The sequence below is a fragment of the Adiantum capillus-veneris genome, chromosome 1, assembly GCF_014529385.1.
Source record: "Adiantum capillus-veneris isolate H3 chromosome 1, ASM1452938v2, whole genome shotgun sequence".
Taxonomy (NCBI): Eukaryota; Viridiplantae; Streptophyta; class Polypodiopsida; order Polypodiales; family Pteridaceae; genus Adiantum; species Adiantum capillus-veneris.
In genome coordinates, this window is record NC_140931.1 from 156,917,849 (window position 1) to 156,989,937 (window position 72,089).

General features: G+C 42.5%; 1 protein-coding gene across 3 annotated transcripts; it reads left to right on the forward strand.

Annotated features, from left to right (window-relative positions):
• Positions 1–21,655: 21,655 nt before the first annotated feature.
• On the forward strand, positions 21,656–49,958 carry LOC147465864 (uncharacterized). Of its 3 annotated transcripts, none has more exons than XM_086512688.1 (7): positions 21,656–21,793; positions 21,951–22,042; positions 40,159–40,330; positions 40,435–40,557; positions 40,766–40,942; positions 41,050–41,157; positions 49,456–49,958. In XM_086512688.1, the coding sequence occupies exons 2-7, from the start codon at positions 21,969–21,971 to the stop codon at positions 49,459–49,461; spliced, it is 660 nt and encodes a 219-aa protein (XP_086368814.1). In that variant the 5' UTR covers positions 21,656–21,793; positions 21,951–21,968; the 3' UTR covers positions 49,462–49,958. The 3 variants fall into 3 exon arrangements, with proteins under 3 accessions (XP_086368814.1, XP_086368822.1, XP_086368806.1); XM_086512696.1 differs by having other exon boundaries at positions 41,050–41,088; XM_086512680.1 differs by lacking the exon at positions 49,456–49,958 and having other exon boundaries at positions 41,050–41,595.
• Positions 49,959–72,089: the final 22,131 nt, after the last annotated feature.

The following is a 72,089-nucleotide window of genomic DNA, read 5'->3' on the forward strand; positions in this document are numbered from 1 at the left end:
CAGCCCTATGGGCCTAGGGCCATATCTCTAATAAAAATAGAGGGCAACCTATGACCATAGGGCCAAATGTGTCACTGTAAAAGCTCTCAAAGAGCATTTAGGAAATTGATGGAAACCTACATAGGCACCATGGTCGCCTTAGGGCCATAGGATCTCTCATTACAATATGAGAAAATCTATAGCACTTAAGCTTATACATTAGAACCCTATGACCCTAGGGGCATATGATCTATCTTTAGAGTAGAGGAAAATCTATGGTCCTAAGGCTAGAAGGTGGCCTAGGTGTTAATGTAAAATCTCTCAAAGAGCATTTAGGCCATTCAAAGGCACTTACATGGGCACCTTGGCAGCCCTATTGCCCTAGCACCATAGGATCTCTCATTGGAATAGAGGGAAACCTATGACCCTTGAGTTTGTACATCGTCACCCTATGGCCTTGAGGCAATAGGATCTCTCATTAGATTAAAGGGAAACCTATAACCTACCTATGATCAACATCATGTGTTAGAAACCATAATGAGAACCCCTATGGCCTAGGACTATAGAGTGCCAATATTATCAACACCTTGTAGTCAAAGTCTAGCATGCATCCACAAGGCCTTTTAGGTGGTCCTCAAATTTCTACAAGCTCTATTGCAATGGTATCCTTGGTCTTATTAAATATACATTCTCACAAATTTATTTAATATTTTCTTAGATATCAAATTTTTCATTTGGATACTCTCTCATTTTCTTTTAAGAGTGTTAAAAAGCTAATAATAGGTGTTCTTAAAACTTGCAGTCCTTCAAAATGATATTGTGGTTGATGAAGTTTTACATGAGATTGTTGGTACAAAGGACTTTTAATCTATTGAACCTTTTGAGATTGCGGTTGACAAAGTTTCACCTAAGTTTGTTAGTTCACACGATTTTCAAGCTATTGAATGTTTTGAGAAAGAGTCCATGGATCTCCATCACAACCAGAACGTTCTTGAAGACGCTGACCAAAATCTACAAGTTCCTGAATTTCAGCCATTGCAACCATTGGTTGAAGAGTGACTCTATGAAAATAGAAGGTGATGCAAGTTCCAATACATATATAAGGTCAAACGAAGAATCCATCCAGAACATCTTAGTAACTCAAGATCTTGGAACTGGGTGCATGGTGATATGGACCTTTCATCCACTGACAGACCAATGCTAACTATAATAGTGATCTTGGGTGGATTTATTTTGAGAAGATGTTGACACAAGTCCAAAAGAATGAAGATCTTAAAGTTGCAACATGAACATATTGTTCTATGCCAAGATGCATTGAGTCTCTAAAGACTCTACTTAGTAATTTCAATGTTGGGATATGGTCAGTTGCTAATGATACACATGTTATGGACATCATCAAAATTTTAGAGAAGGAGGTTGGAGAAAATCTTCCACTCTTTATGATTTGCGTACAAACCCAATGTCAATCATGTGAAGAATCAAGAATCACTCGCCCAGATAATCCAAGAGTAGAAGCACTTTTGAAACCATTGGTTATTGCATCAACAAAATTCGGGATTGATGCAAAGAGAATGCTTCTAGTAGATGATGCACCATTAAAGGGATGTGTTAATCATGCGTTGAATTGTATTTTTCTGCCTCATTCAATGTTGATGAGGAGGATTTAGGGAGGATTCAACATTCATATCTTCAAGCTCTTCATCATGTCAATGACGTTCGCACAATTACAAGCTCTTATTTGTATGGACAAGCACCCATAGTGCAAGAACATGAACTTTATAATCATGTTCACATTGTTGTTGCAGAGTGGAAGGGGAGAGAAATTTGGTTTGTCTGGGGAAAATCTACTCCACACACAAACTACCAGAAGCTTCCCATCCTCGCGAGACGATGAAAATGGTGCAACATCTAGGAGTATTGGAATGTTCACTCGAAGAGAGGACCAAAAACTCCTAACAGTTGATCACGAAAAAGTGAGGCTTTTAAAGAGTATGAAATCTTTATCATCCTTAAAAGGTATTGAAACAAGTATGCTTGCCCAAACATTGGGATACAAGGAGCCTGCTATCAAAGTACATGAGGCCAAGAATTTTATAAAACAGTTAAAGATTCAATATAATCTCAAATAGATGTCCATTGACATTGATGATGAAGTAGATTTTTGTAATATTATGGAAACCACAAAAGCTCTTTATGTATTTTTTTAGAGTGATTATGAAGATTTGTCTTTCAATTCTATATGTAGCTTTTGACTTTGATGTGCACTTTGCTTAATTTTAGTTTATCAAAAGATTCAAATGTTGCTATATAAATAGCTTCATTAAGCATGGTCCTTTCATCACAAATAACATTCTTGTTTACATTCTTAAAGTTATTTTATGCTATTTACAAATGGAACCTTATGGCCTTTGGGCCATAAGAATCCATTTGATCTGGTCACGCTTCCCTATGAAGCCAAACTATTGGCACTGTATGATCCTAAATATGGGCCATGCTAGTTTCTCCATTTATTTTGTATTAATAGGAAGCGATGTAATTTTCACCTATGGCATCATCACCCTATGACCACAAGGACACAAGGTTATGCAAAAAGCACTTACCATGTGTGGCTTGCAATTAGAACTCTTTAGCCTTAATATCATGGGAGGCTAACATAACATAAGGAACAAGCCTCTTAATTACAAACTACAAAGAGAATCCTAACTCTCTTAGGCCACACTTAGTCTCCATCTATTGGCATCTATAAAGGTGGACCTTAGCCTTTCAACAAAAGAAAAATATTTGAGAGCTTTATAGAGCATTATGCCATTTAGAATCAGAGAATCCTATGATCCTACGTCCATAGAAAGCCAACATATCCATACCATATGGTATCATAACCATACAAGCTTGTGGCCACAAGACAAAAAGGTGCTCTAATTAGAACTCACTATAGAAGGTATCCTATGACCTCAAAGACACTAAGTCTTATATGTACATTGTGCTCTTTTGTTTGTTAAACATATTTTGATTTGTTGTGCATTGGACTGAAACTATTGAATTGATTTTTTTTTGTCATTCAAAGGGGTATTTTGAAAAATGGTTTAATATTATCATTGTCATAAATTAGAAGAGTTTCTTCTCAAGCTACATCAAGTGTCTCATTTAAAGTGGAACAATGATTTGAGTAGCTACCAACTTCTTTCGAGAAAAATAAAAAATCTCATTTAAAAATAGCTTCAAAATATCATTAGATTTTGGATTTATGAAGTGCATCATATGTGAGGAGACACCTCTCACTTAAGTAGAATTGCTAATACAATTGTTTGATGCTCCTATCTTTTGAGGTGGTAAAAACTAGCAAAAGGATGTTGACAATTGATAGTGCTACAAAAATGGTGTTTATTGAACATCCTCTATCTTGAAGATACTATACTCCTTGCACTTAGTACTTTGTTGTACATGGGATAAAGACCATAAATTTTATGAAATGAGTTGTTGTAAATCTTTGTGTACAACTCATACAGATTTGGTGTAATGAGTTCATATGCTACTATTTCGTCATATCAATGGTGTTTTTAAACACCTTTGTTTTTGAGACACCGCCTCTAGAAGATTTATTAAAGTTTTAAAGCATGTATGGAACTTTTAAGAGACCATGTCTAGACGCTTTATTGAAATTTTAAAGCATGTATTGATAAAAATGTGGCAAGTTAATATAGATTCTTTGGCACAAACATATATTCTTTAACACTATGCCATACATGAGTAGTTATGGTCTTAGGGCCATAGGCTACTCCACAATATTCTTTAGGTTTTTTTATTATCAAATGTTAATTTGGGTGTTGTACATTATAGTGTAGTTGAAACTTGATAGTGTCTTAAAATTGGGACTAGCAATTTTCTTGTAATTCAGAATACCTTGACCAATTTTATGATAAGAGTTGTTGGTTCTTTTTGTGTCTAGATATTATATTTTTGGTTGGCACAATCAATATATATGTTTCTTAGTAGCCACATCATTTGGTGTGTTTTAACACATTATCTTTTTTACCATTCTTATCACTAAGGCACGTCATGGTGACATAGGCAGTCGCTTTTCAACTGACATTACGTATAAGAAAATCCTTCAAGCTAGATTATGGTGGAAATCCATGATGGCAGATGTCAGGAATTTTTGTAAAACATGTGATATATGCCAAAGGATGGGTAGACCTACAACAACTGACATGACACCACTGACTCTAGTTCTACCACTGGGACTTGACTTCATGGGACCATTCAAGACGGTAATCCCCAGGAAGGACAAGTACATCATCATGGCTACATGCTATGACAGCAAATGGGTGGAGGCTAAAGCTCTCCCAAATAATATTACTAGGTCTAATGCTTCATTAATCTATGAGAATATCATGTGTAGATATGGCTATCCTATTGAAATAATGTCAAACCAGGGCACTCATTTCATTAATGACACAATGGAAATTCTCGTGGAGATGTTTTCAATCAAACACATGAAGTCAACGCCATATTATCCTAGATAATGGCCAGACTAAAAACAGTAATAAAACTATCAAAACCATCCTTACAAAGATTGTTCATAAGGAACCACACCAATGGGATGCCAGATTTTAGACAACATTATGGGCCTACCGAACTGCTTACAAAATCACTACGGGAATGACCCCATTTAAACTAGTTTATGGAACACAAGCGGTACTGCCCATGGAATTTGTAATTCCAAGTTTACAACTGGCAGTTGAATATGGGATGGATTTTAATCAGAACCTAGAGCAACAATTGGATTATCTACTACAGCTGGATGAGATACAACAGAGGGCTATATTGGAACAAGAAGTGGTGCAATAGAGAAGGAAGAATTTGCATGACAGCAGGATCAAGGTCAGAGAGTTCCAGAGAGGTGACTTAGTTTTGCTCTATCAGGCCAAACTAGGACCAAAGAAATTGAACTTGAAAATAGCATGGTCAGGACTTTATGAGGTTGATTGGGTATTCTTGAATGCAACAGTGAGACTCAGAGATTTTTTGGATCTATCATTTTCCTGGAGTATACCATGGAACCAAGATTAATCTATATTATTCGAGAATAGAAGTGGTTTTAGTTGAGCCAGGGCTAGAACAAGAACTAGCAAGGGAACCAAAAGGGGATTTACTGGACTTGTTTTATGTCAGTTCAGTTATGCAACCAATAGATGAGTCTGTACAATTACCAACTTTGCCTTACAATCAGATTCAACACCAATACCAACGTGACATTCAGTTATCCTATCAGTTCAATTAGAGACAAATGAACCATTTATAGCGATGGCCAGTTGCAAGTGGGAAATGAACCAATGCAGATATAGGAATGATTAATCATACAAGCCATGACATGTCACAAGTACAGTGTAGAGATCAAGGGTGGACAGCTAGTGGAGCATTCATGGCAAGGATACGTATAACTATGTGGGCGGTTCACCCATCTGTAGTTTACTTGCAACCCTTAGTGCCACTTTCCTCTCAACCTGCAGAGATCATTTCAAGCCCACAGATACCTGCTTCTTTGCGTGGAGCCAAACTCCTTCAACAATGACCATACCCGACACAAGGCACTACTCCTTCAATAACTGGCAGTGACAACAAGTAGTGATCTTCAACTAAGACTTCTTTGGTTGAGTCTTGTATGGATAGAAAGTCCAAGTCACAGTGCATGCAAGAATCCTTGGACAAGATGAGTGCAGAAATAGAGAGCCTTAAGGAGTCCTTAGGTTTTCTTCCACACAATAAGATAGCAAAATATGTCTTCCAAGAAAGTGAGCAGGCTCTGCTCAATCTTTGGGGCTTAGAAGTCATAGTGGAAGTTGCAACACTTCCCTTTGACAAGCAAATCACACAACACGTACTCGCTACATACAAAGCAAAAAAGATTATTGTAGTCATTCATGGTCCCAAGCCTGAGTTGACTACTAGAGCACTGGCACATATTTTCAAACTCCCTAATGTTCAGAAGACACACCAGCAACGGTTGAAGAAGTGAGCCAGTATCTGAAAGAAGATGATCATGCCATGAAGAAGCAAACAGATGGTGCTTAGGGTATTCTAGTGGCAGCATTGGAACACATTGTAGTGTATAGATTCATTATTGAGACCATTAGCCTGAAAAATAACCCCACATATCTATTAGAAAAGTTGTTTGCAATGCTACTGTCCAAAGTGTTAGACCTATAAACAATACGCATTTGTTATATAGCAGCGTCATTTAGCAAACTATCGAGGCCAAATCTAAAATTCTATTTAAGTCTTGGTATGTCTAGTAGTTTATCTACTGGGCAAGCTTACTTGCAGTACCTATTACTATTCAAACAATTTGGGACAGGGTATCTACTTCAAGAGAAAAAAGAATCAATTTAGATTCATATGATGAAGAACCAGAGGATAGAACTGGTTCAAACAGGGCTGGTTCATAGGCAAAAGAAATTCCAGCCAAGCCATCCGAGGGCAAAGGCAAGGGTAAGGAGCTAGTTGGGGAGAAACGTCATGCTACTCACACAGCCACTAGCTCTGCTGTTAAAAATCTCGGAACTTTGGATTGATCAAGGGGTTCAAAGCCAGAACTCAAAACAAGCATTGACACTTCTACTAAGCAGAGTACGTAGGAAAAGGAAAAACCTACAAACCAATCAATCCATACGACCGAGCACCAAACAACTTTCCAAACTAAAGCGACCAACCAGGCATTTGGAAATGGCTCTGTACCAAAAGCCAGTAATCTAGCAACGGTGAAGATAGATCAGATGTAGAGGTTGCAGACAACACCTCTTAAGGGAAGGCCGGTAATAAAGAAACCAGATAGAGCTGCCCTATTGTATCCATTTCTAGTGATAGACTATGCAGCAGATCACATTGATTTAGATATAATCACTCAAGGGTGTGCAACAGCTATTAGTCTGGTTGGAACACAATAGTGAATGGCATTGGTCAAATAATGGAGGCTCAAACCTCTACCTCCAATGCTAGTACAACACTTCAAGAGGAACTTTGCAAGGCCCAGGAGGAGTTGAAGAAGCTAAGGGAGGAAAAGACCAATTGGTCAGCCACAAACCTAGCCATGCAAATACAGGAACAGTAGCACAAGCGGGAGAAGCAAGGATTGGAAAGGAAGATTTAAAAAGTTCTCCAAGAAAATCAAATAATGCAAGAGTCAAAAGAAGATGCTCTGAGAGATATCGATTGTTACCATACGCTTTTGGAGGCCAAGAGATCAGATTATAGGGGCTTATTCAAAGGACATCAAGTGAAAAAGGACGTTATATCCCAGAAATACATCTACCACAACTAAGTACATCTACCACAACTAAGTATAGATTGTGGATAAGAATGGGGACCTAACCCTAGATGTATTTGATCTTGAGACCTTCATTGAGATAGTCCACGCAGAGCTCAGAGAAAAAGCATGATAGTACAATACAACACTGGTTAATGAAGCTATCATTGAGTATAGTGACAACTAGAAATATAAGGATGCCAATTATGGGGAAGATGAGAAGGAGGATGAAGATCAGGATCAAGATCGACAACACCAAAAGAAAAATGATAACAATGATGATGATAATGAGGATGGCACAGGTGGCCATCATATTGGTTGAGTTGCTGGAGGTTTTGCAACTGGGAGTACACCTCCAAATAGGACTTCAGGTCATCCATCTAAACACCACAAACCACCAACTAGAAACAATCAAATTCCACCCCATTAGACTAAAGGACAAGAAGGCCAGACAGGTTCAAGTCAAAATAAAGGGAAAGCAATTTTACAGCTTACTGACTCTAAATCTGACCACAATCATTCTACTGAGTTGCTAGCACTGAACAAGACTCTACAAAGAGCCAAAAGTATCCAAATCAAGCAATTTTTGGACAAAAATTCAATGTACTTGGATTTGGAAAGATTTTAGAATCTCTATGTGGGAACAAGATGGATGGTTGCAGACTGGAAGTCGGCCAGCTACCACAACCAGGTAGTTTCTTATACATCCTACATGTATCCAAGTGCTAGAAATAATTCTAGAATGGGAACTTACCATGAATGATAGGGTAGTGCATCCAAAGGCTACAGAATTGACAACAACAAACCTCAAGTCACTTGGGCTTCAAGTAGAAATGTTGATAGGTAACAAACCTACATACAAGTTCATGATTGAAATTAGGCAGCAGCTAAAGGAGATGCTGGTACAAATGCAAAGTGCCAAAGAAGTTCTAGATCTCACACTCAAGGATTTGTTAAAGTGCAATGAAGCTAGCAATAGAGGACCCAAGACCAGAATGACTATCAAAGAACAGGAAACACATTTGAAGAGTTTGTTTCACTTGGTCAAGGTTACAAGGAAAATGATGCAACAAGAGACTCAGACGATGCTGAATTTTCTAGAGATTGTTCTTGATTCTCCAACACTAATGTATGCCATCCAAGCCAAAGAAGTTGAGTTACCTCGCTTATTTCTAGCTCTTTATCCACCTCACACTGAGCTAGTAGACCAACAAAAATATCTTGAGATAGAAGATGGGCTCCGAACATGGTATGAGGAGGCGACCATGGAATGGTTGGCATGGAATCAAGTATTGCAAGATTCATTGTTGAAGACTGTGGCCAATGAGCTACTGGATGAAATCCATAAATTTCAGCTTTTAATGGGTCGATGTAAGATTCAAATAAAACAGCTTATTTGGATCACCAACCAGCTGTTACGCCTGACAATTGAAGCATGCAAAATTCCAGAGAAGGAACTGGCTAGTAAGGCAAGCTCTGAACATCAATTTAAAGAAATGGCTGAGATTTTGTTTGAGGCTCGCATCAGATGCAACCATCCATTGCCTCAGGGTTGGATGCATACTGCTTCCTATTGTCACAGACTTGCCAAAAATTGCTTGACAAGAGGCAAACACACTCTGTATAATTCTAGCACCAAGACTTGGGATGTTATGATGCCTTATGATATTGAAATGATAACTAAGAGAAAGGACTAGCTAAAGTAAGAGGCACTGCTCAGACTAATTCAGAAGGGAAATATTGGACCCACTACTTCCAAGGCATCCCAGGCACTATCCAAGAGGAAGAAGGCACTTGACAAGAAGAGGGTTTGTTGGGTGAGTTAATTGGTGCTCGACCACTCGCTTGAAGTCGAGCCAATGGCGGCAACACTAGCACCTTTGGAGTCCTATGCTGACATAAGAGAGTTGGCTACCCAAATACAAGATCTCTCTCTTTGTGTGTCTATGTGTGTGTAATTCCAAAGCCAACTACTAGCATAGTGGAGACTTACCAGTTGTAATTTGATATTTTTAATGCAATCCCGATTCCAGTCTCAATTATAGTATCTTGTGTTTCCAGTTCCATTGTTCTGTCTTTTCAGTACAAGTATTCTGAAGTCTTAGTCTAAAGTGCTATCTGAGTTTGACATCTTTAGTTCTAAGTACCAACCTAGAATAGCTATCTGAACACATCTAGCATTCCAGTGCATTCTTCATAGAAGAGTTCCACACGAGTCACATTTACCAAGCAACTGGTTTAAATGCTTAGTCGAAGGACCACTAGCCAGAAGGCATAACCATAGAGTTAGACCACCATGTGATTTTCAAAAATGGGTCAAAAATCTGGAGATCCATATGACCACTTAGCAGCTTCATGCAAGTACTGAGAGAAGAGAGAATAACGGACTTCCATAGTATGACCCTAGAAGGTAAGGCTTTGACGTGGTTTCATAACATAACTCCTAGATCTAGTATAGATGTGACAACATTGGCAATGATATTTTTTGTTTCCTGCTCAAAGATGGGAACCAAGTACAACATGGTAGTACAAATCTACAACTTTAAACAAAAACAAGCAGAATCTATAAGAGATTATGTAAGTCAAATGAGATAGCATGTTAACATATGCGTGGAGTTGGAAATTACAATCGAGAGTCTCATTGTTTCTAGAAGTCTTACTCAACAAAGAGTTGCATGCTATTTTGTATAGCAAGATGCATACCACCCACCCTGGAAGCATGCATTTAGATGCTATAGACTTGGGGGTGAACTGTAAGATATTCAACAAAGAGAGCATTGTTAAGGACATGCAAAATGAGCTAACCATATATACCATGCCAACACAACTAGACCTATTGTGGCAACTCCTATGAATGCTACCAAAGATATTCTTAAGCGCATAAATGAGATGATGAGCAATAGGTAGGGGATGCAAGGGAGAGGGCCAGGACAAGTTCTGCCATAAGGGCAGCCCATGGGACTAGCAAGACCATATAAGTGGTGTGCCATAAAAGGGAAATAGATAAACCATGAGACCAACGAGTGCTATTATAGACCTAAATATGATGGTGTTAGCGGATTGACCAAACAGGCACCCACCTGGCCGGACACATAGCCGGACACCTATTGGGGTTCCCATCGTTGCAATAGCTCCAATGACCAACAAAATTATCAATCCGGAGGGATGAGCTACCTAGCTAGGGCATGGAAACACTCACATGGTTAGTGAGCTAATCGTGGCAACACAAATGGTTAACTCTATGAGGTGAACTTCTCGACCTATGGAGGAGCTAAGCCGCAATGAAGGGCAATCTCCATATCCACTTCTCTTCACCTCTAATCAACCCAATCACACACACTACAATTGCAAGACACACACAACACTAATCCTATCATGCAACACACTAATCGCAAGCACACACACATAGATCTATCGAGCACCACACTCCAATCAAACCTACATGCACACACAAGCAAAAGAAGGCAATCACACAAGATTAGAGAGGGATTAACCACTAATTAGTTAAGATCTAGTTAATCTAAGCACCATATGCAATCATAAGAAGTAAGAGAGAGGCATAGTGAGAGAGAATGAATCATTGATGAGTGTTAATCAAGTCTCATGAGCAAGGAGAAGCTCAAGGACTCCATAGCCACACACCTCAAGAGCTCTCACCAAAGAGTGCTCTCAACAAATGACTTGGGAACCCTAATTTCTTTTACACACTGCCTTATATACCTAGGTTAAAAATATGCAATGTCCGGGCACCCAAGGCCTTTAGGACTCACCACTTATTGAATCTACAACCTAGGCACAATAAGCGACCTATTCTTTACAACTTGGAACTCCCATTGAGCCCGTAATACATTAGAAATATTACAATGGCTTGAAATAATTTGAGAATTTACAATACGTGACCATTTTGGGAAAACATGGAAAATGTGTAACTCCAATCTTTACTGCTTCTTTCCATTCATTCTCGATGTGCATTTGTACGTCTTCAGTCTTTAACAGCTTCTGTTAACTGATGTTGACTCAGTTAACATTTCCCCCTTCCTATTTTAGTGCCTGTCCTCGAGCACTGTTGAAAAGTGTCCATGGAGGCAAGGGAAGGTTTTGATTGGTTGTTGATGGGCTGGTTGTCTTCATTTGTCGTTGAATTTGTTGATGAGGGTCTTCTGCTGCAGCATCTTCATTGGTTTGAATATGTCTGATGTGAGAGATGATGTTGTATTTGTTCGTTGTAATAGCATAATGATGAGGCTGATGTTTATTTATAAAATGTATGTATAAAGGAAGTAGAACGATGAGGTCCTAAATAGGGTCTAAAACCTGGATGAGCAAAGGGAAAAAACCCAGTGGGAAAAAAGTGCCTTTGGGATACGCGCATTATTGGAGTACTTATTAGCATGGGAAATATTAATAAAGTACGGAAGGGATTATTTGCTAATATAGATATGGAATTAAAAAGGCCGCAAATATGAGAGGGTAGCATGATGGAACATTGGTTTGCCTATTGTAGTCCACTCAAGGTGCATAGGTGGAAGCAAAAAGAGTGTCTAATGCATATGTCCAGTGATGGGACATCCTATTTATGCATACAAAAAAATGCATGGGAAACAATATGCTGTGCAAGAAATATTTTGAGGGGTTCTTCAAAAAGATGGTGTAGCTATAAAAGCATATGATATGGCTTTGCAAGCTAGCACCCCTTTAAGAATGGTTTTTGTTGACGAGGATATGTGCTCTCATCTTACTGTGCACTGTGCGTGAGTGTTGGACTCTACGACACCACCAATTGTAAGTTAATAGACTTTGACTCTTATGCTCACCTCGTCCATCATGAGCAACATGACTTTATATATGCTCAACTCTTCCACTTTGAGCGTAAGCCTAATAACTATGACTCTTAGCATAGAGTTTAATATGACTTGAAGCTTTGGGACTCTGCACAAAAAAGCTATAGACAATATTCTTTTGATTTTGTTTCGATAATGTGGATGATATGCTCATAACTATGAAGAACAACCTTGAGGTAGACACGTCAAAGACAAAGTTACATGAGAACTTTGACATGAAGGATTTGTGTGAATCAAACCATATCCCTAGCATGCACATGATGCTAGAAAATTTTAAGAAGGTTTTTTCCTTGCTATAGAAAGGATACACTTCTTATGTAATGAAGCATTTCAATATGGAGATGGGGAGCAGATTCTTTTCTATTGCCTACAAGAGTGAAACTTAGCCAAGAATATTATCCCAAATCTGACGAGGAAAGGGTTGAGGTGGCTAAACTTTTGTATGCATCTACAATTGGTTGTTTGATGTATGACATGATTGGGAGTCATGCAAAAATTACATTTACAATGGGAGTTGTTCGTAAATTTATGGCAAATTATGGTAAGAAGCATTTCAAGGCGATGAAAGGTGTGACAAGATACTTGGATAGTACAAAAGAGTTGCACATGTTATTTGGAGGCAAAAACACATGTGTAGTTGGCTACACAAATGAAGATTATGCAAGGAATGTGGACAATAAAGTATATGTCATGCTATGTATTTACATCCACTGGTAGTGCAATTTCATGGCGATCTTGTTTGCAAGATTGTACATCTTAGTCTAGTACAAAATCGGGATATATTGTTGCGTTAGATGCCGTCAAAGAAGCTATATGGCTTATTCATCTATTGGGAAATTTGAGCATTAATACAGAAGTTTGGAATTTGCATTGTGATAGAGTGCATTCAAAGAGAAAGCACATTGATAGGAGGTATCCCTTCATTAGAGTGCTGCCTAAGGACAAGCACGTAACTCTGAGACAAGGAGAATGACTGGCAAGCAAAAATGTTGTTGCAAATACTAGTAGACATTATCAAAATATAAAATTGATACTATTGATGCGTGACCTAAAAGAGAGCTTTTGTTTGAGTCCTAATTTGCATGATTCTAATAATTGGAGCTTAAGCACTTAACCTTGACAAATTTCACATCTGATGATAGATTCTTGATCGTGAAGTTATCTTCTTTGAAACTCCATCCAATCTCCATGCATCAATCTTTAATTACGATGCATAGTTAGTTAACCAATAACGTAGAACATCGATCAATTACCATTGTACAAGTCCAACTGTTCCTTAATCACATGCAAAAAATCTCACATGTTGATCATTATCCATGGACCATACACGGTGACCATCGAGGAAATATTTTGAAGATCATGGAGAGAGGGCGAACAATTTCTTAACAGGTAGGTTTTGTATTCACTTGTGATACACATTCAAGCCTAATACAAAATTTTGTTTATTTATACGGATGCACGTGAGGACCCTCAAGGTTAAAACAAAGACATATACCTTATATACTTTCACTAAATTTTAGATTGAGTTTTCATTCTCTGAAGCTACATTTAAAAATGTTATCTTACAAAATTTGTATAAATAATTCCTTGTGCACATAATTCCTTGTCTTTGATCAAGTGTCGCTTAGACCTTTACTTTAGTTCTTTGTGGCATGTTGAATATTTTCACACACACACACACACACACACACACACACACTATGGTACTATAGGTATTCTGGTTACTAATCCCCCCCCCCCCCCCCCCCCCCCCCCCCCACAGACACACATTGATCTTGACCGGAAATTGATGGGATACTTTTTATTGCTCAAAACATGCCATATAAAGACTATGGGACCCGGCCCTTGAATAATAAAGCTTATAATGTTTTCCCTGGAGTGTCGAGCGTGATTAAAGTCTCTGTTCTCATTACGCCGAGAAGGCGGCCTCTTCTCCCTAGCTATGGATCCCCCCTCTCAAGGGTATCTGCGTGCCGTTTGATGCTACCACACATTCACAAAGGAGGGCGGCTCGGCTCACCCATTACTCATGCTCAGAGGACTAGAAGTCCACCCTCTATTTAAACAAGGTGAGGGTGCACCTTGCCCCTCACTTAGCCAGTGATTATTTTGTTGTGTTTTTGTCTGAGAGGATTTACTACCTGCTTCACGAATAGAGCTATGGAGCTCACCACTCAAACATCTCAGGTTTTTTTTTGGCCTAAACTTGCCTCGCTGCCGGTTATGATTGAAATTCTTTGTATTAAGCAGTACCCTGCCATTTTGTTAACACAATAGGGAAGAAAGGTTTTCAATAAACATTGTGGTGGTTTTGCTGCTTGCAGTCGTGACTGTTTTTTTCAACAGTCGTTAACTGTGGTCTTGAACACTATGCATACTACTCATGAACATTAGGTTATTATGGTACTTACCATGGAATATGGTTGCTAAAAATGGTTGGCATCTACTACTTGATTACATTCAAGGGGAATTAAAAAGGGTTTCTTCCTACTGTTTTTCTGAAAGGAAACTGTGCGCAACATGGCTTTATACTACTATGTGACCATGTAACTTGGATTTTTTCAAGGCCACTGCAAGGTTTTACCGACTGCCAACATTACCTATTTTTGGCAATAACTAGTTTTTTCAATAAATAGGGGTTAGTCTTGGCCTTTGTAGCATCTGAGGTGCTGGGTACCTTGTAATACTATGTGTACTCACATTCTGAGTAAAGTGGACATCATTTATACTTGGCAATATGGCTGGGTATAACCCACCGTTTTGGGGCTGTTAATGGTTGATGAAATGGTTCTCTGTTCTACTCTTTCTGAAGGTAAGTATATGGCAGTTTTTGGCTTAGCATTTGTATGGAAAGAAACCAAGCAAAGGCTCTGAAAAGGTTGTACCTCGTATAAGGATGGATTCCTACTACTGATTCAGCCGCCACTAGTATTATTGTATGGCATGTTGTCGACCACTTTTGTCACTTGGAAAAACCTTCCGTATGGAGGGAATGCTAAACTGGTGTACCACTATTTTCGGACCCATGTACTAGTTTATGTTGCTTTCATGGGAAGGAATATGATCCGCTACATTCTTTGAACGACCTGATCATTATGATTGATTGCAACAATGCTTTACAGCATTTGCATTCACAGTTTGTCCTTGTTTTTTTGGACGGGCTAGGCCTCTACCACTTGGCTAGCTATTAGTTTATGACTTATAAGAATAGACTGCATTGGACTCCATTTGTAACAGTATTACAACATCAGTTCTATACTTAGAAGGAAATATCTTTGCTTATTTACCAATAGAACCTCACTAATATGACGGATAAATAAACTCATGAAGTTTGTTTTCTTGGGGGATTATACCACTCAGATTAGAAGAGGAAATCTATCACTTAGGTTAGAAGTAATAATTAAACTTATAAACACAAAGGTTTTACTGTTAATCGAGCTTGTTTAAGGTAAAAAAGTTTTGTAAGATGGACATGGATAACAACTGGTATGGTCCGTCGATACCTGTAAAACACATCCAAGGCTAACTGAATTGTTGTCTTGTTTGGATGGATGCAGGTAAGGACTCTATCTTATCTTGGAAGGTTTTTTTACTTTGGCAAGCTACCCTACTGTGGATGGAACACTCACTAATGACTTGGGAAGTTCTTTTACTTTTTGCATACTAAAAGGGGATCTCTTTCCTACAAACATTGTACTTAAATGATTCTAATACTGAGTTGTTTTTGTACATATTTATTCCTTGATTCCATTGCCAACTATCTTTTGAATGTAAAAATTCAATTATGTCTTATTATTTAAGATTTAACAGCTACACACACATCCTATAAATAAGGTTTTTCTTTCCAAGATAAACCGGGATGATGGCTTTGGAAATTCTCTTCGAAATTGAGTTTTAAGTTGTACCCACAGTCTGTAATCCCTTGACAGGTTGACTAGTGTTAGGTGGTCCCTTTTAGACTCTTTTTCTGGTTCCTGTTCACGGCTACTATAGTCTTTGACTTTGCCGATTGAAGGTTTGCAGGCCATAAAATTTTACAATTACTGTTTTTACTTCTATTTATGTTTACACTTTTCAGGACTGCTTACCCTATAGAAAGACAGCTCGCATGAGCACTAATCACAACCCTGAGAATCATGCAAAGATTCTCGAACAGATTAAGCTTTACCTTAAGGACCATAAACCAAAGAATGCCTTGGAAGTTAGAACTAGACCCTTCCTCTTTAGGAAGGCCAAAGATTTTATTACCTACTATGGAAAATATAAGTGAACCTCACTCACAGTTTTTGCAGACTCTTGCTCTCTCACAAGGATTGGAACTGACCTCGGAGCCCCTCTCAGTGGCCACTTCTCTTGTTCTCAGATGTATTAGCAGCTTGGATGCTTCGCAACTAATTTATGATTCGGCTCTTACCTTTGACAAAAAATTATATGTTTTACATATGTTGTCTTTTAATGATTGGGTTAAGATTTTAGCAACTTTGGACAAAGACTCCATGGAAGGAGTAAATTTAATTTTCCAATACATTGCCCAGCTTCCTCTATTATCCTCACAATATCAGCAAGAGCTTGCTCTGTTCTCCTCCTCTGGTGCAGATCTGTCTAACTTTCTTAAGAAGTTATGTGAGCTTAATCCATCTTTTGTCTGTGCACCAGCCACTCCTTCTATTCCACAAACTGGTGGAATCTTCTATTGGGATAGTGCAGCCCTTAAAGCAGTTAAGGAATTTCAGAGTAATCTTTGCTCCCTCAATGACTCAAACCTCCTAGAGATGGTGCCCAAAATCTCTAAAGTTTTTCCTATCTTGCCTGTGAGACAAATTGAAATTGAATCCCTCGGAGTTGCCCATCATCTTTGGGTCCTACCCAACAAAGCTTTCTTAGCTCCTATTTTAAGTGAGACCTGGGTTTACCTTGCCAACCTCCCTGCCTCTACTGTGGAAGATTGCAGACTCAAGATTCTTAAAGGAGGGCAATTCTTGGATAAAGGTGAGCTCATCAAAGCACCCTTCAATCTCAATCTCATCGACCACTCCAAGTGCCCCTCAAATATAGGCATGTACATCCGTACCAAGGGAAACATGGAATTTGCGAAGAGTAACCCTGATTTTTACATTGAGTCCATCTGGAATGTCTTTCATCCTTATGTGAAATGTGCCTGTAGATTACTTGAACCTAAAGCCTCTCGTGAATCCAGCATCATGTGGTTTGATCATACCATATGGTTTATTCTCAACCATTTGGACTTACTGTTCCCAGAGAAACCTGTGGACTTTCATCTTTCCCTCATTTCCTCTTGGTTAGGTGGCCAAGCTAAGCAGATTGTAATTGCACAGATTGCCTTCAACATCTTCCGTGGACTTATGCTTGATATCTTGAAGGAGTTAAAAGCTGATGAACCTGGCATTTACTTAACTATTTATGCTAACTTTAAAGGTGTTAAGCTCATCACTAGTCTTCTTAAACCTTGTATTGATGAGGATGACTCCCATGCTCTCAAAAGGGCTAACTCCTTGATCACCCCCAACTCCTTCACTTCCTTCTTAACACCTAGTTCATCCTCTAACCGAGGAAGAGTTCGTAGCTTTACAAGAGGAAGAGGCAGATCTCCCTCCATTAGGAACTTCCTTGAATTTTAACCCCTGGGTATATTGCAGGTTGCTACAAGCCCTTGCGGAACAAGAACTCTCAACAAAGAGGATCCAGAAAATGGTTTCATCTACATACACTGTCTCTTTCACAATGTACTCCTCGATTGGATTCAACCAAAAAGTCTTTTTTGTGAGTGCTTTGATCTATTTTTTGGTAATCACAAATTGCTCAACAATATACTCATAGGATGGAAATATCATCATCCCGTAAAAAGGTTGATCTATATAATGACTTTCTTCGGCATGATTCTGTCCCTCATTGTACATGTGTTCATTTTACCACTTTTTCCAAAAATTTTGAAGCTTTTGGTAACCATGTTTTCACTTGTGATCTTAGCATTATTGAAAATAGTAAAATACGTAGAATTTTGGCCAACGGGCTCAATCATATACCTAACTTTCCCAAAAACCCATACCTTGCCTTATCAGCTATACTAAGCTGTCTCACTGACCTTGTCAGTGCTCTCCGACTGGATATGACAGTCCTACTGGACTTAAAGGAAGTGGTGAAGGAATGCTTCCTTCATAAAATTTCACAACTTCCTAGTAAATGGTTATCATCTGAAGACTCTTGGCTTACTTCTCAACTAACTCTTGATTTTCAAAAGATCTCTGATAAATGGTTTGTTGTCGGGCTTGACAAAATCTCTAACTATCCCACTATTGTTTGAAAATACCTGACTTGGAAAGCTGCTCGTAATCAAGTATCTGGTAAGGAATTCTGTCATATTAATGCTACACCTCAAATTATTTCCAATAAAATTGCTAAACACTTAGGGCTGCTAGGCTACTCCATGATGAACACTAAGCTACCAGTGCTTTTTTCCACCTATAAAATCCATAAGCATAAGTTCATGTGGATATATGATGCCTCCAATTGTATCTTTACTGGTATCACCAAGGATATTACTTTTTGTCTTGACCTTATATTATTTGAATTTGAGCTTATTTGTGCCACTAAATAGAAAATCTGCCAGGACTTCTTACATGTCCAATATAATCCCTTCTGGCTTACTAAAAACTCTACGGAGGTCTCACTTAACCTTCCTCACCAAATCTTCCACATCTTTACGGCTGACATCACACAATGTTACGAAAATATTCCCCTTGATGGGGATCTTGGCCTTAAGGCTGTTCTTGCCAAGGTGATTAAATTGGCTTTCTCCAATGTTAGAAAGAAGAAGTTTTTCTACATCTCTCTTTCCAAAAAACCTAGGTGGATTCACTTATCTCACTATGTGCACTCCCTACACTTTAATGAAGCTAAGCTTTGCTCCTACATCTCGTGGCTGCTGAATAATTGCACTATAATTTCAGGTGGTCTTTGCTTTAACCAATGCCTTGGCATCCCATGGGTTTTTCATGATCTCCACTTATGTGTAATATTTACCTTGCTTTCTTTGAATACAGGTGGTGTCTCAAGACCATGGAAACTTACAAGAATAAACTTCCACAGTTCAAACATACTTATAGATACATGGATGACGTACTAAGTGTCAACAATAGGGACTTCCCCAATGAAATTTTTTTGATTTACCCTCACTGCCTGAAAATTGAACCTACCTCTCTCTATGAGACCATCACACCCAATAGGGCTTTCTGCACATCTGTCCAATTTCTTAACCTCTCAATATCCCTTCATACCCCATCTGTTGGCGGGTATTGGGGCTGCTAATGGTTGATGAAATGGTTCTCTGTTCTACTCTTTCTGAAGGTAAATATATGGCAGTTTTTGGCTTAGCATTTGTGTGGAAAGAAACCGAGCAAGGGCTCAGAAAAGGTTGTACCTCGTATAAGGATGGATTCCTACTACTGATTTAGCCCCGCTGGTATTATTGTATGGCATCTTCTCTACTGCTTTTGTCACTTGGAAAAACCTTCCGTATGGAGGGAATGCTAAACTGGTGTACCACTATTTTCGGACCCATGTACTAGTTTATGTTGCTTTCATGGGAAGGAATATGATCCGCTACATTCTTTGAACGACCTGATCATTATGATTGATTGCAACAAATGCTTTACAGCATTTGCATTCACAGTTTGTCCTTGTTTTTTTGGACGGGCTAGGCCTCTACCACTTGGCTAGCTATTAGTTTATGACTTATAAGAATAGACTGCATTGGACTCCATTTGTAACAGTATTACAACATCGTTCTATACTTAGAAGGAAGTATCTTTGCTTATTTACCAATAGAACCTCACTAATATGACGGATAAATAAACTCATGAAGTTTGTTTTCTTGGGGGATTATACCACTCAGATTAGAAGATGAAATTTGTCACTTAGATTAGAAGTAATAATTAAACTTATAAACACAAAGGTTTTACTGTGGATCGAGCTTGTTTAAGGTAAAAACGTTTTGTAAGATGGACATGGATAACAACTGGTATGGTCCGTTGATACCTGTAAAACACATCCAAGGCTAACTGAATTGTTGTCTTGTTTGGATGGATGCAGGTAAGGACTCTATCTTATCTTTGAAGGTTTTTTTACTTTGGCAAGCTACCCTACTCTGGATGGAACACTCACTGATGACTTGGGAAGTTCTTTTACTTTCTGCACACTGAAAGGGGATCTCTTTCCTACAAACATTGTACTTAAATGATTCTAATACTGAGTTGTTTAAGTTTTAACAGCTACACACACACACACACACACACACACACACACACACACACACACACACACACGTTTCACAAGGACCACATTGCACCCAACCTCCAAGAGATATCCTATGGTTAGAAAGAGCCGTTGCAATTAGAAAAAATGGGTTCCATTTGAATCTTAATGAGATCTTAATGTGAGCTCAAGCGACCTATGTGTAAATTGAAACATTGTTTACAAGTTAGTTCAGAGCAGCGTCTTGTATCTTGCTAGAGGCAAATCCAATTAAGGAACTTCTGATAGATAAGGCATAGTGAGAACGACATTTAGCCCAACGATGGTGTACTAGGATGCTCCCCACATAATCCCAAAACTCAGGCACTTACTTTGCATGATGATTGGTTTCCTTGTAATAGCCCATGAGGAGGCACTTCATGAATGTAGCGGGTGGCAGAAGAGGTGAATCTACTTTATGTGGGTGTATTTAAAGATCGGAAAGCATGGTAGTAGGCCTTTACAAAGTGTGTGGGACTCTGCACCTATATTAATTTAGGAAGACCACAATTGCTTGAGACAAAGTTTGAATGTAATCACCTCACAATTTTCTTGCTGCCCTAAGCGCATGGTAAATTTTATTATAAGAGAGCAACGCATATTACATTTTAGGCCACCTCACAAGGTGTGACAGAAATAAGCATAAAGCAAGGGGGTTTAGATGCTACAATAAAAGAATTTATTGTACAGGTAAAGGGATTTTGAATCATGTACTAACAGAATGGGCTATTACAAAAGGGGACAAGTTCTAGGATGAGGGGCACTTTTAACTCATACTCAAACTTGAAGGATTCATTAGAGACAAATGGGGTAGGTTCTTTAGTGTGTGATAAAGCTCACTTCTATGTGGATGCTGGCTAAAAATTATAGAGCTCCTTAAATTTTCTATGCAGTATCCAACATCTCCCTTCCTAGGTCACACACCCAATCTCCTAGGTGTATGGCAGTAGCCTCTACATATTGTGAGTAGTGAGAGTGGTGTCTTTATTCGACGTGGTCACCTCAACACTTTGAACGTTAACAATAAAACAACAATTGACATTTTTGTGATCCTCCATAGAAGTTATCCCCATGACATATCACCTAAGTTTCGGAAAATGCAAAATGCCCAACATAGAGACTCAATCGGTCAGGGCATTGACCAAGGGCTGTAAACATAAAGTTTGAGAGAGTTTTACTAAGGAACCACTCTCATTAATAAGCAACAAAACGGTCACTGGGTTTTAGAGGAGGGTTAACGAGCTCAGCACTCGCCATGAAGAAGAAGGTTGATGAGCGTGTTCGCACTCTGATAGAAAATGGCGTCAAGAGCAGGCACCGCTCTATCTTTGTTGTTGTCGGTGACAAGGGGAGAAACCTGGTATACCCAAACGCGCGCGCACACACACACACACACACACACACACACACACACACACACAGAGAGAGAGAGAGAGAGAGAGAGAGAGAGAGAGAGAGAGAGAGAGAGAGAGAGAGAGAGAGAGAGAGAGAGAGAGAGAGAGAGAGAATGTCTGCAGGTAGTCTTCCTTCATTAGATGCTCTCAAGAGCTGTAATCAAAGCCAACCCCTCAGTGTTATGGTGTTACAAGAAGGAGCTATTCCTAAGCAGGTCTGGAATTTTATATTGCAAATGCTGAAAGGAAAATTAAAGTGTATTATAGTTTGTAAAAACTCTGGTGTCGTCTCTCTTTGCTCAAAGTCCATCTCAATCATTTGCATAAGCTTCGACATAGTTTGAAAATTTGCTGTCTGCATGGCATTGCTCTCCTCTTGTTATGTCAAATGAGTTATGCAAAGGTGACGATGGCAGAATATCTGTTTCTTTGTGACAGAAAGAAACTGCCTTCATTACAATCATAAAGAGATTTTTCTACTCACAATCTTGAACCCATTTGTTAGTGAGCCCGTGGACCCATAAATCGTACTAATGATCCTATACATGAACAGCTAAAATAGCAAAAATGTTAGAAACATTTTTTGTTGTTTGGGGAACGACTGGCAACTTTCAGTTTTAACATCTAGCAGCCAAACACGGGTTAGAGTGGCCACATTATTAGCATTGATCGATTTTGTTGATTTGCCCAACGAAGGTCTAATTAAACTAAAGCGGGACCAACACTCACACACACAAAAGCGTAGAAGATGATGATGTGGCATTTGTATGGACGCCTGTGATTTGCATTGGTAGTGCCACGTGGCAACAATACGGATTTCTGCGATTTGCGCTACCGACGTGACATACATCTATGTGTTTGGTACGTGCATGAAACATGGCATTCTTAGCCATATATACTGCACTTTGGCTATTACAACCAAGCAGTGGAGCATATGCAGGAAGACCAAAATCTCTGACTAGACGACCAAGCCAAACAACTTTTTTGGCAGCCTCTGTGGCTAAAATATATTTAGCCTCTGTAGTACTCAGTGCCACAATCTTTTGTAGTCTTGAACACCAAGAAACAGCCCCACCTGCAAGTGCAAAGACATATCCACTAATAGATTTTCGAGTGTCAAGATCTCCTGCCATGTCTGAATCACAGAATCCCTGCAATTCCAATGTACCCTTTCCATAGCATATACATTTCTCCTGTGTACCTTTTAAGCACCGAAAAATGGAATTTATTGCTTCCCAATGTGGTTTGCCAGGATTAGATATAAGTCTATTGACAACTCCCTCTGCATGAGAAATGTCAGGCCGTGTGGCAATCATGGCATACATCAAAGATCCACAAGCTGATGCATAAGGTATACCCTTCAGTTTATGTGGCGGTAAAGGCACACCAAGAGGCTTAGCATCAACCATATTAAACCTTTGAAGTACTTTGCCAATCTACTTGTCTTGAGAGAGAAATAACAAGCGTTTCTCTCTATCCCGTCTAATCCGCATGCCCAAATTGTGTTCAGTTGCCCCTAAATCTTTCACTGAGAAGGCTGAATTCAACTGCTTTTTAAGAGCATTGACAATACTATTATGCTTGCCTGCAATTAGCATATCATCCATACATAAGACTAGCACAATAAGGCTTCCATCCTCAGCCTTTTTTGTGTACAAGCAGAGATGCGAATGGCTGCGTTTAAATCCATGGTTGAGCATAAAGGTGTCAAAAATTTTGTACCACTGCTTGGGGCTTGTTTTGGCCAATACAAGCTGCGTTTTAGTCTGCATACCAAATGCTCTTTTCTTGGAATGACAAAACCTTCTGGCTGTTCCAAGTCACCATGAAGAAAAGCAGTGTTTACATCCATTTGATCCATCTCTAAATCAAGGAGAGTAGCGAGAGCAAACAAAACACGGAGGGTAGTCATCTTCACCACCGGTGAGAAGACTTCTTGGAAGTAGCTCCCATGTATCATTTGCATACAGAGAATTCATCTCGTTTTGCATAACAAGCTCCCACTTACACTTTTTCTCACATGATTGTGGCTCTTTGTATGTTAGAGGCTCATTTTCATCTGTCAACAAAATGCAATCCAAAGATGGTTGAAACCTCTGTGGTTGCCTTCTGACACGTGTAGACATTCTTACCCAATGGTCCATGTTTTGTGGCAATGGGCCTACATCCTCAGGAATGACCACACCATTAGGTGGGTGATTTTCAACATTTCCTTGCTGCTGTAATCTGTTTTCAGCATGTTCTTCATCATTTCCTACCCCATCTGGTGCATCCATTGGTTGGCAGTAGCACAACGGGTTGTTGCACATTTGCAGTATCAATAGGCACAAAATCTTCAGCTAATGGCTGATTTAGGGCTGGCTGTTCATGCTGAAACTTGACCTTCATTTTGTCAAGATCACTTTGTGTAGCATTATTTAGCAACTTTGCCTCATTAAACACTACATCTCGGCTGCGTACTATCTTCCTATTCTGAGGTGACCAAATTTGTGTAATCCCTCTCCCTCATCTCCATATACCATGACGATGCCCTTGATGGATATCATGTCAAGTCTGGTCCGCAGTTCTACAGGTACATGCACACAGGCCTCACAGCCAAAGACACGTAAATGGTCATATAAAGCAGGTTTGGCAAATCAAACCTCTTCAACAATGTCATTCTTCAAACCAAGATTCGGAGAGCAATTGCATACATGAACTGCAGTTTTAAGAGCCTCTCCCCAAAGCTCGTGGGAGATTAGCCGTTGACAACATGCATCTGACTCTCTCACAAAGTGTGCGATCATATCGTTCAGCCACGCTATTTGATGCAAGGTTATAAGGAGCCGTCAACTCCCTCTTAATGCCATGCATCTCACAAAACTTGTTGAACTCATTAGAGACATACTCTCCTCCATTATCCTTTCGAATGTTGCAAGCATTCAACACTTCATGTTTGCCCTTTAATACATACACCCATGACTTTCTACTAAAATCAGCAAGGAAAGTAGCAAAGTAACGTGCACCCCCCATATGAACTAACAGGCATAGTGCATACATCAAAGTGTACCAAGTCAAGAGCATTAGACTTCTTAACGACACCAAAGTAATAAGAAGACTTTACATGTTTTCCATGTATGCAACCATTACAAAAGTCCAGACGAGGGCCTTTTACATCAAATCTCCCTAAAGAGGAGAGAACCTGAAGGCCTTTCTGGCTCATATGGCCAAGTCTTTTGTGCCAAAGTTCCATTTGAGAATGGACTTCCGCTACAACCAAAAACTTTGTAATACAAATAATACAAAGTCCCCTTCTTGTTGCCTGTTACAATCAGCATTGAACCCTTGTGTACTTTCCAAGACCCACCACCCAAAGTAGTGAAATAACTTTTCGCATCCAAGTGCCCCACAAATAGCAAACGTTTCTTAATGCCAGGGACATAACGTACATCCTGCAAAATCAACTCTTGGCCATTTTCAAGAGCCAAATGAATGGTGCCAACACCCTCTATCTCACATGCATAGTTGTTGCCCAAGTAGACCTTGCGTAGGCGACCTGCAGTGTATGAAGAAAACGACTCCAAAGAGAGAGTAACATGAAAAGAGGCATTGTTGTCCACTATCAAAGATTGGGACAACCCATTATGGGCTGAAAGCAAGGCGTCAATCACTTCCCTTTTGGTGATGTGCATATCACCTGCTGCTGCCATAACATCTCCATCAATGCATGAGGACGCAACAAGCATTTCTTCGGTGTCAGAAAGCTCTTCAATGACCACACTAGATGCTACATTGGCTTTAGCAACTTCTTTTGAGGAAGAGCTGTCATCATCTTTCTCATCATCCTTTGCTTTCTTTCCCTGTTGTTTCTTTCTTGCTTGTTCTTTCTTGGAGTAACGGCATCGGTCTTTTGGTGTCCTTTGCATCCACACTGATAGCAAGTCACATCTTGTTGTTTTCCCTTGCTTCTACTCCTGCTTTTGCCTTTATTGCTTGCATTTCCCCTCTTTTCGGATCTGCCTCTAACTTGATACCCTGGGCCACCACTGCTTTCACCCCTAGACTTCCTTCCGATTTTCTCATTCAGGATAGAGCCTCGAACACCATCGAAGGTTAAAGCAGGGTTGTTGCTAAGTGAAACAACCAAAGGTCTATCAGACAAAGTCATCAACAAGAAAATAGCCTTTAATTTATCATTGAAGTCTAGCAGACCTGAATCCTGCAACTGACTCAAGATACCTGTGAAAGTACTCAAATGCTTAGATGCTGGCTTAGACTCATTTAACTCCATGTTCACAAGTTTACGCATAAGTTGCACTTATTCATAGGAGTTGTATTTTCATAAGCGTCCTTTAGCTTATTCCATATAGCATAAGCCGTATCAAGATGCTTAATGTTTGTAAGTACATCATCAGACAACCATTTTAATGTACGCAATGGCCTTCTTATTGAGTCTAGCCCAATCCTCATCTGGCATGGTTACATGCTTAGTTTCCAAGAGCACATCATCGCAATCCTTGAGAAACAAAATGCCTTCCATTCTGTCTTTCCACAAATCAAAGCCAGTGCCATCAAACCTCTTGATTTCAAGAAGAGATTTAGTGCCACTGCCACTGGAAGCATTAGTAGCCATACTTTAGCAATGCACTAAAGCACAAATGCTCTAATTTACAACAACAAATAACCTTCATCCTTGAACAACCCAACAAGTTAGAGAGCAAGGATCACCACCATTGTGTTCAAATACATGTACAGTAGTAAAAGTGATAATTTTCAGCAGAGAAATTGCCATAAAGTGACTCCCACTTCAGCAGTATCACCAAAAATGCATTTGCAACAATCCCAAATCTGCAAATGATCTCTAGAACAGCTGCAACATGAATATTCAACAATATAATTACTCGATGAGAGTTTCCCGACGCATGTACTGCATACATGAAGGTGGGTATCGGTTTCTGATACACGAATCCACAATCAATTTGTGCAATTTCTCCACAATCTCACGCGTGGGAGGTAAAACCACAATTTACCATACAAAATTTTGCATCAGCAATACCCCCAAAGTGTATTACATGCATCAATTTTGCCAAATTCAGAAATTTCAGCAAAATCTTCAAAATTTCTCGTGACAATTTTAATTTTTACCGAAATGCACAATTTCAGCAAAAGCCCCAAAATTGCTTTGACGAATTTGCCCCGATTGCATTAATACATGATCCCTTCAGCAAATTATGGGGAATTTCTGTAAAATTTGTTGTTGCAAAATCCCCAAATTTTTGGGGTTCAATTTTGCACGAATGTCAATGGAATTGACTTAGCCGAGTGCAATTTCACCTTAACACAAAAAGCCCCAATGTTTATGAAGCTTTTATGCACAAAATCTGCAATTTTTGAAGCAAAATCTGTTGTTGTCAAAGAAAAAAATTTCCCGCGTGAATTGAGTTATGTCTCGCGTGAAAGGGCTTGGGCTGATTTGATGCAAAGACCAGCTGCATGTGCAACTTTTGGCCTTGCTTGTAGCTGCGGCTACGTAGAAGTGCGCGGACCGGAGAGGCTCTGATACTGGTTTGTTGGTGGCGCAAGCAGAAAGAGCAGGCAACGCTGACTGTTTTCAGTAGCATACGAGCTTGAGAGAGAGAGAGAGATCTCCCAGCTTGAGGTTACATGTATCAAATATTGATATACTTAAAAAATCAAAGTGTATTATTATGTATGGTTTTAAGAGTATAAGGGTGTGTTCCCACCCTATGAGTTAGTGGTGTGAGTTAGTGTGTGAAAAAGAGAGTAGAGGGCCTTTACGTACCCAGCAGTACCCAAGTACCCCAAGTACCCAAGTACTCATTGCATGGTCATCACGAGAAGTGGAATGGATACTTGTCAAAGTCGACGATGCAGAAGCGTAGAGACCAAGGGGAGTGAGCACGCGCGCGAGAGAGAGAGAGAGAGAGAGAGAGAGAGAGAGAGAGAGAGAGAGAGAGAGAGAGAGAGAGAGAGAGAGAGAGAGAGAGAAGAGTCTCTTGAACCAATCAACCTTGGCAATGAATAACTGAATGTGTATACAATGGAGGCAAGGGGTTGCTTATATAGCAATCTCAGTAAATTGTCCTACCCAAGACTTTGACAAATAAGTAAAATAAATACCTAAAAGCCAAACTAAATAATGGGATCACATTGGGCAGTTCACTTGAGATGCCAAAACTAACACCCTCTCTGCAGCTCATAGTGGACATCAATAGTGAGACCAATGGACACCCCAGAAGTGGCCACCAACTGGATACACCTCGGTGTTACTCTCCTCAACTCTGTACCTGGAAGTAATGCCATCTTGAGCATCGGTTGCCTTTGTAGAAACTTTGAACTGTAGACCACACTACGTCCAATAATCCCCATTCGTGAACTGTGAACACATCACATCCAAAATATAAAACTCCAAGATAATGAACTGTGGGAACATATCTTGTCCATAATCTGACCAACAACAATGGATTGGTGCACTCATCCATAGTGTTTTAGACGTCTGATTGGTTCCCTGCCAGATGCATGTGCATTGAAACTCCGACCTACGGGTCCAAACACCAATAACTTGGAACTCCAACACAGGGGTCCAAAATAATTATAGGGAGCATTGCTTGCCCCTCTTTGCCGCTCACAAGCCTCTCTCTGGTTGAAGCTAGTGGCCACACTTGTCATTTGACTAGAAATCTGACGTCGAGGCCATTGTGGCCACCGCCACGAGTGCCATGCCGATCTCCTTTGTCAAATATTTATTACCGTATATTACCGTAGTCTTTGTCCAGCTTGCCTTTATCCTTGTCTGCCTGTGAGTTCCTGCTTTTGCCTTTGGCTTCAAACTCTCGAGCCAAACAAAGTGTCGAGTCACATTCATGACAATTGTGATCGTACCTCGTGGGTACCAAGGAAGCTAACTGAGTATTGGTACTGCCATCCTTGTCAAGCTTGCCGATGCCTCTGACCTCTAGCAAACTTGCCCATCTGCTTTTGGCTTTGCAATCTCGAGCCAAACAATTTGTCGGGTTCCTTAAGAAGTGAGCTGGTGCATAGGCCGCTAACTGGATGGTTGACAATCCGTTATCCATAGCTTCTGGTTGGTTTTGGTCGATGTCGTCGAGGGCGGTCAAGCAAAAGGAGGCCATTTTGAAGTTGCAAGGATTGGAAACTTGTACTCCTTCTCGCACTCCAAGGGCCGTCGTACTAATCCAAGCAATTCCGCTCCACTGGCATTCCCAAAACGCTCCAAAGATTGGGTACAAAACCCTCTCTTTAAGTTCCACTCTCTTCGTCCCTTTCCGAGCCGTTCCACAACTCTTTGACTCCCAAGTCTCTCCAATGCGAGGCTACCAAATCCCTCCAACTCTGCACTTTGAAAGATGCCCTCCACAGCCCACAACGTGTTAAAACGTTGGGCGTTAGTAGGGGGAAGACGTTGTCCAAGGCGCCGACGGTGAGAGCTGCTCCTTCGAGCGCTTTCGAATGCAGTCAGGTTGGGGGGGGCATCGATGCCGTCAGCAGAGGAAGTAAAGCGCTTGCAGTTTGTAGCGTTTCAAAACGCGAGCAAGGCAAAGGAGGGCGACGTCACCAGCAGGCTCCGCTAGCGAGCGTTTCAGGGGAGGGGATCCGATGCCGATAAGGGAGAAAAACGCCCAACGTTTAAAAAAAAAACGCTATGGGCTGCACGGGATGCCGGCGACTGAAGAGGTTAGACTCCTTGCGGGCTTCTTCTCCTCTTTGCTCCTCCACGCCAACGGCTTCGTTCACCGAGCTACACCAAGCTGTGATACCATGTCAAAGTCGACGATGTGGAAGCGTACAGACCAAGGGGAGTGAGCACGAGAGAGAGAGAGAGAGAGAGAACGAGAGGCAGTCTCTCCTGAACCAATCAACCTTGGCAATGAATAAGTGAATGTATATACAATGGAGGCAAGGGGTTGCTTATATAGCAACCTCAGTAAATTGCCCTACCCAAGACTTTGACAAATAAGTAAAATAAATATCTAAAAGCGAAACTAAATAATGGGATCACATTGGGCAGTTCACTTGAGATGCCAAAACTCTAACAATACTTTGCGTGAAGGTGATGAGAGTGGAGTTGGAGGAGACGAAGTCTCTACATGAGGAGGATTGTTCCCCGATCCTCGCCCATCCTCATCTACGCCACGGATTGCACCAAGCTCTATGTAGACTTTGGTCAAGTCTATGATGGAGATGATGCTACAACAAGAGGCTCAACGTGCCGCCATGGATAGAGACCGTGAAGAACGAAGGGCCGCTATGGAGCTCGAGCGTGAACGCATAGCAACTGAAGAAAGAAGGGCATCTATGGAGCTTGAGTGTGAGCAAGCACGCGAGGCTCAACGCACAACGGTTGAAGAAAAGCGGGACCAACACTTGCAGGAGTTGATCCTACAGGTACTGTCCCCGAAGACCGAGCCACTCGAGGTCTGCGAGTCATCCCGTAACATAGGTAGAGACGACTCCTCCAACATTCCCGTCACTGAGAAGTCGACGCTTAGTAAGTATGATGGTAAGATGGATGCTTCTGTAATTCATTCTTGGTTGCATCAGTTTAATGCTTACTTTGTGACTAACAAGAAGACCAACAACATCAAAGTTTTGACTGCTACCATGTATCTAGCGGCTGATGCCATTAATTGGTATCAAGCTTGACATGAGTCACAGTTGGCTGAGCATCTTGAGCATGCCGCGGATGGCATACTCCTCTCTCTCAATCGGGTCGACTTCCAAGACAAGTTCAAGGCTCGTTTTATGCCACCGCAGTACCTTGATCGGTTAAAAGAAGATTGGCGTGGCCTTAAGCAAAATGGCACTTCTAATATGTCTTTTTCTAACCGTATTTTGTAGATTGACGTTCAATTGCTTAGGTCCGATGAGGATCGCAAGGAGGCTTTCCTTTTCGGATTGGACGAATACATCAAGTTCGATGTGCAAGTTTTCAACCCTACGGACTACAATGACGCCGTTAGAATCGCTCTAGCGCAAGAAATGAAGCACAATAAAGGTAGGTTGAAGGAGAATAAGTCAAGTACCCCTCAGGACCAACAAAATGGTAAGACCAATGGTAAGGATAACAATAATTCTTCTTCTTCTCAATCTTCCTCTACACCTAGAGCACAAAACTCTCACAATGATAGTAAAGGAAAGGCTAAAACTTAGGACACCCCGAAGTTGACATCTGGTGAAAAATCTACTCAAGGAATAGTAGGAGGTTGGTTAACTGTTGAAGAACGAACCGAGTATTTAAAGGAAGGAAGATGCCACATCCATAAAGGGAAGTCTGTCCCTATTGTATCCGCTTCGGCTATCACTTGTGTAATTAAGAATCATCTTTTTGCTCACTTGATTTTTGCATGTGATGTTTTAGATAATTGTCAGTTAAATTTTTCAATGTTAGATAAAGAAAGGTCAGCATTTTTGTGGAAGTTTAGTGATTGTTTTTCTAATTCATCACCGTCTTGGTTGCTTTCAGAGAGGCCCGAGGATCATGCAATAGATTTGCTACCAGGTTGTGAAGTGGTAGAGGGGCTGGCGATGGGTGTAGCAGAACACACGAGCAGAGAGAGAGTGCGAGCGCTGTTGCAGAGAGAGAGCGTACGATATCAATTGTGTTTCTTGGGAACACCACTAAAAGCCCTATGTTTTATTATTATGTAAGGGTACAAACTTATGACCATTTAAATGGCCTTTGGGTGTGAACACACCCAAGTATAAAAGAATGAATAAATGAGTAAGAGAGGCTATAAGAGGGCCTTTAGACCCAACAACCTCCCACCTAAAGGCCCGATGTGGTACCTTTAAGTAACTCCCACTAAGTGTAAGCAATGCCGATGTTGTGTCTTAGCAAGACACTTAGTGAGAACATCTGCAGGGTTATCCTGTGTCTTGACCTTTGTGAGTGTGACAAGGCCATCATCCAATACCTGTCGTATAAAATGGTACCGCACATCAATGTGTTTGGTACGAGCATGAAACATGGCATTCTTAGCCAGGCATACAGCACTCTAACTATCACAACCAAGCACTGGAGCATATGCAGGAAGACCAAAGTCTCTGACCAACCTGCCAAGCCAAATAGCTTCCTTAGAAGCCTCTGTGGCTGAAATATATTCAGCCTCTGTAGTGCTCAGTGCCACAATCTTCTGTAACCTTGAACACCATGAAATAGCACCTCCAGCAAGTGTAAATACATACCCACTGGTAGACTTTCTAGTGTCAAGATCACCTGCCATGTCTGAATCACAGAATCCCCGCAATGATAGTGTACCCTTGCCATAACATATACATGTGTCCAGTGTACCTTTTAAGTACCTGAATATGCTCTTCACTGCCTCCCAATGCGGTTTGCTAGGATTAGACATGAACCTGCTAACAACTCCCACTGCATAAGCAATGTCTGGTCGTGTAGCAACCATGGCATACATCAATGAACCACAAGCTGAAGCATAAGGAATGCCTTTCATAACATGAGCAACTATATCATCTTTTGGGCAATCAAGCTTGCTAAGCTTTGTGTGCGTAGTTAAGGGCACACCAAGAGGCTTAGCATCAACCATATTAAATCTCTCAAGTACTTTCTTGATGTACTTGTCTTGAGAGAGGAATAAAAGACGCTTCTTTCTATCCCTCCTAATACGCATACCCAAAATATGTTCAACTGCACCCAAATCTTTCATCGGGAAAGTTGAATTCAGCTCCTTTTTCAAAGCATTCAAAGTCTCCTTAGGCTTGCCAGCAATTAACATGTCATCCACATATAGGACTAGCACAATAAGACTACCATCAGGAGCCTTTTTAGTGTAAAAACAGTGATCTGCTTGACTGCGTTTGAAACCATGATTGAGCATAAAAGTATCAAACTTTTTGTACCACTGTCTAGGAGCTTGTTTCAGCCCATACAAGCTGCGGTTTAGTTTGCATACCAAATGCTCTTTCCCTGGAATGACAAAGCCCTCAAGCTGCAGCATATACAGCTCCTCATCCAAGTCACCATGTAAGAAAGCAGTGATCACATCCATTTGATCAAGCTCCAAATCCAAGATAGCACATAGAGCAAACAACACACGGAGAGTAGACATCTTCACTATACGTGAGAAGATTTCCTGGAAGTCAATGCCTTCCTTTTGTGCATAACCCTTGGCAACTAAACGCGCTTTGTATTTGGGTTTGTCATCAACACATTTGATCTTATAAACCCACTTGTTAGGAATAGCTTTCCTACTTTTGGGAAAATGCACAAGCTCCCATGTATTATTTGCATACAGTGATTGCATTTCAGATTTCATAGCAAGCTCCCACTTACTTTTGTCGTCACAAGACTGGGCCTCTTTGTATGTAAGAGGCTCTCCCTCATCAGTCAACAAAACACAATCCAAAGATGACTGAAATCTCTCTGGTTGACGTCTCTGACGTGTAGATCTCCTCACCCAATGATCTACATTTGCCGGTAAAGGGTCTACATCCTCATGAATGATTCTGTTATCATTTAGCGGTTCATTTCAGCATTTATACCCTGCTGTAAATCATTTTCAGCCTGCTAGTCATTGTGCTCTATCCCATTTTGTGCATCTATTTGCTGTCCATTTTCTTCTAGCTGTTGCACAAATGGTTGCTACTCATTTTCAGCATCAATAGGCACCATATTTTCAGCCAAGGAAGGCTTTATGGCTGGTTGGTCATTATGAAATTTGACCCTCTTTTTATCATGGTCTACATGTGTAGCATTTTGGAGCAATTTAGCCTTATTAAATACTACATCACGGCTGCGTACAACCTTCCTGTAATCAGGTAGCCATACTCTGTAACCCATCTCACCCTCATCTCCATAACCCATGAAGATGCCTCTGATGGATTTCATGTCTAGCTTAGTCCTCTGATCTACAGGCACATGCACAAATGCCTCGCAGCCAAAAACACGCAAATGGTCATATGAAGCAGGTTTGCTAGACCAAACCTCTTCGGGGATGCCATTGTCCAAAGCACGATTTGGAGAATGGTTGCATACATGAACTGGAGTTTTCAAAGCCTCTCCCCAAAATTCTTGCAGATGATTATCTGTGGACAACATGCAACGTATCCTCTCACAAATTGTGCGGTTATATCTCTCAGCCATGCCATTAGATGATGGATTATAAGGGGCTGTTAACTCCCTTTTAATACCATGCATCTCACAAAAACCATTAAATTCACGTGATACATACTCTCCCCCATTATCTGTTCTTATGGCCTTTAACTTGAGACCCTTTTGTGTGTGGTCACAAAAGCATAAAATCTTTTAAAAGCGCCAAAAACATCACTCTTGTTTTTAAGTAATACACCCAAGTCTTTCTACTGAAATCATCAATGAAAGATACAAAATAATGTGCACCACCATGTGAGCTTACAGGCATAGTGCAAACATCTGAATGTACTAAATCAAGAGCATGCAACTTTTTAGAGACACCAGACGAATAAGAGAACTTCACTTGTTTACCATAGATACAATCTTTACAAAATTCAAGGCAAGGACCTTTTATATCAAATCTCCCAAGAGAGGAGAGAACCTGTAGTCCTTTCTCACTCATATGGCCAAGTCTCTTATGCCAAAGTTCCATTGGAGAATGAACTTCAGCCATAGCAACAAACTTGCCAAGTAAGGCCTTGCAATGCAAATAGGATAAAGTTCCCCTTTTGCTGCCCTTCACAATCAACATAGAACCCTTTTGTATTTTCCAAGAGCCACCACCAAAAGTAGTGAAATAGCCCTTTACATCCAGCTGCCCAACTGATAGTAGACTCTTCTTAATGCCAGGCACATACCTAACATCATGCAAAACAAGTTCTTGACCATTTTCCAAAGCCAAGTGAATGGTGCCAACACCCTCAATGTCACATGCATAGTTGTTACCCAAGTAAACTTTACCCAGGTTACCTGCAGTGTATGTGGCAAAAGACTCCAAAGGAGTTACATGAAATGAAGCACCACTGTCTACTATCCAAGACTGGGACATCCCATCATGTGTTGAAAGCAAAGCGTCAATAAGATCTGGCTTCGTGATATACATATCACTTGCCATAGCTACAACATCATCAAAGACACTCTTCTTAATGCCAGGCACATACCTAACATCATGCAAAACAAGTTCTTGACCATTTTCCAAAGCCAAGTGAATGGTGCCAACACCCTCAATGTCACATGCATAGTTGTTACCCAAGTAAACTTTACACAGGTTACCTGCAGTGTATGTGGCAAAAGACTCCAAAGAAGGAGTTACATGAAATGAGGCACCACTGTCTACTATCCAAGACTGGGACAGCCCATCATGTGTTGAAAGCAAAGCGTCAATAAGATCTGGCTTCGTGATATACATATCACTTGCCATAGCTACAACATCATCAAAGACACTCGAAGCTACGACAAGTGCTTCGTCCACATCAACAATTTCCTCTATGACCACACTAGAGGCCACATTGGCCTTGCCAACATCCTTGGAAGAAGAGGAGGTGTCATCATCACCTTTAGCATCTTTTGTATCCTTCTTCTTCTTACCCTGCTGCTGCTTCTTCCTCTCAAGCTCTTGCTTGTAAAATCTGCAATCAGGCTTTCTATGCCCTTTGCGTCCACATTGATAGCAAGTTATATCTTGAGATTTTCCCTTGCTCTTACTTCTACTCTTGCCCCTGTTAGCTACATTGTTCCTTTTCTCTGACTTGCCCCTTACATGATAAGCTGTGCCACTGCCTTCACCACTGGCTTTCCTCCTAATCTCCTCATTGAGAATGGAGCCTCTTACACCATCATAGGTTAAAGCAGCATTGTTTGACAATGACACAACAAGCGCTTCCCAACTGTCAGGCAAAGTCATCAAAAGAAAGATAACTTTCAACTTGTCATCAAATGGTTGCAGCCCTGAATCCTGAAGTTGACTCAAAACACCTGTAAACGCATTTAAATGCTCAGATGCAGGCTTTGCCTCATCCAATTCCATGTTTACAAGTTTTCGCATGAGATGAACTTGATTCACAAGAGTTTTATTCTCATACGAACTAGTCAACTTCTGCCAAATAGCATGTGCAGTGTCAAGATGCTTAATATCAGTAAGCACATCATCTGACATAGCCATTTTGATATAAGCAATAGCCTTTTTGTTCAACTTTGCCCAATCTGCATCTGACAGGTTTTCAGGTTTTGCTGCGAGCAATGCATCTTCACAATCTTTAAGGAATAGAATGTCTTGCAGTCTTTCCTTCCACAAATCAAAGCCAGCGCCATCAAATCTTTTGATTTCCATCAAAGACTTTGACTCACTACTACTTGTAGATGCATTGGAAGCCATTTCGGTGCAAAATAGACAAAAAATTCACTGCTGTAATTTTATAACAGCAGGCTGCAAGTTGCAATTTTAGCCTCTTACAGGCTCAGAGAACACTATAGAAGTGCAAGGAAAACGTAACACTGGGTTACAAACACTTTATCCAAAGTGTACAGCAGTAAAAGAGATAAATTTCAGTAGTAAATACTGAAATTTCAGCACACACATGAAGCATACATCCTGTGCATGAATGCTCCCACTTCAGCAGTAAAACCAAAGTGCATTTGCAACAACCTCAAACTTGCAACTGAGGTAAAAGCTGCTGCAAAATGTATTTTCAGCAATACATAGACTCAATGGGAAGCATCCACAAGTAAATACATGTGTTTATTGTCACATAAACCTCCTGTATATGTGAGAGAGGTCTCAAACTCTGCTCAATTGTACCACAAATTGCAATACATGACACAAAATGTCCAGAATTGCATCACATTTGCAAAAGCCCCAAAAGTTACTGCACAATTTGCTGAAATTTCTGAAAAATCAGCAAAAAGCCCTCAATTTCTCAACTCGAATCCCTGAGAATTTCTCCTGTAATTACACCTGTAGACGTAGACTTGAATAATCTTGCACTAATGTGCAAAACCCCCAAGTTTAAAGTAACAATTTGCTGAAATTTAGGGCAAAATCCCCAATTCTCCGAGTGGATTGGTGTTGCCCAAAGTGTCCCAAATGTACTTGTAACACTTGGGCTTGTTGTAATTAACAGAAAAAACCTGTTTTTGAAGAGAAACAGCCCGAAATGACTTGTTTTCAACCTGTTTTTAGCATATAAGCACTTGTGGGCTGAGGTATTGTCTTCCCTAAGTCCAGGGAGGAGAGAGAAAACACCTGCGCTTATTGTTTTTAGAGAGAGAAAACTGCGTAGGAGAGAGAAAATGAAGATTTCTCGCGAGGGAATGTGCGCGGAAGTAGGGAACTTGGCTCTGATACCAATTTGAAGTGGTAAGAGGGGTTGGCGATGGGTGTAGCAGACCACACGAGTAGAGAGAGAGAGTGCGAGCGCTGTTGCAGAGAGAGAGGGAGAGAGAGCGTACGATATCAATTGTGTTTCTTGGGCACACCACTAAAAGCCCTATGTTTTATTATTATGTAAGGGTACAAACTTATGACCATTTAAATGGCCTTTGGGTGTGAACACACCCAAGTATAAAAGAATGAATAAATGAGTAAGAGAGGCTATAAGAGGGCCTTTAGACCCAACAGGTTGTAGCCCACCAAATAGGCTTCCCTACAGGGTTAGTGCGGCCCAATAGAAAGAGATTATGGGCCAAGTAGAGGAGCTGTTAGAAGAAGGGATGACTCAACCCAGTTCTTCACCCTTTTGCTCCCCAGTGCTTCCAGTGCAGAAGAAGGATGGCTCTTGGCGCATGTGTATGGACTACCGTGTGTTAAATAAGAATACCATCAAGAACAGGTTTCTTATCCCAAGGATTGATGATATTCTTGACCGACTAGAGGGTGCGGCAATTTTCAGTAGGATAGATTTTAAACGTGGATTACCATCAGTTTTGCATTAGACCAAAGGATGTGCATAAGACTGCGTTTAGGACGACATTTGGTCTTTACAAGTTTCTAGTGATGCCATTTGGTCTTACAAATGCTCCTGCTACGTTCAATAGGATGATGGACCGGATTTTCGCCACATCAAAAGTTCGTTGGCACATTCTTTGATGACATGATAGTCTATTCGAAGAATGAAGAGGAGCATAGGCGTCACTTGACCATTGTGTTCGAAGAGCTATGTAGTCACAGGTTGCTTTTCAATCCTAAGAGAAATGCTTGGAAGAGATCCACTTTCTTGGCCACATAGTGTAAACAAAACTGTATCAATGGATCCTCCCAAGGTTGAAGCAATCAAGACATGGCGAGACTTGAAGACTGTGCACGATGTCCGTAGCTTCTTGGGATTATGTTCTTACTACAAAAGGTCAATTCCTTATCATCATGAGCTTGATGACATGAAGGAACAATATGCTACTGATGAAGATTTTGCAAGGATCTTTGAACAATTGCAAGATGGGCAACACCATGAGCACTATCTACTAAGGGACGGTTTTATGACGATGCATGGCAGACTATGTGTTACTAGGCCATTGCGACATAAAGTTATGGTAGAAATCTATGTCCCACCGTATTTAGGGCATCGTGGTATAGATGCGACAGTGAAAGTGGTCGAGACATTCTTTTATTGGCCTACTTTGAGGAGAGATGTGGATGCCTTTGTGTGAGCATGCGTGATTTGCCAAAAGGTCAAGTTTGATAGGCAAAAGGCACCAGGGTTGTTACAACCACTGCCTATGCCAGATAAGCCATGGGAAAGTATTGCTATGCATTTTATCTTTGACCTTCCAAGAATGCCAACAGGGAACGATGGTATGTGGACCATTATTTGCAAATTCAGCAAGCAGACCCATTTTATTCCTGTCAGGAAGAAGATAAAATTTGATCAGATGGCTCGGTTGTTCATGTACAATGTACAATGTGTTTGTACCATGGTATGCCACAATCTGTTGTCAGTGATTGTGATCCTCGTATGATGAGTTTTTTTTGGAGAGGCTTGTTTAAAAACATGGGCACTATGCTCAAGTTTTCTTCCTCATTTCATCCACAAACTGATGAACAGCTAGAAGAGGCTAATTCTAGTGTTTTAGATCTGTTGAAATGCTATGTGTCAGAAGTGGGAACAATATTTAGCCATGCTTGAGTATGCATACAACAATACGGTGCATTTGTCAATAGGCAAGGCACCTTTTGAAATTGTTGAGGGTGGCAAAAAGGTTTCTCCTATTTTGCACATGAAGGACAATATTTTTAAAGCAGATCGATATGTTGATAACATGGATGAATTGTCTTGGAGAAGACTCTGGCAAAGCAAAAAAGGGCTGCTGATCATCACCGACATGAGTTGTTGTTTTCACCTGGTGATTGGGTTCTTTTGTGGTTTGAAAAGGCAAGGTGTAAAGAAGATGAAGGGCAAGGAAAGGTTGTTTCCTAAGCTCATCATGCGTTATTATGGACCGTTTCAAGCGTGAGTCTTCCAAGACCCTTCGCGGGTGATGTGCTAGAAGCTATGCCAGATGAAGATCAACCTGAGGTCAAGGAACTTGATTAGATCTTGGTACCTGAGCAGATTTTGGCACACAAGGAAAGAAAAGTTAAGTGAAAAGTTGCACGACGGTATTTGGTGAAGTTGAGGAACTATCCACCTATGGATGCAAAGTGGATGGAAGAGAACGAACTGCTAGAGGCACCGAATATACTGCAGCTTTACCTTGAGGCCTTTGGGTTACAGCCTACGTATGCCCCAACTCAATGTGCTCAAAAGAGGGGTGATGCTGATGGAGCTAATAGATCAAAAATACATATGGATTCAGTGCAATAGAAGTGTACACTGCTCTATGAATGCTAAAGGTATAACGTTCACTTCTATCGTAGACAGAAATAACAAAAATATGAAGGTTTCTTTAAGTCATTTGTATCGGTTTCAGTACGTTGTTCTAGGAAGGGGATGGTTTTAGTCAACCTCCCATGAAACCCATCATCAAAGAAATAACTATTGCGGCATTAACTCTTGGCATTGGGGGGCCACAACTTTGTTTGTGTAGGAGCATCCTGCTCCAAGTGTTATCCTCTTGGTTTTTTTTTCCATTTTTAGTATCAATTGAAATTGTTTTTTTAAATTACTTAAGTGTTGCAGATATTCTTGAAGTCTTGTATCGTCATCTATAGTAGAATGTGATCACATAGAGCTTCGACTTAGCTCAATGACCGAGGGTTGGCCCAGCATCTCATATTTAGGCTCTTCCTTGGAGTTAATTGAAATCTTCCTTGCATGCTGTTTTTAAATTTGGAAAGACTCGTTCACTGACACCTACTTTTAGTATGTTCTGAGGTTTTTTTCTGATAACTCATAATTAATGAACTTTGAGAGATTGAGTGGCTGCATTTGGATTGTTAATGGGCAGTCACAAGAAGAAGAGAATGAAACAAGTGAAGAAGATGATGCAACGAGGGCTGACGGACTCAATAAAAGAAGATCCTTTCTCAGTATTTGTTGCAAGCACTGAGATCAGATATTGTTACTATGCAGAAACTGAGAAGATATTAGGAAACACTTTTGGCATGTGCGTCCTACAGGTGAACAGTTTTCAATCAAGCTGTTGCTTGAACAAGTTTCCACAGGGGCTCCACTGTAATGTATCTCTTGGCATCAGCTTGAGTCCAAATGTCTTATCTTTCAGGACTTTGAGGCGCTCACTCCAAACTTATTAGCACGTACAGTCGAGACAGTTGAAGGAGGTGGAATAATTCTTTTGCTTCTAAGCTCTTTGTCATCTTTGAGTTCACTCTACACGATGGCCATGGTATACAGTTTGGTTCAACTGTTTATTTGATTCTTTGACATAGTGTTGCCCATGTAATCCATGCTATTCCTACTATCTGCAAAATGCTAATATATTCACAGAAATATTAACAGTGCTTTTAGATTTGTACATGCTTGTGTTACACTCGGATGTTATGAAACTTTCTCAATGCACAAGTAATGCTTCTGAAAAGCTTTGGTTCTGATAGGATGTGCATTCAAGATTTCGAACAGAGGCTCATGGTGATGTCACAGGCCGTTTTAATGAGCGCTTTATCCTGTCCCTGGCCTCATGCAAGTCATGTGTGGTGATGATGGATGACGAGTTCAATATTTTACCTATATCATCACATTTACGCTCCATTGTTGCGGTTTCACTGAATGAGGTACAGATGTAACTGGCTTTATGAATGCTCAGCATTGTGTCAATGCAAAAACACGTGAGCTGGATCAAATCATGTTTATGTCATGATATCGTTTCTTGCCTGTGCAGGGGGAAGAGCTGACAGAGGCAGACAAGGATTTAAAGGAGGTAAAAAACTCTCTGCGTGAAACACAGCCAATAGGCCCTTTGGTGGGAAAGTGTAGAACTTTAGACCAGGTATTGGCTGTTTGAAAATGCTGTTGCAATGTGTGCACTAAGTCTACTAGCATTACTTGCCTACTGGCTCTACTTTTAAAAAAAGCATTAGTAAGAAGATCCCCCCTTACAAAACCCTTCGTCATCTGCGCCTCAGCCCGCTCTCGCCATCTGTGCCCTCGCCTGCAAAAACGCTTGTCTCAGCCTGCCTTCGCCATCTGCATCCTTGCCTGCACTGTCCACCTTCCCCATCCCCCCCCAATATCCTTTGGGCTGAGCAGCCTCCTCCCCTGCACCTTGCCCAGCTTCTCCATCTCTGTATCTCTACGCGAAGACCTCTCTTCTGCCCATCTCCATTGGTCCTTGCAACCTCCTCCCTTGCACCTCGTCCACCTTCTATGTCTCTGCACGAAGATGGCACTTCCTGTTTCATACTGGGTCGTTTAAAAATAAAATGAATTAGTTGACAGATTTGTCGACTCTCTTCTTTTTGTCAAGTCGCCGCTCTCTCCGCCTTCTGCCCTCCTCGCCTCCTCCTGTCAATATCCCCCCCACACACGAGAAAAACGCTTACAGATCAAAGTATTGCCAAAGCACGACAACTTTCTTCAGCTATTGATGAAGCCCTGAAATTTCTCACCAGGGTCAGCATCTTGCTTAAGGCCACATGCCTTCAAGGAGAAAGCATCATCAGGAGAAAGGCGTTCCCTTCGCATCTGTGTAGCCCTAGAAACGAGAGAGAGAGAGAGAGATCTGCTCATGCACCTCTGCCTCCAGGGCTTCAGGTGAGAGCATTGGCGAGTCCATGGCATACCCTTTCCAACTAGTCCTAGGTTTTTCCGCTCTGCGTACATCGACCACAGAGAGAGAGAGAGAGAGAGAGAGAGAGAGAGAGAGAGAGAATAAAACACAAGTGTGCACCATGCATGAGCGGCTATATAAAATGCAGGCAATAGGAACAAGCAGCACGTTAATCTTCACAAAGGCATCTGCACGTGAAGACATAATCGCATCATTTTGCATTTATCAAAACAATCTCTCTCTCTCTCTCTCTCTCTCTCCCCAGTTCCTTCATAGTAAGTCCTCATGCACGGACCTCAGTTCCACTGGACCTCCAACTCCCAAAGTTCAGAGCATCTTTCTCCCATTTCTTTTTCAGAATGTGTAACACCTACTAGCATTATTGCATTTGGTGGATTGCTTTTTTTGCTTTGCCGATGTAACTATAGGATGTGTTCATCCTAATCTCGAAAAGAAACTGTGTGCGCGCTTAGAAATAAATCAAAAGACAAAGGTTTCTCCCGTGGAAAAATTTTCTTGCCTTTTCTTTTAAGAACTATTCTACAGAATATATCAAAGTTGAGGTGTTGAGGCTTGCTTGAAGTATGAAGAAAAATGCCATTTAGATTGATGTTAAATCGAGGGTTTTGAAAATTGTTGCACCTAATCGAGCTATTGGAAATTGGCTCACTATTGAGTGCCCTCTGAAGATAACTAGTGCTCCATTGCATGGTCTGCACGCATTATTTTAGTAGTCCTGGATCTTTGGGTTCATAATTCTACAAGAGTCTTCAACAGTGTTGAAGAAGTAGAAAGAGCAACAAGGTTTTCCATTATTCCGCCGTTTGTGTGCTCATATTTTTGCAATAGGCGTGAATAATGTTAACGAAGTAGAACTAGCAAGAACTCTCCAGGTCAAGGCCGTGTGCTCCAAACCATGCTCTAATTTGTGTACCATGCTCTGTCGTATCCAGCCTTTAATATTTGTATAGCTGACTCAAATGTTCGTTGTGGCATGAGTCTGTTAGTCAAGAGCTCTCTCACTCTCTGGATGAAGTAGACTGTCTGGAAGAGTGCCTCCTCTACCATGGGGGCGGTCGCAAGCTCTGCCCTGATGATGTCTGGCGGCACTGTGTGCTTGGGCCAAAACATGCGAGAAATCATATAGATTTGTGGTCTCTCAATCCATGCCCACTGGCTATCTGTCAATCCGGGTGCCAACACTGCTGCTGCAGACATCAGGGTTGGAGTGACTAATGTGTCGAATAGCCACCCCTGCATGCGGGGCTCTCGAAAGTGTGCATGATGGCATCTCCGCTCTAGCATGGTTAGTGCTGCATATCCTCTGGTGAGTGTCAATGGCGGCTTGTGCCATGGAGAAGGGCCCCTGTCTGCTGGTGAATGTGACTCCCAGGTAGATGTTGGAGGTGACTACCTCGATTGGTCCTCCTGCTGCTGTAAATGTGGCTGCTCGTCGAACTGATTTGGAGGTGTGAAAGATCATGATGTTGGTTTTCCCAAGATTCACTGTGAGTCCCCTGTCTGTACAAAACTCATTCAAGGCTCTTAGATGGCTCTGAAAGGCCCTCTGGTGACTCTCAAATCAGTACAATGTCATCAGAGTATAGCATGATGTGGATTGTGGTACCTGCTAGGTCCGCTCCTACCCCTCCCGCTTGTAGGATGTAGTCGGTGATCTCGTCGATGTAGAGTCTGAAGAGGGTCGAGGAGAGGGGGCATCCTTGCTTAACACCAATAGTACTAGCAATAGACTCTGACATACCGCCTGGGCAAGGAACTCTCCCAGTCACTCTCTCATAGAGAGCATAGATGGCCCATATCATCTCCGAGGGTATCCCCAAACTCTGGAGTCGTTGAAAGAGCCTCTCTCGTGGGACAGTGTCAAACGCTTTGCGTAAACCCACAAAGGAGCAGTAAAGCCTCTTCTTCCGCACCTTTGCCCCATCAATGAGGCAGCGCAGAACTAAGATGTGGTTGATAGTAGAGAAGAGCCGCCTGAACCCTACCGGGCAAGGAGCTCGTAGGCCTTCAGCCTCCTAGTAAGAACTAAGCTCAGCCTCAAGAACTTCCCGATATAGTTTGGGCATTGTATGGCCGATCATGATAGTCTTGTAATTCCCTGGGTCCAAAGTGTCTCCAGACTTGTGATCGGCACAGTGGTGTGCCTGCCAAACTCCTTTGAGAAGCCCTCCCCTATAGCCCGGTTGAATGCATGTGCGATTAACGGGGCTATCGTGGCGGCTGCATGAATGAGGTGATCAATTTGTAAATCTGTATGGTCTGATGATAGGCGGTGCCGAGACTCGTCCCCGTCCCCGTCCCCATGTGACGATGGTTCTTGTAGTGCTCTAAACCAGAGTTACCCGGAACGCGGAACAGGAACGGCGACGGGCCTCTCTGTGGAACGGGGGAATGGGAATGGGCCCGGAACGGGAACGGCGCAGAACGGGAGGCTAAAAAAACACCCAAATATTGTTTTTTTTAGTGTTATGTGTTTGAATACAAGTAGTACTAGAGTCCTTTGACTCTAGTATAAAAAAAAAACACGATTCGAAGACCATTCAACCTTATTATGACCTGATTGGGATGTGCAGCGCCCAGAGTACACAGCACATATACAACATTGAGCAAACACAATGCCCATACACAATGCTCTCAAATAATGGAAAAGAGTAGTAGTAAGAGATAACACTTTGGAATTAATTATGGCTAAGAAGCCTCAAGGGCTGCCAAGGTGCTACAAAAAAACCAAAGGGGGGCAAACCAATGACCACAATACAAAAAGACTGAAGGTGACAAATACCATAAAGATGCTAGTAGCTACAAATGGCAAAGAGGGCAAGGCTCAAGCAGCCATACAAAAATGTAAGGATAAATGGCAAAGACTCAAGACTCAAGAGCCACTAGCGTGAGAGGCCTCCCAATCCGTAGTAGCCGGCTGTAAATCATGCACATCCTCCCATTCCTCATCATCGAGCTCTAGGCCCGGCTCGACCTCAGCCACGAATGAAGTACCTACGAATGAAGTACCTGGTGTTGGTGGATGTGCATCTCCACCTGCCTGAGGATCCTCTTGCTCCATCTCCCACTGTGTAAAAGGATCTGTCTGTTTGTCTGCACTCTTGCAAAGCATTTTCAAATTTGCACTGACGAAGACAAGATCATTAGCCTTCTCCACTCCAAGCCGATTTCTCTTCTTGGAAGCAATGTGGCTAAAGGTACTCCACAATTGCTCCAAGCATGAGGTACTAATTGACTGGCTAAGAATACGGATCGCCAATCTCTGAAACTCAGGGCCATCATAGTCCCACCATAGCACTGAACCTATCTTCCTGCGATCAATCTGAGCATCTAGACTACCAAATGACCCCCGTATCTCTCTGTACTGTCTCAACTGATCTCTGACAATGCGTCGCCCATCTCTGTCTAGAACCATCTTGTTTAAGATCTCTGTAAATTGGTTCATGACTTCCCTATCCGTCTCTTGCCTTGCACCTTGGAACTCTGGATCCACCATGTACGCTGCCCCGTGTAAAGGAGAGGCATATGAATTCCACCTCGAGCTGCAAAGCGCTTGGATCTTCTCATATTGCTCTGTGTTCGGCTCCAGCTGTGCAAGCTGCTCAATCATGCGGTCCATTGCCTCATAAATCTTGCCAATGCAAGGATCCATGCCATCCAGAACTCGAAGCAAATGAACCACCGGTTTTACTTGTGTGACTAGAGTCTTGAGCTCCTTCCAGAACTCAAGATCCTCTTCCTTATCCTTGCACAAAATCCTTGCAACTGTCTTTGCATAGGGGGAGGTGGTGAACTCATCACTGATGAAGACCTGTCGGACCGTATTTTGACATTCAGACAGCCTGCGCACAAGAAGAAAGTTGAATGCGAAGCGGGTGTCTGAATACTTTAGAAGCACTTTGCCGCCCGACCTCTTGAGGTACTCACTCTGAACCAAGTTGTGATTGTTGATGAAAGTAACAATCTTCACTGCATCAACAATGATTGGAGCGATCCATTCTAGCTTACCGATGTCTTTTAGAAGGGTGTTCAAGCAGTGTGCCATGCAAAAGCACACTGTCACATGCGGATAGTGGCCCTCTATAATAGCTGTTGCTGCCCTGTTTGATGCCCCCCCATCTGTGACAAAGGCCACCACGTGTTGCTCACCGATTGTTTCTGTGGCCGCTGTCCACTCTGCAGAGAGGACATCGGCGGACTTGCCACTCTCGGTGGCATCATGAGAGTGCACAAAGTACATCTCTCCACTCGAGTATGCGATGAGACCGTGGATAGATCTCTTCCGTCTAGCGCTCCACCCGTTGGCAATGAGGGAAACGCCATGTTTTGCCCAAAGACGTTGAATATTGAGGGTTGCTTGCTCCACGATAGCCTTCTCTCGATCGAGCAAAGTGGTTCGGAGAGGCTCTGAAGATGGCGGCACATAGCCGGTGCCATACTCTCCTATTCGTTGCACCATGACTTTCCAATACTCCGACCTATTTCGATCAAACATAGAAGAGGTTAGTATCAAAAGGTGGAAAGAGAAGATTGATAAATCATAAAACAATGAACATACCTCGCCGCGACAAATGGGATATAGTCGTGATAGAAGAATCGGGCCACGGCCGCATCCACCTCTTCCTTCTTCTTTGGGTCCCAAGAGGTGGCAATGGTCCTTTCGCGACGAATTGGACCTTGTGAAGATGCACCAACCCCTACACCGGGTAGAGAGGAAGAAGGGAAAATGAGGGTCTTTGGATCAATACCTTTGCGTGCGGGCTTGGCTTTATGGTTGAATTGCCGATCCTTTTCCTCGAGCTCCTTCCTCTTCTCGACGGTTACGTTGGTGCAAAATCTCACCTCATGTCCCGGCACTCGAAGAAAGTGTGCCCTCACTTTGTCATGCCCCCCTTTCGCGTGTAAGAGCATAGCTTGCATGCCCATGCACGAGAACCTCCCGCCGCCGACAAGGTGCCCTCCGAGGTCACTTCATCCCACCATGACCATTCCTTTGCTTTTGAGTGTTGCCCGCATGAACGGAGGGGGTTGTACGAGAAGAAGAGGCCATGGATTATCTGAGAGAGAGAGAGAGAGAGAGAGAGAGAGAGAGAGGGCTCGAGAGAGAGAGGCTTGAGCAATGAGAAGTTGAAACTTGAGATAGAGAGCTTGAGAGAGAGGCTTCACCTCTTGAAAGTTGAGACCGAGAGAAGGAGAGCTTGAGCCTTGAGCCTTGAGCCTTGAGCCTTGAGGGTTAGCCCAAGAGAGAGAGAGGTGGAGAGCTTGAGCCTTGAGCCTTGAGGGTTAGCCCAAGAGAGAGAGAGAGAGGTTGAGAGCTTGAACCTTGAGGCCCTATGGCTTGAGAGTTGAGAGCAAGGGAGAGAGGGCCTTCAACCTTGATGCATTTGTGAAGAATGGGGGAAGAAGGGGCTATTATATAAGCTATGGAGGTGTACACTGTAAATGGACGTTGCTGCCCCAAACGGTCACATTTTTTAAAACTCAAAAAAACTGCCGTTTCTAGCCGTTGACAACCGTTCCGATGTGTTCCCTTGCGTTCCTGCCCTGCCGTTCCGCACAGACCGCTTGCTAGAATGTCCGTCCGTTCCGAAACGTTTCCTTCACTCCTAGCCGGCTGGAACGCCATTCCGGCGTTCCAAGGCCTCAAAAATCCGTTCCCCGGTAACTCGGCTCTAAACATTCTTGTCGGAAGCTTTGTATGTTCTTCCTCAGATTTCGGAAAACAATGACGTCCTTCTTGACCATCTCCGTTGTGAAGGAGGAGCTAGTGGGTCGAGGCCCGGGAGGTAGTGGAATTGGAGGCTTGTTCGGCACCTCATAGAGTTTCTTGGCGTAGTCGTGCCATACCTGTGTGTCACGTGACACATCCCAACCCTATGTGTCCGTGGACAAGCTACACCACAGCAGGGTTCAGTCAGTCCGATCAATTTAGAATAGCAGTGATTTGGCACTTTTGTGAGTCTATTCGTAGACCGTGCATGCCCAGTCACTTAGCATAGATGCATATCCTCCGGTTGCACACAGCATGATCATCGGAATTCCCTTCAGAATCCGTTAGCATCAGTTAGGTGGATTTTCCAGTGCATTTAGCCTATTTCGCATTTATTGGGATTTTCACTTATTATTTTTTAAGTGACTTTCCTACAAAAGTAGGTAGGGCAATTTTGCTAAGTTAATATATAAGCAAACCAAAGTTCACACTTTCTGGCAGAAGAGGTAGCAGGAGCACATGCTCAACAGGCAACTTCTCTGCAGAACCCCCCCAAGAGGCCTAGCGTTTTTGGAGCAGATCCATCAACCTAGCGTTTTTGCATAAAGAACCAGCCTAGCGTTTTGCCTTTGCAGACAATCGGCGTCAGACTTACAGATTTTCAGCCCTAGCGTTTTTGCATCTGCTACAACCCCTAGCGTTTTGCAGATTCTCCGCGACGGAAGGTCAAAGAACATCAGCGTTTTCAGTTTTCAGCCCTTAGTACCCGTAGATCAAGTCCCGCACCTCACAGATCTCCCTTCCCGCAGCAGTTCCTCGCCGCACAGTCAATTTCCGCAAGGTTTATAGTTTCAGCACGGAAAACGCAGATTTCAGCATCTGCGTTTTCAGCGCGTCGTCGTCGCATCATCGTCATCGACATAGAGTCAGAATTCAGCAGATAGAAGATTTGCAGATGTTCCCCCAAGTTTAGCCTCGAAAAACGCAGCCAAAACAGTCATTTTCAGCCACCAAAACGGTCCCCGAATTCAGCGATTAGAAACCTACAAATTTCAGCCGTCGAGTCGTCGTCATCATCATCATCGGCATAGTCCCATTGCATCAGTCCATTGCATACGCATTGTACACCTTTGTGCAATCAAAGTAGACCACTCTCGCCGACGAGAGTGGGGCCTTCGGAGGAGGGTTTTACAACCTCTCGGTGTCGTATCTCTTCTCTCTCCTTCTCTCAGTCTCATTCATTTGCACGCACAATATCCACTCACTTTGTTCGTGACCACAACACTCTACAAGACGGAAAGCTCTCTCTTTCCCTAAGAACTAAAAGGAACCTTGAGCAATAAAGATCACTAACGTTGAGAAAATACAACATTCATTCCGTTGCACCTAACACCGTGGATCCTCAATGGAGGTAGTCGGTCATGGCTCTTGGAGGGTGTGCCATGTTGTGGCATTGTCCATGCTCATGAATAGGTGGTATAGCTCTAGCTCCTGTGTTTCCTCGAAAGCTCGCCGTTTGAGAGAGAGAGAGAGAGAGAGAGAGAGAGAGAGAGAGAGAGAGAGAGAACTATGTCGTTTGAGAGTATCCTACTTGTGCAAGGCATATCACCAAGCCTCAAATGCAATCAATTACTCATTGACAAAGCCTTTGCGTAGGCAATTGCCTATAAAGAAGCTGTTGCAATCATTTTAGCTTCTACAGATTAGCATGCAAAACTGGAAAGCATGCTGCCCTTCCTTTTTTTGAATGCCACAAAATTTACATTTATGGTGTCTTGTAATTGCAGGTTTGATTGTAACTCAAATATACTCTCCTCTCTCCGTATGCTCCATCTATTTTGGGAGGCTACAACATACAATCTGTGTGCAAGCAAAGTCTCCTCACCATCTCTCCAACTATGGTGTTCTTTGGATGGGATGATCTCTCATATGCTTCAACTTGATAACACATGGGAACAAACATTGTTGAAGTTGTTACAATTGCTTTTGATGACGACATGGCAATATTCTTTTGAAGGAAGCTTGTAGTGTCATCGAGTCCAGGTGTTCAAACCCTTCATCCTATGCAAGGGAGGCTTCCCTCTTGTTGAAAACTAAAACAGGAGTGCTGCTAGATCATTCTATTGGTGCATAATATTATCCACACACATAGGGCGTAGCTCTGCTCTTAGCATCAGTGATAACCCTGAATTGTCTTCCAGAGAAGGATGCCATGCTAGCAGCTCCCTTTTGATTCTAGTCGTTGTTGTAAGGGATTTTTTTAATTTCTTTTCTCCATTACCTCCATTGTGTCTCTAGTTAAGTGTGGCAGGACTTGTGATTTTATCACTTGTTGTTTCTTGAATACAAAGGGAACTACATATGAATACTAGCTATACAAATAAAACATAAAGTGGGCTACTCTGTGCCTAAGCTGAACGTAGATACATGGGAATCGAGAGCTTCCCAATACATCTTTCATAAGGTTGTGAACTCTAACGGAACACCTTGAAATGAGAGCCTAGGTTGCTCCATATGGTGAATGCTCTCCTGCTTAACTATGTAATGCATATGCATCCTTTATAACATTCATGGTCATAGACATGTGTAGTACCTTGCTACTTTTGTCCAAAAGCTTCATAATTTGAGCTGCCTACTCTTAAATATTCTTTGCCATGAACTTGCGTTTTGTGTTTGCGTTCCGCAGTCTTTGACATACATTTCTAGCTTGCGAGCACTTGCAAGTACACAACCATCCGGTTGTGATACCGTCTCTCGGCAAAGAGAAGAATGAGAGGACTAAAACCGGCCCGAGGGGCGGTAGGCTTTGGCTTTCACCCGAAATTCTTTACTTTAGACACACACACACAGCACTTTGCAAAAGGAACCTGCGATGGGAACTAACACTCGAGCACACACATAGCTTGTTGGGTTAAAGGCCTAAATAACCCCTTTTTGTACATTTTTATACTTTGTCCAGGTTCAATATGTCCAGGTTCATATTGAACCTAGACACATTTTTTAAAGGTCACTTATAATAGAAGTGAGAAAACCCAAAACTCACTTATTGAGTTTTTTCCAAAAACGTGAGCTCTCTCTCTCTCTCCCTCTTCGTTCTGCTAGTGCTTCCCTTCTGCAGCACAGTACTTCCGCTTCAAGCCTCAAGGCCTGCACATCTTCACGTGCTCTATCACTTGCACACACCGCCGCGCGCTCAACAACTGGTATCAGAGCCAGATTAGGGTTTCAGAAGCTTTGCGCAGGTGGATGGACAGCGGGCAAAAGGCTTCTCTCGCGTCAAATTTTCGTTTTCATCGCGAAGCCCTTTGCTTCCGGTGTCACATAGGGTGATTAAGGTTCGCAAAACAGCCTAAAACAGGCTGAAATTAGGTCAAAACAGGTAAAAACCAGAAAATTACAGGTCAAAACAGCAAAACGCAGGTGTTCTAAATCGATTCTCGTGAATGCCCCTTGCTTTTCCCACTCAAAACAGGTCCATTTGATGCAAATTGATGCGCCAAAACAATAAATTTGCAGAAAATTCAGAATTGGACTGTTTTTATGTACACAAATTGAGGTTTATGTACGTCTTTTGTGGGTTTATGCAAGTACGCATTGGGGATACTTGTCAATGGTTGAAATTTTCAGCACATTGTATGCAACGTGCGGTACATTGTGATCATTGGAAATTTTCAGATTTTGTGTAGATACTTTCTGCTGCATTTTTATCCGTGCAAATGGCCTCTACTTCCTCGTCGTCTGATGCCAAGAGCTTGATGGAAATCAAGCGATTTGACGGTACATGTTTCGACCTATGGCAGGACAGGATGCAGGGGATTTTGTTCCTCAAGGATTGTGAGGACGCCCTTTTGGCTGTAAAGCCTGAGGATATGCCGGATGAGGATTGGGCCAAGCTCAACAAGAGGGCAAAGGCCTACATCAAAATGGCTGTGACCGATGACATTCTGGTGGACATAAAGGGCTTGGACAATGCACATGCAATTTGGCACAAGTTGAAGGCCACTTATGAGAATGCCACCCCTGTGAATCAGGTGCATTTGATGCGCAAACTGGTGAACATGATGCTTGACGAAGCCAAGTCGGCTTCTGAGCACTTAAGTGCTTTCACCAGTGTTATGAGTCAGCTACAGGATACTGGGCTTCAACCTTTTAATGACAAGTTGAAAGCCATATTTTTGTTGATGACTTTGCCAGACTCTTGGGAAACGCTTGTGGTTTCTTTGAGTAATAGCACCAACCTCACATATGATGGAGTGCGAGGCTCCATATAAAATGAGGAAATTAGACACAAGTCTAGTGGTGGGGAAGGTGGCAGTTCTCCTTACAATGCGAGAGGTAGTAGTCAGAAGAAAAATACAGGTACCAAGACTCAAAACAGGAGCAAAAGCAAGTCTAGGGATAAGGATGTGACTTGTTACCAGTGTGGCAGAAAAGGCCATAAGAAGCCAGATTGCAAATATTTCAAGAAAGAGCAGGAAAGAAAGAAGAAATCACAGGAGAAGAAGAAGATAGAGGATAAGAAAGGGGAAAAATCAGCAGGTACCTTCTCCAAGGATTCGGAGACTGTCAATGTATCCTCTAGTGTGGTTATCACAGAGTTATCAGACAGTGAGGAGATCTTGGTTGCAGCTTCATGCCCCTCAAATTTTGTTGTAGCAAATACAGATGACATGCTTATCTCACGTAGAGATGTCATTGATGCATTGCTAAAGTGCAAATGATGGCCTTACACAATCTTGGATAGTAGACTCGGGTGCCTCATTTCATGTGACTCCATCTGTGGAGTGTTTTGCTTCTTATCATGCAGGCAAGTATGGCAAGGTTAACCTTGGGGATAACCATGCTTGTGACATTGAAGAAATGGGCACTGTGCGCTTGGCATTAAACAATGGTCAAGAGTTTATGCTTAAAGATGTAAGGTATGTACCAGGCATCAAGAAGAGTCTATTGTCTAGTGGCCAGATGGATGCACAGGGTTATACAACCATTTTTGCTGGGGGTTCATGGAAGTTGCTTAAGGGATCAATGCTCATTGTCAAGGGATGCAAGAGTGGTACATTGTACTATTTACATGGCAAAGCTTTGCCTGGCAAGTTTCTTGCAGTGGCCGAAGTTGCTTCTCATTTGGAGTTGTGGCACAAAAGACTTGGCCATATGAGCCAGAAGGGACTTGATGCGCTCTCCTCTTTGAAGAGGGTTGATGTAAAGGGCACCAAGTTAGATTTTTGTAATGACTGTTTGTATGGTAAACAAAAGAAGTCTTCTTATTATTCTGGTGTCTCGTGCAAAGCTAATGCTCTTGATTTAATTCACTCCGATGTATGTTCAATGTCTGTTAAGTCTTTTGGTGGTGCATTATACTTTGTTACATTTATTGATGATTGCACTAGGAAAGGCTGGGCATATTTGTTAAAGAATAAGAGTGAGACATTTAATGCATTTAAGAGGTTTCATGCTTTTGTGAGCACGCAAAAGGGTATTAAGCTTAAATGTCTGAGATCTGACAATGGGGGGGAGTACACGTCTGTTGAATTTCAGCGTTATTGCGAAGAATATGGGATTAAAAGGGAGTTGACAGTCCCTTATAATCCATCTTCTAATGGTGTGGCTGAGAGTTATAACTGTACTTTATGTGAGAGAGTGCGTTGCATGTTGTCCACGGCTAATCTTCCTCATGGGTTTTGGGGAGAGGCTTTGAAAACTACAGTTCATGTATGCAATCGCTCTCCTAACAGTACGCTGAAAAATGACATTCTAAAGGAGGTTTGGTCTGGCAAACCTGCCTCTTATGATCATTTGAGAGTGTTTGGCTGCGAGGCTTTTGTCCATGTTCGTAATGACTTGAGGATAAAGCTAGATGCCAAGTCCATCCAAGGACTCTTCCTAGGTTATGGGGAAGAGGGTGAAATGGGCTACAGGATATGGTTGCCTTAGTTTAAGAGGGTAGTACGCAGCCGAGATGTAGTTTTCAATGAGGCTAAATTGCTGAAAAATGCTACATCTTATGAAATTGACAAGAAATCGGTCAAATTTCAGCCTCTCTTGCCACCTATTGATGTTGGAAAAGAGCCTCAGGATGCATTACCGCAAGCTGAAATTGATAATCAGCCAGTTAACCTTGAGCTAGAAGAGGTAGGACATGATTTAGATGCTCCAAATGAGGATGGACAACCACCTGTCATGGCTGAAAATGATTTTCAGCAGCATGAGCATGCTGAAAATGAGTTGCCTCCTGATGTAGAACCTGTGCCTGAGAATGTAGATAATTGGGTACGCAGGTCTACTCGTGTCAGAAGGTTGATACAGCGCTTTGACCCCTCTTTGCATCATGTTATGTTGACAGATGAGGGTGAGCCTCTTACATATAAAGAGGCAAAATCATGTGAGTTAAGCAGTAAGTGGGAGCTTGCGATGCAAGAGGAAATCAAATCTTTGCATGCAAACAATACTTGGGATCTTGTGCCATTGCCTAAAGGAAGAAAGGCTCTTCCTAACAAATGGGTTTACAAGGTCAAATGTGTTGATGGAAAGCCCAAGTATAAAGCAAGGCTAGTTGCCAAAGGGTATGCACAGAAAGAGGGGATTGACTTTCAAGAGATCTTTTCTCCTGTTGTAAAGCTTACGACATTGCGTGTCCTTTTTGCTCTCGCTGCAGTGCTTGACTTAGAATTGAATCAAATGGACGTAAAAACAGCTTTTCTTCATGGTGACATTGATGAAGATATCTACATGAAGCAACCTGAGGGTTTTGTAGTTCCTGATAGAAAGGAACTTGTATGCAAACTAAGAAGGGCACTGTATGGTTTGAGGCAGTCATCACGTCAGTGGTACAAAAAGTTTGATACTTTTATGCTGTCTCAAGGCTTTAAACGCAGCCATTCAGACCATTGTTTGTATACAAAGAAGGATAATGATGGAAGTCCTATAATCCTTGTGCTATATGTAGATGATATGTTGATTGCTGGGAAGCATAAGTCTACCATTGATTCTCTTAAACGTCAGCTGAATTCAGCTTTTGCAATGAAGGATTTAGGTGATGCTGAGCACATCTTGGGCATGAGAATCCAGAGGGATAGAAAGCTGAAATTGCTCTTCCTATCTCAAGAAAAGTACATTGCTAAAGTACTTGACAGGTTTAAGATGGCTGAAGCTAAGTCACTTGGAGTACCTTTACCTCCACACACAAAACTTAGCAAAGCCGATTGCCCAAAGGATGACGTGGCAGTGAATGCTATGAAGGGAATCCTTTATGCATCAGCTTGTGATTCGCTTATGTGTGCTATGGTTGCCACTCGTCGTGACATTGCCCATGCGGTAGGAGTTGTTAGTAGATACATGCCCAATCCCGGCAAAGCACATTGGGAAGCTGTGAAATGCATTCTGAGATACTTGTCAGGTACACAATCTAGGTGTATATGCTATGGCAAAAGTGACCTGAAGTTGCAGGGCTATTGTGATGCAAATATGGCAGGACTTGGATACCAGGAAGTCCACTAGTGGCTATGTGTTTGCTATTGCTGGTGGTGCCATCTCTTGGTGTTCACGACTACAAAAAATTGTGGCATTGAGTACTATTGAGGCTGAATATATTTCAGCCACTGAGGCTTCTAAAGAGGCCATATGGTTGGGCAGACTTGTCAAAGAGCTTGGTATGCCTGCTAGTACTCCTGTCTTGGGATGTGATAGCCAGAGTGCTGTCTATTTGGCCAAGAATGCCATGTTTCATGCACGGACAAAGCACATTGATGTGCGATACCACCTCATACGACAGGTATTGGAGGATGGTCTAGTCACCTTGACTAAGATTCACACACAGGATAACCCTGCAGATGTTCTCACCAAGAGTCTTGCGAAGGCTCAACATGAGCATTGCATACAGCTGGTGGGAGTTGGTTAACTTAAAGGCGTCATTTATGCCTTTAAGTGGGAGGTTGTTGGATTAAAGGCCTAAATAACCCCTTTTTGTACATTTTTATACTTTGTCCAAGTTCATATTGAACCTGGACACATTTTTTAAAGGTCACTTATAATAAAAGTGGCAAAACCCAAAACTCACTTATTGAGTTTTCCCCAAAAACGTGAGCTCTCTCTCTCCCCCTCTTCGTTTTGCTAGCGCTTCCCTTCTGCAGCACAGTGCTTCCGCTTCAAGCCTCAAGGCCTGCACATCTTCGCGTGCTCTATCACTTGCACACACCGCTGCGCGCTCAACACGGCTCAAAAGCTATAATACTCCAAGCAGACGCCGACAACTTGTAGGCCCCAAAATTGGCGCCCCTTTCACTATTTCTTTATACTTTGAGAGGGAAAATTACAAAGTAGAGTCTTGGGAATCCTTTACCTGTATCCCGCTAGATACTACCAATTTTGGCCAAATTTTGGCAGCATAACAGCCCCAAAACTTGCGCAAAACCAATTCCCCTGCTAGAACTCACTTCCACTGACGTATACCCTCTGATTCCTGCCCAAAAACATTTAGCAGGCTGTATTTACTGGTTTTTGCCCTGTTTTCAGTCCCAAACAATCCCCTAACTGTCCTCTGCCGGTGGGGCACGATTCCCAAGGGTTCTGTCACCCGTATGGCTGAAAAACAGTCAATTTACAGCGCATACACAACGCTGAAAACGCACTTGTACGGTGAGGTTATGACCCTCACCAGTGCCTACTTTGAAGTAGCAGTTAGCTACCCCTATTCCTGCCCAAGGAGGCTCAACACAAAAGCATGAAACCACACAGCTGTACATCAGTCAAATGAAGAGCTCTCTTGTGGGGCATCACATAACTGCACGTAGGGGAGAGAGAGAGCAGTCTGCAGTGTGCAAGGCATCACTCCTAGCATCACACTGTACATGAGAGGGAAAGAAAGCACTCCATAGCTCTTAATTTGTGACAGAAAGCAAATGAGGCCTCTTCCCAGCTTAAAATTCAGCGCCCTTTTTCCTTTGTGAGGCAAGTGCATGAAAAAGTGCCACTTGGCGCAATTACAAGCCATTTCCTGTTTCGGAGTTGCCGCCTAAAAATCTCATGACTGGTTGCCCAGTTGACTTCGCGGCAGAGTTTTTAAATGTTCCCCTGGTCATATCGAAGGTAATGACGCGAACACATTGCATGGCCTAAAATAGCAGTTTCCTAATTTTTAGGAAATGCTTCCGTTGGGCTCCCACTGGTCATCTGACCATCTATTCTCATTGGGACCGCATCCAAAAGTGCAACGTGGGCCAACTGTCAGATACTTTCTGTTGGTAGTCCCACCTTGACTTTATGCCTTTATTTAGTTCACTTCCTAGTATCCACCAACTTGCTAAGTGCACGGGGGGACCTACATATCCTTGCACTGAGCCTAGACATCCTCTTGCCATACGAATTCTAGTGCCCACCAACTTCTTCTGCGGGTGAAAACTACCGTTCACATTGGCCATACAATTTCCGACTATTTGCAACTTCAAAAAGAGGGTCTCAAAAAGAAAACAAAAATCATTGGAAAGAAACCAACAACTAAGGTTAGCAGTTGCCACATCCTCGTGACATAGTTAACAGCTGCCACGTCCTCGCGACATACCCCTCTCTTGAAATCGCAAACGTCCTCGATTGCACACCATAAATACACGCCACTGATGATCTTGTGCTATTAACAATCTTTTATCATCGCATGTATCCGCAAGAAAAGGTCGCAACACATAGATACAAATCACTTAATGAGACCTTCATACTTTTGTCGTTTCCATCTATTACACTGAATTCATATGTACATTTGATGTACTAGCCCTATCATTACCCCTCCTTTGCACACGTTGGGTTGGGGCATAAGTAGGTTGTAACCCAAAGGCTTCAAGGTAAAGCTGCAATACATTTGGTGACTCTGATAGTTCATGCTCTTCCATCCACTTTGCATCCATAGGCGGATAGTTCTTGAACTTCACCAAATAGCGTCTTGCAACTTGTCCTTTTTAACTTTTCTGTCCTTATGTGCCAAAACTTGCTCAGATACCAGGATTTCATCAAGTTCCTCAACTTTTGGCTGATCCTCATCTGGCATATCTTCTGGCACATCACCCACGAAGGGTCTTAGAAGACTCATGTGAAACGCATTATGAATCTTCCACGCATTAGGCAATTTCAGTGTGTAAGCCACATCGCTGATCTTGTCAAGCACTTGAAAAGGTCCATAGTAACGCATGCTGAGCTTAGGAAATAGCCGTTCCTTGCCCTTCATCTTCTTTAACCTTGCCTTTTCAAACCTTAACAGAACCCAATTACCAGGTGATAACAACAATTCACGACGGTGACGATCAGCAGCCTTTTTCTGCTTTGCGCGAGTCGTCTCCAAGGCAACTATAATTTTCTTATACATTTCATCCATGTTCTCAACATATCGATCTGCCTCAAAGATCTTGTTCTTTGTATGCAAATGGGAGGATTTTTTTGCCGCCTTCAACAATCTCAAAAGGTGCTTTGCCAGTCGACGATCGACGAATGCACCGTATTATTGTACGCATACTCAAGCATAGACAACTACTGTCCCCACTTGCTCTTATTATCTGACACATAGCATTTCAGCAGATCTAAGACAATAGAATTAACCTCTTCTGACTGTCATCAGTTTGTGGATGAAACGAAGACGAGAACTTGAGCGTAGTGCCCATGTTCTCAAACAATCCTCTCCAGAACAAACTGGTCATGCGAGGATCACGATCACTGACAATCGATTGTGGCATACCTTGGTACTTAAACACATTGTACATAAACAAACGTGCCATCTGATCAGATTTTATCTTCTTCCTGACAAGGATAAAATGGGCCTGCTTACTGAACCTGTAGATAATGGTCCATATATCATCATTCCCTGTTGGCGTTCTTGGAAGATCAAAGATAAAGTCCATAGCAATGCTTTCCCATGGCTTATCCGGAATCGGCAGTGGTTGTAACAACCCTGGTGCCTTTTGCCTGTCAAACTTGACCTTTTGGAAAATTATGCATGCTCACACAAAGGCATCCACATCTCTTCTCAAGGTAGGCCAATAGAAGAATGTCTACTGCTTTAACCGTCGCATCAATACCATGATGCCCTACACACGGTGGGACATGACTCTCTTCCATGACCTTATGTCGCAGTGGCCTTGTGACACGAAGTGTGCCATGCATCATAATAAAACCATCTCTGAGGAGGTAGTGCTCATGATGTTGCCCCTCTCGCAACTGTTCAAAGATCCTTGCAAACTCTTCATCAGTAGCATACTGTTCCTTCATGTCATCTAACTCATGATGATAAGGAATTGACACAGCTAAAATTTGTGGCTTCCTTGATAACGCATCAGCCACAACATTCTTCTTGCCTTCCACATGCATAATTTGAAAGTGACCTCTTTCTTTTGCAAAGCGTGAAGAGGCGATGCTATCTCTGCAAATTTTTTGATAAGCCTTCTATAGTAGGAACACAATCCCAAGAAGCTTCTATCATCGTGCACAGTCTCCAAGTCTGGCCATGTCTTAATAGCTTTGATCTCTTTCTTTTGCAAAGTGTATTTAGGTCCATCTCAAAGTGACCTCTTTCTTTTGCAAAGCGTGAAGAGGCGATGCTATCTCTACAAAATTTTTGATAAGCCTTCTATAGTAGGAACACAATCCCAAGAAGCTTCTGTCAGCGTGCACAGTCTCCAAGTCTGGCCATGTCTTAATAGCTTCGACCTTTGCGGGATCCATTCTGACACCATCCTTTGAGACTATGTGGCCAAGAAAGTGGATATCTTCCAAGAAGAATTCACTTTTCTTAGGATTGACAAGTAGCCTGTGACTGCGCAGCTCTTCGAACACAATGGTCAAGTGACGCCTATGCTCCTCTTCATTCTTCGAATAGACTATCATGTCATCGAAGAATGTCCCCACAAACTGTTGATGCGAGCGGAAAATCGTCCATTATTCTGTTGAACGTGGCAGGAGCATTTGTTAGCCCAAACGGCATCACTAGAAACTCATAAAGACCAAATGTCGTTCTGAACGCAGTCTTGTGCACATCTTCTGACCTTATACGAATCTGATGGTACCCACTCTTAAGGTCTATCCTGCTGAAAATTGCAGCACCCTCTAAACGATCGAGAATTATCATCAATTCTAGAAATAGGAAACCTATTCTTCATGGTATTCTTATTCTGTCACGTGACACATCCAACCTTATGTGTCCGTGGACAAGCTACAACATAATCAAGGTTCAGTCAGTCCAGTCAGTCTAGATTAGAAGTGATCTGGCACTTTTGTGAGTCTATTCGTAGACCATGCATGCCCAGTCACTTAGTGTAGATGCATATTCTCTGGTTGCACACAGCATGTTCATAAGCATTCCCATCAGAATCCAGCAAGGGAATTTTCCAGTGCATTTAGCCTATTTTACCTATTTTTGGCATTTTTCACTTATTAATTTAAGTGACTTTCCAACAAAAGTAGGTAGGGCAATTTCGCTAAGCTTGTATATAAGCAAACTAGAGCTAGCACTAAATGGCAGAAGAGGCAACAGGAGCCAAGCTCAGCATGCAACTTCTCGACAGGACCTTGGCGGTTTCCCCCTCCAAGCAAGAACCCCCATGCTAGTGTTTTCTTCATCAGCAATTCCCTAGCATTTTCAAGATCCACACCCTCGCCAGCAAGTCCCATTGCATAGCGTTTTTGTATCAGCATCATCTTCAGCAGACCAACCAGCTAGCGTTTTTGAGGAGCCTCGACTAGCGTGTTTCATAAACACATCAGCCTAGCGTTTTGAAGACCCCATCGATTGCAGACATCGCCAATTCCAAGCAATGAAGACCAGAAGAAAATGTCACAAAACGGGAGCGTACACGAGCACTTAGAAATCTGAAAAATAAAATACTTTGCAAATGTGAGAGAAGGGAGAAGATCGACACAGTATTGGGGACCAGAAGATGGGCTCCCCCCCCCCGTCAAGAGTATTCTTTATTCAGGGAGAATTCATATACAAGTACGAGAACCCAAGAAAACCCCTCTGTTCTGTAATCTTAGACCCGAAGGTCGTGCTTTCCCATAAAGGGCTTGGGCACAAGGCCGTTCTTTCCCGTAAGGGACTTAGGCGCGAAGCCGTACTTTCTTGTAAGGGACTTAGGCGTGAAGCCGTACTTCCCGTGAGGGGCTTTCCCGTAAGAAGGGAGATTCCGGCAAAACAAACCACACAAAGCAACAACTCTCAATGCGTATCAACACATTATACTTGTCGCTCCTTGCTCGGAAAAGTGACCTCCGTACTCAGTCGTCACACGAACACTTGCAGATTTCCGTTGCCAGTACTTGCTCCAGAATCCTCAGCGCTAGCTCCTTCTGCTGCTCCTGGCGTGTGTCTAAAACTGGAACGCTTGCTGCCTTTTTATAGGCCCGGGCACCCGGTGGAAATAGGGCACAAAAAGCAGAAGCTCTGGCGCTTCTAGAGAGAGGAGAGAGAGAGAGCTCGCTGTTTTTCAGCCGTGCGTAGCTTATTAGCGTTGGGTTTTTAACGTAGGCTTTTTTTTAAAAGAGCCTTGCTTTATTTTATTATAAGAGGGCTGGTCACTTAAAAGTGACCGGCCACTTTATAAAATAAAGTGTGAACCTGTTCAAACTTTAAAAACTCACTCAGTTAGTGAAAACAATGCTACACGAACACATTCCAGGCGTCCGCGGGTGCAGATTACGGGCACAGATGCAATGCAAACACAGACTCCTCGCAAGAAAGCATCTGTCCTCCCGCGAATGTTCCTGCTTTTCGTAAAAAGCTTCATTGAACCCATCTTTATTCTTGTGCTTGCGTTCTTACGCGTATTTTGTTACTCAGTTCGGATTTCCTCCTTAGCCCACGGAATGCCCCCGTTTCTGATGCACCCGTCACCCATCCCGTGACGCATCAAGGGCACTCGTAACCCGGCCCTTTCTACCGAACTTACGGAAACTCCTTCGTGATGTTTACCGTCACCCGTCAAATGACACATCAGAGTTGTCCGTTCTTGATGGCACTTCCTGTAGCTACAATCTTTTAGCAATTCTTAGTGTACACAATAAAATATCTTAGAAAAAGAGATTAATCATTAAAAAAATTAAGAAAATAGTCCAATTAGCAACATCCCTCTGGCTTCTAAACAGTTGACCTCAACTGTAGTGCTTGGACATATACCTCCAGTATCTCGGGATAAGCTGCTAATTCCTCCTGCGTCATCCACTGAGCATCTAGATTCGAATAGTTCTTAAACTTAACCAAATACTTCCGTGTTATTTTTCCGGACTTGAGAGGCCGCTCCTGATGACTTACTATCTGCTCCGGTTGGAGTATTTCTTCTGTTTCCTCAACCTCAGGAGGTTCCTCAGCACTAGGCTGGCTCGGAGGCGGTCCCACATACGGCCGGAGTAAACTGACATGGAAAGCATTATGGATCCTCCAATTAGGCGGTAGCTCTAATCGGAAGGTGTCATCATTCACTTGCTCAGTGATCTTAAACGGCCCATAATAACGGGTAGAAAGTTTTATCACCTTCCCCTTATGAGATGCTTGTTTCTTAAGTCTTGCCTTCTCAAACTTGAGTAAGACTAACTGTCCGACTGTTAAGTCTAGATTCCTCATGTGCTTGTCTGCAGCTTTCTTATGCTTTTCCTGAGAGCGTAGAATAGCTCTCCTAACTTGCCTGTAGGCTGTGTCCAAATCCCGGACAAATTCATCTACTGCAAAGATCTTATCCTTAGTTAAAAGGATCGATGGAAGCAAGGGCTTACCATAGAGAATCTCAAAAGGTGCTTTCCCCGTCGATGAGTGTATGGTATTGTTATACGCATACTCGACAAGAGGCAAATATTTCTCCCAGTCAGATTGCCGGTCTGACACATAAGCTTTTAACATATCCAATACTGTGGAATTGGCTATCTCACTTTGCCCGTCCGTTTGAGGATGGTAGGCAGATGAAAAATCCAACTTCGTACCAAGATTATCCATCAAGGCACGCCAAAAATTTCCTATCATGCGAGGATCTCGATCACTCACAATAGACTTAGGCATTCCATGATGCTTAAAGATCTGTGCCAGAAAGACCCTAGCCATATGATCTGCTTTGATCGTTTTCTTGACTGGTATAAAGTGTGCTTGCTTGCTAAACCTGTCCACAATGGTCCAGATCGCATCATTTCCAGTCTGAGTTCTAGGGAGGTCCATGATGAAGTCCATGGCAATACTTTCCCAAGGTTCATTAGGTACAGGTAAAGGTTGTAGCAACCCAGGCGTCTTATGCCGATCATACTTCACTTTTTGGCAAACCAAGCATTCCCTGACATACTTATCAATGTCTGCTTTAAGGCTAGGCCAAAAGAAATATCTTTCCATTGCTAAGGTCGTAGGGAGAATACCCCGATGACCCGCATAAGGCGAAGCGTGTGCTTCATCCATGATCTTCTTTCTTAATGGTTCTGCAACACAAATGGCCTGATGGTGGTAGAGATAACCATCCCGAATGGAATAAGGGAACTCATTCTCTCCACGCTGTAGCTTTCCCCGGATGGTGGAGAAGTTTAGATCATTCGGATACAAATCCGGTAGTGATTCTAATTCTTGGTGATACACCGAAGTGATAGCGTTCACCCTTGGTTGCCGAGACAGTGCGTTGTAGCCACATTCTTACTCCCAGCCGTGTGAAGGATCTGGAAGTGAAACATAGACAAAAAGTTTGCCCATCTCATCTGCTTCTCAAATAGTTTCTTTTGCGTAAGAAAATACCGCAAACTCTGGTGATCAGTCTTGATCACAAAATCCGCTCCTAGAAGATAGTGCTTCTAGTTGGATAAGGCGTGAATCACAGCCGTAAGTTCCTTTTCATAGATTGATGCATGCAACTCTGCATCCTTAAGCCGTCTGCTTTCATAAGCCACTGCATGGCCTTCTTGGTTTAACACTGCTCCGATGCAATCGCCTGAAGCATCGCAGTGAACCTCAAATGGTTTCCTTAAGTCAGGCACTATCAAAATAGGTCCATGGCTTAGCAAGTACTTGAGCCGATCAAAAGCTCCTTGTTGTCTCGATCTCCATCTGAAAGGGATCTTCTTCTTTGTCAAATCATGAAGTGGTCCTGCTACATGGGCAAATCCTCGGACAAACCTTCGATAATACGAACATAATCCCAGGAAACTACGTACATCATGTACCGTAGTGGGAATAGGCCAATCTTCTACCACTCGGATCTTGGCAGAATCCATACTCACTTGATTGTGAGAGACTATATGGCTGAGATAGTGTATCTCTGAGAGAAAGAACTCGCTCTTCTTTGCATTCACATGCAACTCATGCTTTCACAATTCTTGAAACACTAGGTCCAAGTGCTTCCGATGTTCCTCTTCTGACTTAGAGAAGATGAGTATGTCGTCAAAGGATACTCCCGTAAAAGCTCGATACAGGTTGAAAATGCGGTCCATCATGCGATCGAACATCGCAGGAGCATTGGTCAAGCCGAAAGGCATTACCAAAAATTCATATAGTCCAAAGGTTATGCGGAAAGCAGTCTTATGGACATCCTCAAGGGCGATCCGTATCTGATGATACCCACTCTTTAAGTCTATGCAACTAAAGACACTTGCACCCTGCAACTTATCAAGTATATCATCAATCCGAGGGATCGGAAAGCGATTCTTGATCGTGATCTTGTTTAAAGACCTATAGTCTATGCACATTCGAAACGTGCCATCTTTCTTCTGCACTAGTAGAACTGGAGAGCAGTAGGGTGAAGCACTTGGCCGTACTAACCCTTTCTCTAGAAGCTCGTTGACTTGCTTCAAAATTTCCTCTTGCTGAGCAAGACTCACCCGATAAGGGGGTTGATTGGGAGGCGAGCTACCCGGTATGAGATCTATGCGGTGATCTTCCGGGCGTACCGGAGGTAGTTCATCAGGGAGTGTTTCCGTGAAACAATCTTTGTACTTTTCAATAAATTGAAAACGCTCAATTTCCAGACTAGAGAGTGGATCCCCACTAGTTTTATCCTTCTCAAGTGCAAAAATCAAGTAAGCAGAAACACACTTCTTCATTTATTTCTTAATGGAGATATGACTTACAATTGGGAACTGCCAATCTCCTACATCAGCATGAATCTTTATTTTCTTACCCCCATGATCAAAAGTGAGGGTCTTTTCCACATAATCGGGGATAGGTGTCATGTGGAAGTGCCATGGCATACCCAAGATGATATCACATCCCTCGATGGGTGCCATAAAAAATGATTCGCGGTCCTTGTACTCGCCAATCCGAAGGTTGAGCTGTCCTTGCACGGGAGTTGCATTGGTTGTCAACCCCTCGAATGCCGATCCGGATGTAACCGGTGTGCCAAGCTGAGCCGGTGTGAGGCACAAACATTCCGCAGTATCCAGGGAGATGAAGTTATCCGTGGATCCTGGATCATAAAGAATCAGTACTCGCTGGTTGTTCAAAGACCCCAAGCCCTTCAGAAGTTGATGCTTCCCTTTCTCCGTTTCTGTGTTTCCTTGAACATCTGGAATTGAGTTCGAGCTTGGTGGAGCGGGTTCCTTCCTTGCTTTATCTTGCCTTGTAGAGGCTTGTTCTTGCCGTTGTTGCTTTAGATGGCAGTCCGGCTTCATATGTCCTCTCTCTCCACAGTAGAAGCATCTTCCTTCCTCTTTGAAGGTTTGGAGTTGAGTAGGAGAGAGATACTTAGTTCGCTTGCCATTGCCCTCTAGCTTCTTAGAATGATCATGGTCCCTAGATGGAGGACGTTTTCTTCCTTGGCCCCCTTGGTCATCGTAGACCCCTCTTTGTCTTGCACGGTAAGTGCTATGCTCCATTTTTCTGGGTGTCCGAGTTGAGTGCAAATCCTCAGCAATGATTGCTGACTCCATCATCCTCTGAAGAGTATCATGTGGATACACTTTCATACTCTTTCAAAGCTGCGGTTGGAGACCCGCTTCGAACTTTCTTTTTTTTTCCTCATCGGCAATCTTCATGAAGGGAGTGACCTTCAGAAGAACCGACCAATACTTGTCCACATAGGTAGTGACTCTCTCATGTTCCTTCTGGGCGAGCCAGTCCCATTCATTCCGTATGTCCTGCTCGAAGTCAGGCGGAAGAAACTGTTCATAAAATTCAGATTTGTTGGAATGAGGGTTGCAGAGAAACACACACAGCTTGGAGAAGACGAAGGAAGCTCAAGGCACACAATAGAGAGTGTGTTACTTAGTGTGCAATGGAAAGATAGATAGCCCTAGAGTGATGGGCATATATACAATGCACGGGGGAAAAAACCTCCTAAAGAGGGAAAAAATGCCCCGGCGGTCCTAGTGTGTTCACACACATCACTACCACATGTATATGGTAACAAATCCCCCCTGGAGTGATGCGGTGAACGAGAGCTGGCACATGAGTAAAGGGAAGTGCCATGCCCTGAGGACAGGATCAATCCACAAAGGGGAGTAAGCCCAAATCTTTGCGGAAAGCTTCAAGCTTCTCACGAGACAATGCCTTTGTGAAAAGATCTGCAAGGTTGTCCTGTGTTGGCACATAAGCCAAGCTGATCTCTCCTGCGGAGAGCCTCTCCCTGACATAGTGGTAATGCACCTCAATGTGCTTTGTGCAAGCATGAAAAACAAGGTTCCTCGCAACTGCCAATGCGCTCTGGTGTTGGCAGTGTCCTGTCCAACACCCAAATCAGCCATCAGGCGTCTGAGCCATACACACTCAACCGTAGCTGTGAAGACTGCCTTGTACCCAACCTCACAACTCGAAGTGGCCACAGTAGGTTGCTTCTTGCTCAACCATGATATACATGAACTTCCAAGCATGAAACAAAAACCTGATGTGGACACTTGCGTGTCAAAACAACCAGCCCAATCCGAGTCCAAAAAAGCATGTAAGTTTGGCGGCAATGATCCCCCCTTGGGATAAAACAAGCCAAGATGTAAAGTGCCACTAAGGTAGCGGAAAATCCTCTTGACAGCCTGCCAATGCTTAGACCCTGGGCTATGCATAAATCTACTGACCTGTGAGACTGCAAACTGAATATCCGGCCTCGTGTTGCATACATAAATGAGGCAGCCAACAACAGTTTGGTAGAGAGTGACATCATCAGGATCACCAACATCATGTAGACCCAACTTCAAACCTATTTCCATGGGAGTGGCAATAGGTTTGCAATCCTGAAGTCCAAACTTACATAGCAATGTCTCTATGTAACTTTTCTGACACAAGGCAATACCACCATCACATTGCTTAAACTGTATACCCAAATAATGATGCAATAGCCCCAAATCTTTCATCTTGAAAGTAGCATTCAAATCAGCCTTAAATTCAGCAATATGTCTCTCATTTGGTCCAGTGATCAACAAATCATCAACATAAAGAACCACAGTGAGAAGTACATCACCCTCACGCTTTACATACAATGTGCTTTCTGTTGGACTGTTACGAAAGCCTTGTTTGACCAAATGAGTGTCAGCTTTCTCATACCAAGCACGAGGAGATTGCTTCAACCCATACAAAGCCTTGTTACATTTGCACACTTTGTCCTCTTGTCCTTTTATGACAAAACCGCGAGGCTGCGTTACATAAACTTCCTCAAATATGTCACCATTCAAGAAAGCAGTAACAATGTCTGATTGATGTACATCCCAACCAAAATGAGCTGCCAATGCACATAGAAAACGCACAGTAGTCATACGACAAGTGGGAGCAAAAGTCTCTTCATAATCTATGCCTTTTTGCTGTGCATAACCCTTTGCAACAAGTCAAGCCTTATGGCGATTGATCTCACCATCCGGCTTGCGTTTCAACTTGTAAACCCACTTCGTACCAATGGCCTTTTTGCCAGGAGGCAAATCACATAAAGTCCATGTGTCATTTTCTATAAGTGCATCATATTCTGATTGCATGGCAGCCATCCAATTTTTTGAATTTTGTGCTTCATCAAAAGTCAGAGGATCCTCAACATCATGTAAGCTAGACACAGCCAAAGCATAACAATCTGATGCATAAGATGCATGGCGAGAGCCTGAACGAGTACGACTAGACAAAGGTGCATCCAATTTACTGTCACGCAAAGTGTGCACCAGTCATTTTGGCATACCTCTAGCTTGCTCATTTTCAGCCCTTTCCTCATCAAGTACATCATGTACATCTGCATCAGTAATAGGCTGATCTAAAACATTTTCAAAAACCCCCATAGGCTGTACATTTTCCTCATTGGAACTTACATTCGTATTTCCACCACTGAAAAGAGGCAACAAGTGTCATGAATGTCCTGTGAGCTTACATTACTGTCTCTGGTACATGACAGCAAGGACTGAACAGAATCTTCCACAAACACTACATCCCGTGAAACCAGAATACGTTTTGTTTGCGGATGATACAACTTGTAACCTTTGCTTTCAGCACTATAACCAACAAAAATACATTTGACAGCCTTATCATGCAATTTTCTGCGCTGCACTTATGGCACCAAAGCATATGCCAAACAGCCAAAAACACGCATGTGCTCAATAGAAGGCTTTCTATCATGCCATGCTTCATATGGAGTAATAGACTGCAAAGATTTCGTAGGACACCTGTTAAGTACATAAGTGGCACACATGATGGCCTCAAGACAAAAAGAATGCGGTAAAGCTTGACTTTTGACCATACATCGTGCCATTTCCGTCAGTGACCTGTTTTTCCTCTCAGCAACACCATTTTGCTGAGGTGTATAAGACACTGTACATTGGTGTTTTATCCCACGACTAGCCAGAAATGCATTAAATTCATGAGACATATACCCCCCCCCCCTCGATCGGAACGGAGGGTGCCCATAGTACATTTCGAGACATTTTCAGCCATAGTCAGAAATTATTTGAAGCACGTACAAACTTCGGACTTCGCTTTAAGCGGAAATACCCATGCATGCCTGGAGTAATCATCAATGAAAGTCACGAAGTACAGGTAATTGCCCAAGGACGGAGTTTGCATGGGCCCACAAACATCACTATGCACAAGCTGCAACCTGCATGTGGCCCGAACTGAACCATCCTTTGGAAACTTAGAATGCTGCATCTTACCCAAAATACAGCCTTCACAAACATGTTTGACAGGTGCTTCAAGAGGTGGCAAAGAAGCAACTATATCAGATTTCTGCAAACGCAGCAAACTGGCAAAATTCAGATGACCAAAACGTGCATGCCAAAGTTTTGCATCTGAAATAGCCCTTGAATCTGCAACAGCATTTGCAAAATTTTGTCCACACTTGTCATACAAAGTGAGCTTATACAGCCCACGGCACAAAAGCCCAGATGCAACAATTTCATCACCAAAACTGAGATCATGAACTGTACATCTGTCATCCACAAATTTGACTACAAGTCCAAGTCTAGCAAGTGCGGATACAGATAAGAGATTCTTCTTGATCCCAGGTTCATAAAGTGCATCAACAAGTGTGAAAGAACTGCCATTAGCAGTAGTAAGCACAATCTTTCCAACTCCCTGAACTGAATAAGAGGCGTTGTTGGCACAAGTGACTGAATTCCCATGAGGGACAGACTCGAGAGAGGTAAACAATTCACGATGTGAGGTAATGTGCTTTGTAGCACCACTATCAAAATACCACACATGTGAATCTGCAGCAACAACTGACAAGCATGCATCATGGACAGCAGGATTGTAAGTGTACTCTGCGCTAAAAGCCCATTCTGCATCAACATCAGCATTATAGTCTCCTTTCACAGAAGACTCAACAATGGCTGCATTTGTAGTGGAACTAGCATTTGCAGTGGAACCACCCTCTTTCTTCTTAGCCTCTTTGGCCTTCAACTTAGGACACGACTTGATCAAGTGATCATTGGCTTTACAATAATGGCAACGCATCTTCTTTTTTCCCTTATCACCAGAATTGCTAGACGAAGTACTGCCAGCAGAAGCATTAGGAACAGAATTTTTGCCACTCACAGCAGAACCATAAGAAGTGGCTGCATTATTGTTACCACCCTTTCTTTGAGAAGCAATAAAAGCCTGTTCAACTGCACACTGCCTAGTCCTTTTTTTTCTGGAAAGTGACTCTTGCAACAGCAATGTGCATAATGCATCAAAATTGACAACTTCAGGATTTCCTTGGGTCATAAGTCTCCAAGTACTAGCAAAAGTCTGGTAGGAATCTGGTAAGGCATCAAGAACAGCCTGCACAAGGGAACTGTCTGAAATGACTTCACCTGTAGAAATAAGCTGCTCATTGATATCCTTAACACTAGCAAGGAAAGTGTCCATATCATCTTCCTCATGCATAATCTTCGACTCCAGCTCTTTACGCAGCAAAGCAATTTTAGCCTCATTGCGGCTTGCATAAAGACCTGCTAAAATAGCCCAAGCCTGTTTTGCAGATTTTGCGGAACGGATGTGAGGAACAATGGTGCGCTTCACAGACAAGGCAATCAATGCATGAGCCTGCGCATCCTTAACATCCCAATGAGCTTGTTCTGCCGTAGGCAAAACAACTCTAACAGCTGCAATCCTGGCAGCAAGACCTGCAACATCCTCAACATCGCCTACATCCTCAGAACCAGGACGTAAATCAATGCCCTGCACAATGTTCCAGACACCCTTTGACACAAGAACATGTTGCATCATATAAGCCCACATAGGGTAGTTGTCCCCATCCAACCTGTCCTCAGCAGCAAACATCTTGAACACATCTGTGTTGTTGTTGTCAGCCATGGTAAATGCTGCACCTGATGTGAAAACTGCCGAAAATAGGAGAAATGGAGCGGGAACAACCTGTGCTATCTAGCACAAGTTGCATCAGGCCATTGCATACACATTGTACACCTTTGTGCAATCAAAGTTAGACCACTCTTGTCGACGAGAGTGGGGCATTCGGAGGAGGGTTTTACAACCTCTCGGGTGTCGTATCTCTTCTCTCTCCTTCTCTCAGTCTCATTCACTTGCACGCACAATATCCACTCACTTTGTTCGTGATCACAGCACTCTACAAGACGGAAGGCTCTCTCCTTCGCTAAGAACTAAAAGGAACCTTGAGCAATAAAGATCACTAATCTTGAGAAAATACAACATTCATTCCGTTGCACCTTATAGAGCTTTGGAAGTGTTCTGCATTACTCAAGGAAAGAACCACAAGAACCACAAGAATTTTTTTTGCTTGTTGCAATCGCACAAACCCAAGTTCGCTTGGACGTGTCGATTCCTAATCGTGTTTTGTTGAAGAGTGACAGGAATCCCAAGAAAGAAGGGCTTGTCCAGCCTCCCTTTGTGTCTTTTTTCACTCATTGAGAGCGGATCGTGCACTTAGCGGCCGGCCAATCGACGTGAGGTGGGAAAAGGCAACCTTGGTGTGAGCGCAAGGCCGCCAAGGGGTGCACCCGCAGAAAAGGGTAGAACTCGGGTGAAGAGAAGATCCTTCTCCAACGCGATTAGCTAGCGACAGAAACCCTCAAGATCCTCAAGAACCCAAGAACTCAAGAACCTCAAGAACCTCAAGACCCTCAAGAACCAAGTTCCTCGTGAACTTAAGAACCAAAGATCCTAGTGCATGGTCGTCACCTGAAGCGGCATGGATACTTCGCATTCAGGTGATGAGCATGAGAGAGGCGACGAAGGATTCTCCCCACCAGGAGATTTTTCCAACCCTCCCCCTTCCACTCCTATGGAGATGATGGTCAAGTCGATGTTGGATATGATGGCACAACAACAAGAAACGAATTGAGTTGCATAGGCACAACTCGCAAGCAAAGCAGAAGAACAAGCAGCAAAGGACCGTGCACAAGAAGCCAAGGATCGCGAGCGCGATGAAAGAAACACCACACTTGCCGCAAAACAAGAAGAAAATCGCCTTGCTTAGGACCGTGAGCGCCTTGCTCTTGCCGCAAAACAAGAAGAAAATCAACTTGCTTTCGAATGCGAGCGCGATGAACGAGAGGCTCAAAGGGAGATTCGTTATCAAGAATTTATTCCCACATCCTAGCCTCGAAGACCGAACCACCCAAAGATCGTGGGAGTTAGTCTAGTGGCGCAAACCACGACGCGGATTCCACCCATCCAGTTACAGAAAAGTTGACTTTCAGTAAGTATGACGGTAAGATGGATGCTACAATTATTCATTCTTGGTTGCATCAATTTAATGCTTATTTTGCGACAACTAAGAAGACAGGAAATAGCAAAGTTTTGACGGCAGCTATGTACCTTGCCGGTGATGCCATTAATTGGTACCACGCATGGCAAGAGGCACAGCTAGCCGCGCACCTTGAGGCAGCCGACGATTTTACGTCCCTCTCTTTTAGTTGGGTTGATTTCCAAGACAAGCTCAAGGCGCAGTTTATGTCACCTCAGTACCTTGCACGATTGAAGGACGATTGGCGCGCTCTCAAGCAAAATGGTATGCCGGTTATGTCTTTTTCTAATCGTGTTTTGCAGCTAGGTACCCAATTACGCATGTCAGAT

Bases quoted from the DNA above. Each gene is read 5' to 3' on its own strand.
- LOC147465864 (XM_086512680.1), top strand. From the start codon at position 21,969: ATGCTCTCAAGAGCTGTAATCAAAGCCAACCCCTCAGTGTTATGGTGT. The intron at 22,043-40,158 runs GTCTGGAATTTT...GTTAATGGGCAG, and splicing joins AAGGAGCTATTCCTAAGCAG to TCACAAGAAGAAGAGAATGA. The intron at 40,331-40,434 runs GTGAACAGTTTT...CTTATCTTTCAG, and splicing joins TTGGCATGTGCGTCCTACAG to GACTTTGAGGCGCTCACTCC.